Here is a 72,089-nt window from a genome sequence, read left to right as displayed (position 1 = left end):
AGAAACTTCCATTGTTATCAACGCAAATCTTCCAATCTGCTAACTTCTACTGTATCTCTTTACATCCTCGGAAATGTTTTGTTGCCTTGAGGTCAGAAACTTTGTCAGTTTTCAGTGTGTTTTGCATTGAACTTTTTGGCTCGTTGGGTATCAATTCAGTGAGGGTTTAGGAATCATTGTCAGTATTTACTGAAACTAATAGGAGAACCACAGGAGCAATCACAGGCCAGACTGCCAACTGCTATTGGTTATTTTTGCCAATAAAATGATGATGAGCACAAATGGTTTATACTAAATCACTACACTCCCAGTCCATGTTGTTTTTTATTAAATGGTATCGCTAAGTCAGAGCCATTGTTGAATGCATTGGATCCTGATTTTATAAATACAGGCTAGCTTCTCAGTTTAACCATTCGGTATTTTCTTTTTCCTCAATAAATTCTACGTTCATTTCACTGTTTGTACGCATTCCGCTTAGAGCAAATGACCGCTAAATTTTCCTGTCTATACTTGTTTATGTCCCCTTGCGCAGAATAACTTGTGGTCCCTGGCACAAGTTTAAAATGAGTCACGTTGAGGAATGACAACGTTTGGAGATCGCACGGTTATTGTTTTAGAAAAGAAACATTGCAGCAATTAAAATGAAGTGGTGATAGTAAATAATGAGTCATGGCTTTAAAAAATATATAATGTCGTTTATTCACTAAACAATGAGTTATGGTCGATAACAAACAACTTTCTAATAGCCAAGGCCAATATTTTCTATTTCGGGGCCTCGATTAAATTAGAGCTGAAGTTTATCAGCTGCCAATAAATCATGTATAGGTTTGTATCAATTAAAAAGACGCTGTTCAAGTGACACTCCACTCCCAAATAGAAATAATCACTGTTTAGTAGATATACCCACAATGAAAATATGGGCATATGTCTAAAAAAAAGCTACAAATCTTTTATCTGCTGTCTTTGCAAGCCCTCTCCTTTTAACACCACCCAGACTTTCTGTGTCTGTCCAGTGACTGACTTTGCTCACTGTGTAAATGCTCTAACACTGTGCCGTGTTCCCTTAATTCTACACTAAAAACATCCACCTTTTCTCGGTCTCAGCTTTTGCCAGCTATTAAGAAGGGAAGGAAAGGAGTAGACAGGTGAGTGCTGGGGGACACCAGGTACCGTCCTCAGAAAGTATAAAGTGAGCGCTTCATTAGATGAGGTCACGCCAAGCTCAGGGTACTGAATCAACGCTGTCTGAATAGTCTGCCCTTCATTCGTCTGCCTGTGTGATTTGCGAGCTGACTGACATGCATTCACACCAGACTGACCTTCCAATTCTTCAGACAGACCTGTCCCCTTTCTAGGCAGGTCTGTCTCTTTGGACTGTGCCTATGACATGATTCATGCCACTGGCCCACCTCCTATTAACGCGCCCCATGATGTCCTATTTTACCATACACCGATGTAAGGAGGAATGTATTTACTTGAGAGATGACATCTTAGATTGGAGCTTAATTTATCTGCATACCTTAGGGAACGTTTAGAAAAAAAGTATCAAAGGGTAAAAGAAATAAAAGAAAAGTTACTGCAGATTTTAGCCACCATACTAGAAGCCCTCCTTATTGTTAGTCTGACAAGTCTCTTACATTCCTACACTGAGATATAAAGCATTGCCACTATTCCCTCAGCATTAGTAGAAAATTATTATTAATCTTATTAGTATTATTGCAAATACAGGTACACCCTGTTCCAAATTATTATGCAAATCCTATTTAAGTGTCACAAAGATTAAATAATTTTTTTTCAGTTTAACTCATGGATGGCATTGTGTCTCAGGGCTCTTTTGATCACTGAAAACAATCTCGGACACCTGTGATAATTAGATTGCCAGGTGAGCCCAATTTAAGGAAAAACAACTAAAGGAGGGTGTTCCACATTATTAAGCAGAGCACCATTTTCATGCACTATGGGGAAGAAAAATAATCTCTCTGCTGCCGAAAAGAGTGAAATAGTTCAATGCCTTGGACGAGGTATGAAAACATTAGACATTTCATGAAAACGTAAGCGTGATCATCGTACTATTAAGAGATTTGTGGCTGATTCAGAGCACAGACGGGTTCGTGCATATAAAGGCACATTGAGGAAGATTTCTGCCAGATCCATGCATCAGATCAAGAGAGCAGCTGCTAAAATACCATTACATAGCAGCAAACAGATATTTGAAGCTGCTGGTGCCTCTGGAGTCCCACGGACATCAAGGTGTAGAGTCCTCCAGAGTCTTGCAACTGTGCATAAACCTTCTATTCGGCCACCACTAACCAATGCTCAAGCAAAAACGGCTGCATTGGGCAGAAAAATACATGAAGACTAATTTTCAAACAGTCCTGTTCACTGATGAGTGCCGTGCAACCCTGGATGGTCCAGATGGATGGAGTAGTGGATGGTTGGTGGACGGCCACCCTGTTCCAACAAGGCTGCGACGTCAGCAAGGCGGTGGTGGAGTCATGTTTTGGGCCGAAATCATGGGAAGAGAGCTGGTCGGCCCCTTTAGGGTCCCCGAAGATGTAAAGATGACCTCTGCAAAGTATGTGGAGTCTCTGACTGACCACTTTCTTCCCTGGTACAGAAGGAAGAAGTATGCTTTCCGTAATGAAATCATCTTCATGCATGACAATGCACCATCTCATGCTGCAAAGGATACCTCTGCATCAATGGCTGCTATAGGGATAAAGGGAGAGAAAGTCATGGTGTGGCCTCCATCCTCCCCTGACCTCAATCCTATTGAGAACCTTTGGAACATCCTCAAGCAAAAGATCTATGAGGGTGGGAGGCAGTTTACATCCAAACAGCAGCTCTGGGAGGCTCTTCTGACATCTTGCAAACAAATTCAAGCAGAAACTGTCCAAAAACTCACAAGTTCAATGGATGCCAGACTTGTGAAGCTGCTGTCAAATAAGGGGTCCTATGTTAAAATGTAACGTGACCTGTTAAAATGTTTAAAAAGTTAAAATGTTGTTATAAGTTTTATTGAAATAGCTTTTGATTTCAGTAAATATGCTGCAAACACAACAAATGGCAATTTTCAGTTCTTTACAACCTATAAAGTGTTTTGAAACTTACTGTGCGTAATAATTTGGGACAGTGTATTTTAAGTTTTTTTTTTTTTGTTTTTTTTTATTCTTTATTTTTGCACACGATAGGTAAGGCATTAACAGTACAACTTGTAGGCTTGCGCAGAAGCCGGTATACAAATAATCTGTCGGGTTTTAAGTTTTTTATGTTTAGAAAAATACTGTTATCATTAGGAGATCTGTTCAATAAAATTTGAATTGTACTCTTAATAGTTGATAACATGAGAATTATGCTGACTGTTATTTACATAAATTATTTAATTATGTATTTAATATCATTTGCATAATAATTTTGAACAGGGTGTATTATAATTAAATTCCAATATCTGCTCCAAACTCAATTCCCAGGAGTGGTTTATTTCCCTGTGGCAGCTAAAGGTGATCCGATGTTGTATTATGCTGCTATGGCACTCAGAAGGAAGTAACTTTGTATCTCTGCTATCTGCTCGCCCCTTCACTAATATAAGGTAAAATCCGTCACCAACGGCTTCAAATAGAACAAATAAATAATAATATGCAGAAGGTTATTACGGTATGAGGCACCAGCTGATTAGTTCTGTCTTTCAGTGTTTCGTTGATTTTAGTTTTTTTAGTAAATTTATGAATCTCACAGCCATGGTATGTATGCTAGCGATGAGCAATCGAATTTTATTCTTTATTTCATTTTATTCTCCTTTTTTTTTTCTTGCCATTTTCCCAAATTGTAGTGCTATTCCTTTTCCTTCTCTTGCTGCCTATAAAATGGCAAACCTTCTAAACGAGAAATACAGCCAAATATCTGCAGACTGCAAGCTCTTGTGCACAAATCCCTTGTTGCTTCTTTAACGATCACAGTAGGCCAGCTTGCCTATCCAAGACCCAGTGACGTAGCGTGGCTTGCCAGCTCCCAAAGCAAGGCAAGCATGGCGCCCCCTGCCACGTGGACTGTTAGCACTCCCCGAGTCCCTTAATGGGCACCTAGATAGTCTCGCTGCTTCTGAATGACTTTAGACAGATTTAGATGGATTAAAGACAGATTTTAAACATTACGTTACTATCAGTGTCACACACATCACGGAATGAGGAGTGATGCAATCTAGTCACACGTTTTTGACATACCGGTATGATACCATTCAATAAGCATTTACATGATGTCTATTAATAGCATGATGTCACATATAAAGATACCGGCGGAATCACACTATTAATAGTCATTATTAAAATAACCGATTTGGATTATAGGAAGACAGTACGGCTGTAATAAACAAGAAAAATCATATAAAATGTTACATGGCGATGTTTATTTGCCCCATCATGTTGAAAAACAGCGCAGAATGTTCAAACATTGGGAGATTTTCTGTGTGAGGGGAAGGGGGAGCATTTTTTTAATTATTATTACTACTTTACTTATTTATTTATTTTGAAATTTTGCGCCACTAAGAATTTTGTTCCCGGTGCAACTGCCCCTGTGGCCCCCCTCACACTACGCCACTGCCCAGAACACGAACCCTTTACCATAAAGAGCAGCTCCATGTTTCTTTCACATCAAACCATGCCTTCCTTTGTCTGAGGAGGTTCTAGGGGTATTAATTAGGGGTTTTAAAAATCTCTGTTGGTTGGATCCAGGGTTTGCTAAATGATGATCTTATATATTTTAAGCTTACAGTTTTATCTTTGTTTTCATATTTTTTAATTAGTGAGCCATATAAGATTGCATCATTTTGAAGTTACATAATATCGTACTATTTGAGATACAGGGAATTTTTTGAGGATTAACTTCCCACTCCCAGGATGCCTCCTGTATTTTGGACCATTTAACACACTGTCTCTTTATGGAAGTTGATATAACAATAATTGCAGGAATGGGCTGAGGAAATCGTAGAAAATATCTGAGATCTGGAGAAGCCATGTATAGGCAAAACACGTCATCACAAATGCAGGATGTAATTGCCCCGCCTCCCGCTATGAGCGTGGTTCAAAACGCCAGTGCTAACGGCAGCTAGCCTGAGAGATGTTAATAGCTCACGTTGGGAAGTAACTGCCAAAAGGAATTCTTGGTTTTTAATACTTTCTGCTTTTATTTTATCGTTATGGCAATAAATTCACTTACAAGTATTGCTGCTCATCCATCATTTACCATCTGGAGATTTACACCATAACGCCATATCGAGCTCGCTGTTGGAGTGCTTATAGTCTGAGCCGTCGCTACCTGTTCTTTGTTTATAAGAGATTTAATCTATCCATGTATCACTTGTATATATATTTAGCAATAATACACTATATGTTTTAATCCCCCTTTTATCCTTCCATATCATTGGAATGGACATTATACCGCGAGTGTCTAATGTGCACAGTGCACTTTAGAATAATATAGTTTTATTGTATATTTATACACATTATTATATATTTATACACATTGCACAATTATTAAGAAGCACGTTATTGATGGTATATTTTTTACACAGTGCACTTTGATACAAAGAGTTTTATTTCATAAATATGTTTTTGTCACAAACACTAAACATTGTAATTTAAAGACCTTTGTTTATTTTATCTTGTTTTAAGTGTATTGTCCTGTGCTATTGCACTTTATAAGGTGCTGCTTACTGTAGTTTTTTTTTATAACTCATGTTTTTATGGTGTCTTATAATTTTTAGCACCTTATTCACTCGTATTTTTGTTATTAGTCATAGAAAATATAAGCAAAGTGAAACGTTTGGATTATTAATAATAAAAAATGAAGTTTTAATCAGGACAGGTAAGTCAACTGGTATCCCCATCGTCAGTAGGTTGACATGGTATACATGCTGTCTCTATATCAAACATGTTCACCTTGTTTTCTGAATGATCTATCCAGATCTATCTAGCATGATGAGATTGACTCTGCTCTGTTCGGTTCTCCAGACACCTCGTTTTAAGTAGATGAATGAGGCGATAAGAGCATGGATGCCCACTTTGAGCGCACTCTGGCTGAACTCGGTAGTGAGTTCAGTTTTGGCGAGGTGAGTCGCCTCCATTTAATTTCTTGGACTCTGTGTTCTGTGACTGAATTTGGGAGTCTTTGAAAGTAACATTCAGTGCCTTCAAACTCTACACAATGCCTGGTGTTAGATGATGGATATAGATGGTATTTCAGTCCACGGTTGATGACTAAGAACTGGACAAGAAGGGAGCAGGAAGGGCTTGCAGAGACCAAAACTGACCTTAGCTAATGATACTTTGTTACACCCACTGAACCATGACTACTTAGTGGTGAAATATTTAGAAATTTTTCTAGAAAAGGATGCTATTTTCTTAATATAACTGGAGGATGATCTTCCTGGAGCCTGGACAGTGAATTGTTTTCTGCATTTCGTGGTGGCCCACCTCCCATTACTTATCGCCCTGAGATTTCTAGAGAAAGTGTCCTTTGATTATCAGATCAGTTGATCATCCCATTACTCTATATTCCTGGGCAGGGAATGTTATCACTCGTATGACAATAATGTAAACCCAAACTATCCCAAACATCACTACTGACCAGTATTCTGTTTATATTTTAGAATCCAATCCGTAATGAACTGATACTATGGTACTCTGTAACAGAGCAATTTTAACCATTGCTGCACTGTATCGATAACCGAAGAAGATGGATATCACAAGAAAATTAGGATTCTGTGTTGTTGTAATCTCTCCCTTGGCAGAGAAAATGTTAACACTTTGAGTGCTAGTACAGCATACGATGCATCATGCACTCGACATAGCACTTAAATAGTTAAATGGCATTCTGTAAATTAGCGTGGGGGGGGGGATCAAATTCTGTTCGTTTTCACAAATGATCCCTTGGGCTCTAAGTGGGGGGGAGGGAATGCAAAAATGCTCTTAAACAACCCTGGTTTACACGTGTTTATCTTGCGCAACTGGTGATAGGGAAACAATTTCTCAGCCTTAAAATGGACGTGTGTTGTGTTATCACAGAATCCGAGGATCTGGCGTTGCCAAATTTCTGCAGGCTCAGAGGGTGTGTATTAACACTTTAACTGCTGAGATGGTAGCTAATCCAGAGCTCTACATATATGGATTTCATCAACGCTGTAAAAAAGCAAGTCCGTCTTAATTTTACCAATTTAGAAAAAAGCAAGACACTCCCTCACCCCCTACTCCCCCCCTTTCATGCTGTACTGTATGTTTTACCCCAACAGGTGGTCTGCAGTAGTCTGCGGTAATTGTGTTTATAGTTCATGTCTTGTCTAATGAAATCTCAAAGCCTTTCAGGAGCACGGAAAGTGACTGCAACATTCTCGGCTTCAGTTTGCAGGCTGTAATATATGACACCGCTGAGTATCATCTGACACTCCATGTTGTTATTAATTCATTAACTAAAACAAGCATTTTATGTTCCTGAGATTTTTTTTGTGTAGCTCATTAACCCTTAATGACCTAGAATGTGCCATGAATGTAATGATATAAAAGCATTTACTTATCTCACAGTCTCTAAGGGGTTAAGGTGCTGTAGAAATAGTGCACCGCGCACAGGGTAATTTACTGCAGTGAGAATTCAGGGTGAATTGTTATTATTATTATTATTAGCGGTATTTATAAAGGGACTTTACAATATAAGGAAAGGGGGAAATTTAACCATAAATGGGACAATTACAAAATGTTACGGGAACAATAGGTAGAAAGTAAATTCCGAGGGGCGGAGCCTGGAGCTGAACCTGAACGGACGCACTTACAGAGAGCTCCGAACAATCGACGAAAACCTGCTTCAATCCGAGGTACCAGGGTGCCATCCGACAACCCAGACACCCACCCGAGTACCCCTAGAGCCCAAGGCACGAGCGAATGCCATTCCAGTTCCCGCAAACGGGTAAAAAGACCCGGCGAAAATCTGGGGCCTACCTGACACTCCAAACCACAAGGTACGCGACGGAGGTCGCAGCAATAGACGCTCGACACGGCACTTACCTTGTCAGTGATCCCGTGGAACCGGGCGGCTACACAATGGGTCGCAGTTCCCAAAAGCCTCCACCAACCGCCGGCAGAGACACCCAAGATATCGGCGACATGCTGCAGAGGCCGATGGCGCCCAAGATGGCGGCCCCGCTGGAACGCACACCAGCACCCCCAGACGAGGGGGAACAGAATGGGGCTGGATTAGAGGTACCCACCGCACCCCAAGTCACAGAACTACTAACCGGCCGGGACACACAAACCCCGGCAACTAAGCAAGATATTGCTGACCTCCTGAGGGAAATGAGGAGAATGCATGCAGCAGATCTCAACCTGATAAAGACAGAAATGCAAGCGATGACCGCACGCACACAGACCACAGAGGAGGACATCCTAGATCTCAAAAGAGAGGTGAGAGAGATACAAGACACTTGCTACCATATGCAGGCCGCGCAGACCGCCCTAATCACAAGACTAGACCAAACAGAAGACCGCAACAGACGCGCTAATCTGAAGCTAAGGGGGATCCCAGACACCATAGACTCCTTAGAACTACCTCAATACATAAGACGTCTCATAGCGACGCTTCTGCCACCCGCTCAGGCAAAAAAACTTGTTTTAGACGGCTGTTTCCGAATCAGAAAAGCCAGACAAGCGCCAACAGATGCCCCTCAAGATGTCATTATCCGATGTCACTCCGTGACCGACAAAATTAAGATTCTCACGGCAGTCAGAGGAAAGACTCCACTAACATTCGAAAATTCTCAAATTTCCTTTTACCAAGACCTGACTCGCAACACGTTACTGTGGCGCAGATCCCTGGCCCCGGTCACAAATCAACTGAGAGAAGCAAAGATCGAATATAAATGGTCATTCCCAAGATCCCTGACAGTGACCAAGGGGGGTACCACGCACAGCCTCTACTCGCTACAGGATGCGGAACCATTCCTGAGGGCACTGGGGATGCCAGCTCTAACCCAAACAAGAGAGAATGTAAGGGAGAAAGCCACGACGTCACACACATGGAATCCAGAGACAGTAATCTCTTTCACTCCCAGGAACGCTGAGAGAAACGAAGCCCCAACCTGAATTGCCCCACTGCGCCAGGTCTTCGACCTCCTATGTGACCTCCACAGGCGCTGAGGAACAGCTGATCTGAACTGCATTAATGGTGGCCAGCAACTTTAACGCATTATCCAGACACTGTCCCCTCTCTAGAGCTCTGCGGGCTGGCTCACCTCTTGTTATACCCTGTTTTACCCTGTGCTTGTTTTTTATGATTTTTATAGTTTCTGTGCTTTGATATTACTACACACACACTCGACAAGTATAGCTTTCGCAATACCACATCAGCGACTGACCGCCATCAGCCGTGACGTGCTCGGACAAAGAACATCACAGGCTCCGGGGAGAATATACCCTCTCCCACCCCCCGTGACTTCCTTGGTTAGAAGTCAAAACCCCAACCAATCGGTAGACCACTAAGAATAAATGGGCTCCAGGAGCACTTCCACTCGCCCCACGCACACACGCTGACATAAACAGACAACATAGAATTCACCCGCAGACATGATCAACACTAAGGACAGCCATGCGCACACTCGCACAACCCTAACACGAAACACATCACGGTGTACAATCACGCTGACAACTACCTGCAGACTGACAACCTTCAGGTACCCACACCCCGAACTAACATGATTCCGGAACTCGAGGGGGAATGACAGACCCTATGTAAACACTCTATGACGGCCTTAGCTCCACACTAGTCGACTTGTAAATATAAAAAAGTGCAGATCTAGCTGACATCACACTCGGAACTGATAGACAAAAGTATGCATTGACTATGCTGTGAAGTCTTGTAAAAACCATCACCCGCAAGGCTGTTGGCCAGGCGGGCTGTTTTGTACTTTGCACTCAAAAATAAAGAATTTAAAAAAAAAAAAAAAAAAAAAGAAAGTAAATTCCAAATTTAAGGTCAATTAAACTGAACTGGAAACATGACTTTTTTAAGTTTGGCGATTTTTACGTTGATGTAAAATTCACTTTGAATTCTCACTTTAGTCAATAGCTATAATTGTGTTTGCGAAATGGGTCTGGAAAAATAGACCAGACGTCTTGTAAATGGTATGAAGCAGAAACGGATAAACCGGCTGCTCCCATCACTCCCAGACATACTCACCTCACCACACAGTATACCGCCAGTGTTTGCAGCTGGGGCAAGCTCAGCGCTTATCAGTCTAAACCAGATGGCTGTTCAGAGTAATTGACAAGGAACGTCCACCTCTCTGGGACTGCAACTCCCATCATCGTTAGCCAGCCATAGAAAACACAAATGGCATGTAGAGTTTGTCCAAGGGAGATAGGAGTTGCAGTCCAGCCGCAGCTGAGCTCTATAAATGAGGCAATATAAGACTTATTTGAAGTGAAATAATATCTAACACAGCACAGCGCTTATAGATCCCATTAACACATCTAGACTACCAGACACTAAATGAACCTATTAACCTCTTCAACACACGGCTGGCATCACAAAGGTTAAAATCCCAGACCTGGCTGCGGGGGATAATTATTTATGGCCCCCTTCCCAGACAGAACAACTGAATATTATTTTTATTTTATTTTAGCTTTCTCTCATTCATCTTGTATTATTTTATTTTATTAATAAATTGCAGCCTCCCCCTCTGTGTATAAACCATGTTACCACTTACATACTGTTTGAATAAATTGATAATATACTATTCTTCTGTCCCAATAGTATCAGAGCATTAACCCTCTCACTGCTGCAATGGGAGCTGCTGCCCATCTGTCAATCTCTCACTGCTCTCCCCCTTTCCATGACGGAAGGCAAAGCAGGAAGTTAGTCTTTATGTTATTACACATTTGTTTCCTAAATCTTTGTGTTTATTGACATAATACGATTAGCCTGTGTTAACCTCTTCAGGGAGAGCATAATATGTGGCTTGTGTTTAGATTGTAAGCTCACTGGGCACAACCCTCTTCACCTACTGTTCCCGTATGCCAAACAGGTTTTGTTAGCATTGTTTGTCTTGTTTACCTATTGTACAGCGCTGCGGAATATGTTGGAGCTATATAAATATTTGCTATGAATATGTGAGCTGTATGAGTTGTGGAATTCTAAATACTGATACAATGTTTACTCACGACGATCAATAAGTCAATCATGAGGCTGGGATATCTGGCGGGGCGTGGAATGGGTTAATCACTTAGTGACTTCTTTCCTACACTTTTTCTCCTCCTTCTCCTGTATAACAAGGAGGAGAAAAGGGAGGGGTAAAGAGCAGCTAAAAGATCAAAAATAACCATGTCAGGGGGTGGGGGGAGCCCTGTATATATACTGCTCCTTGAGCTGCTAGCTGTGGTGCTTTTCTGGGAAGTGAAGGGAGCAGGCGAGGGAATTGGAGATACATAGCAGGGCTGGAGCACTCACCTCTGCCCCACTATCTGTCACTGGCTGCACTCTAAAAAGAAAGGGGGTCCCAAGAGTCCATCACAAGCCCAGCTTCTCCTCTCTGCTCACTTCCCTGGGGATGGAGGGACTTCTGATTGAGTTTCCTTGGAGCAGATTTTAAGAGCTTTCTTTAGGCGCAGTTATTCTGCATTTTACCTGCATTGCAGATTGGAATTGAGCAGGAGATTTGGTTTTTGTTGTTTTCGTGTTGTGTTTAGGGAACTGCTTGTGAATGATTAAGCTACATGATAGTTTTTTTGTTGGAGTGAAGTTTGAATCGCTGATTTTAAAAATACTCTGCGCAGCTCAAACCCACTGTAATGAAAACTGCTTTGCATTTTAGAGGAAATAATTTATTAAATTATTGCATATAAGAACTGATATTTTTGCACCCACCAAAACCTATTTGTGGCTTTTTTTTTGTACATCTTGGTAAAAATCTGTAAAAAATTAATATTCGGTGCATTTTTTATAGATTGATTCCAATATTATATTATTTTAGATATCATAGCAACCACCCTCTTAGCTTACCTGCACATTGAATAATATTACCTGCATTTATTTTTGCTTGGTATTAGTTGAATTTGCCATGGACATCATTCAGGTCTTTGCTCTAATGCTGATGCTTTTTTACTCTGGTACCCTGGGAATGCCCGCAGGGGAGTTTACTGTACCAGAGATGACTCATTCTGACCATGGTAAAATCACGCTGAGGTTCCGAGCTCTTGGTAGGTTCTTAGAATTCCATCTAAGTCCTGATGACACCTTCCTAGGACCACGGGTGCACATTACACACATAGGACGTACCGGTGGCATTGAGGAAGGCATGGATGGGCTACGGGGCTGTTTTTATTCAAGCCAAGAACCTTTTGCTGCATTTAGCTTGTGCAGAGGGGTACAGGGCGCTTTCCTATACGGGCAAGATAGCTATATCATCCAACCCACTGAGAAATCTGGTCACCACCTCGTATTTAAAGCTCAAAATGGGGAAACCCAAAAACTGGGTAGCAAGACTGAAGCTGTGCTCACCCACGAGTTGGGAAACCAGAACAGAGAAACAAAGCAAAAATCAACAGGTGCACAAAGTCTGATGGCTAAGATCACCAGAGGGAGAAAAGGGAATCTAACTGATAACGACAGACAGGAGGAGAGTGGTGGACATATGAATTCACCGAAAGAGAGAAAAGGTAACAACATTTCCCAGAGTTCGGAGAACAGGACAAAAGCGCAGACCGTCCATGATAAATCCAGCAATGGCACAAATTATCCATACCGTCAGCGCAGGTTCGTGGCTGTGGACCGCTTTGTGGAGATCTTGCTGGTGGCAGACACAACCATGGCGAAATTCTATGGCGAGGATTTAAAGGTAAGAATAATATCTATGTTTTCATTTCCAAAACTTCAGGGAGCCAAAATGTTTGAAACTGATAACGATTTGGACACAAACGAAGTGCCCAAAATTAATTGATGCCCCCAGAAGGTCAATCTTGATGGAAACTGTAGCCCAAACATTTTGTCTCCCTGTGTGAGAGGTTTTAGTAATCATTTCAAGAATAATGTGTTTGGTACATGGACACAACAAAAGTCCAGGCACCTAAATTTGGGAAGTAACTGTTACTGTAACAGATTTGGTAAGTAACTATTACTGTAACAGAGCTATGATTGGAGAGATCCGGAGATCTTCCTGCCTATCATGTGATACCAAAAATATTCCATAAACACCCTACAAAATATATCGTTCATGTCAAGGTGAAAATTAAATCTTAATTATATTGATATTAGTTCTAGCATTTGGGTCTTTAAATGTCCAGACCGACTAAGACAAAGCTATAATATGCATTCAACCATATCAAAAAGTTAACAAAATCTGCAAAGTTATAAAATGTTTTGGATCGAAAATTAAATAAGTAAATATTTAATGGACATTTTCACGTGGTACCTTTTTGACCAGGTGTGCAAGGTAGGGCATACTGACAGGGTAAACGGATAAGAATCCTATAGAAAGACCCTATTCCTGATATATTCTAGTTTTGCTAAAAGATTATTGAATGTCTGTTCAGAGGAAAGTTCTGGCTAAAATGTTGGGGGAAATTACACCAAACAGCAATCTATAAATATAACGTGAATCAGCAACAAATTATTAACTGCGGTGAGCAGCAAGAGGCGAGGTTCTGTGATAAAGGAACCAATATAATATTAATCGGTGGCTATAGATCAAGGAAATATCTTTAGTCACACAGTAGAGATCAGACTGGAAGCCCAGGCAGTCTGGCAGGTGTTCGGATACAGTATTTATATAGGAGCAGACAGGGGTCACCCTCTGCCCTGCAGGGTCAGTAACATGGAAAGGAAGGAGGTAATTGCCCCCCATGTAGAATTTACCACCCTGGAAGATATCAGAAATGCTGTGTTTTGCATTTAGCGTTAGTAATTTTTTAATAAAACAGTTGCGTTATTAGATTTTTTTTTTTATAGTGGTGCAAATATAAACATAAATTCGAACTGTTTTAGCGTGTTGGCCGCATTACGTTATGATATAAATTGTGTTTTCATTTAAGGTGGCGTTGTGTGCAGTGATATTTAGCATGTGCATTTTATTCACTATTTATAAAGGTGGTGCAGCTATGTACGGTATATCCAGTAGATGTTTGACATTCATTTATGCATAAATAAAATGAGTCTGAATTTTTATTGTTGGTGTTAGCCGTGGTCTTGCAGAATCTCAGGAACCATACATATCCAATGGCAACTGGCAAGAAATGCCCCAAACCTGGTAATGAGGAATTATTGCCTCTGGCTTCTGCCCAGCTCCCTTCTTGCCCTATCTCAGAGGAGCTCTGCTCAGTGAAACCTAGCGCACATTCGCTGGCAGTAACGAGGTGTGATAATTGGTTATCTCACCGTCTAGACCATATTGTTACTATATATAGTGATCCCGTCATATTTCACACAAAATAAACTGAGCTGATATTAATCCATATGATATCCAACGTCTTTCCAGGAAACCCTTACCGAGCCACACTTTCCACTAATTATACCCTCTCACATTATACTGATTAGCTCTTCTGGCAGTCTGGCTATGAGCAGTACATCTCCAGTTACCTGGGAGTACTCTGAAGAAACAATTGTTTGGAATTAAAAGTCTGTTTCAAAGTTAAAGCCAAGAAAGCTGAGCTCAGAAATACTCCCAGCCAGCTAAGCTTCCAGTTTGGATAAATTGCTCTTAAATTAGAAATTTCCTGTGGGTACTCTGACACTTAGTATTTATCTCTGTTCCCTGTGAGTACTCTGAGACTTAGTATTTATCTCTGTTTCTCTGTGAGTACTCTGACACTTAGTATTTATCTCTGTCCGCTGTGAGTACTCTGATACTTAGTATTTATCTATGTTTCTCTGTGAGTACTCTGATACTTAGTATTTATCTCTGTTCCCTGTGAGGACTCTGATACTTAGTATTTATCTCTGTTCCCTGTGAGTACTCTGATACTTAGTATTTATCTCTGTTCCCTGTGAGGACTTTGACACTTAATATTTATCTCTGTTCCCTGTGAGTACTCTGACACTTAGTATTTATCTCTGTTTCTCTGTGAGTACTCTGACACTTAGTATTTATCTCTGTTCCCTGTGAGTACTCTGACATTTAGTATTTATCTCTGTTTCTCTGTGAGCACTCTGACACTTAGTATGTATATCTGTTCCTCTGTGAGCACTCTGACACTTAGTATTATCTCTGTTCCCAGTGAGTACTCTGAAACTTAGTATTTATCTCTGTTCCCCTGTGAGTACTCTGATACTTAGTATTTATCTCTGTTCCCTGTGAGGACTTTGACACTTAGTATTTATCTCTGTTCCCTGTGAGTACTCTGACACTTAGTATTATCTCTGTTCCCTGTGAGTACTCTGACACTTAGTATTTATCTCTGTTCCCTGTGAGTACTCTGACACTTAGTATGTATATCTGTTCCCAGTGAGTAATCTGACACTTAGTATTTATCTCTGTCCCCTATGAGTACTCTGACACTTAGTATTTATCTCTGTTTCTCTTTGAGTACTCTGATTCTTAGTATTTATCTCTGTTTCTCTTTGAGTACTCTGACACTTAGTATTTATCTCTGTCCCCTATGAGTACTCTGACACTTAGTATTTATCTCTGTTTCTCTGAGTACTCTGATAATTAGTATTTATCTCTGTTCCCTGTGAGGACTCTGATACTTAGTATTTATCTCTATTCCCTGTGAGTACTCTGATACTTAGTATTTATCTCTGTTCCCTGTGAGTACTCTGATACTTAGTATTTATCTCTGTTCCCTGTGAGGACTTTGACACTTAGTATTTATCTCTGTTCCCTGTGAGTACTCTGACACTTAGTATTTATCTCTGTTCCCTGTGAGTACTCTGACACTTAGTATTTATCTCTGTTCCCTGTGAGGACTCTGATACTTAGTATTTATCTCTGTTCCCTGTGAGGACTTTGACACTTAGTATTTATCTCTGTTCCCTGTGAGTACTCTGACACTTAGTATTTATCTCTGTTTCCTGTGAGTACTCTGACACTTAGTATTTATCTCTGTTCCCTGTGAGTACTCTGACACTTAGTATTTATCTCTGTTCCCTGTGAGGACTTTGACACTTAGTATTTATCTCTGTTTCTCTGTGAGTACTCTGACACTTAGTATTTATCTCTGTTTCTCTGTGAGTACTCTGACACTTAGTATTATCTCTGTTCCCTGTGAGTACTCTGACACTTAGTATTTATCTCTGTTCCCTGTGAGTACTCTGACACTTAGTATTTATCTCTGTTCCCTGTGAGTACTCTGACACTTAGTATGTATATCTGTTCCCAGTGAGTAATCTGACACTTAGTATTTATCTCTGTCCCCTATGAGTACTCTGACACTTAGTATTTATCTCTGTTTCTCTTTGAGTACTCTGACACTTAGTATTTATCTCTGTCCCCTATGAGTACTCTGACACTTAGTATTTATCTCTGTTTCTCTGAGTACTCTGATAATTAGTATTTATCTCTGTTCCCTGTGAGGACTCTGATACTTAGTATTTATCTCTATTCCCTGTGAGTACTCTGATACTTAGTATTTATCTCTGTTCCCTGTGAGTACTCTGATACTTAGTATTTATCTCTGTTCCCTGTGAGGACTTTGACACTTAGTATTTATCTCTGTTCCCTGTGAGTACTCTGACACTGTCAGGGTACCTGGAGTCTCTACCGTTGAGAGAGGTAGAGACTTAGAAGGTTATCCGTCCGGACGCCATGTCTCCTCGGTCTCCCGCGGTTCACTCGGTCTTGCTAACGCCGGCCGCGAGGGAGTCACTTCCTTTTATAACAGAAGGACCGGAGGTAGACGTCATGACGCTAACCCGAAACATCCTGCCACTCAAATCTCGGGAGACGAATCAGGACTCGCCGGAGGCGTGTCTCCTCTTCCTAGCCAGGATACTTAACGGGGGTTCTCTCATTCACTCATTGCCCTGTCGTGGTTCTAGTCCTCCTAGTCACACAGTGCTTTGTGATTCTCTTGTCTTTTTGGTTCTGACCCGGCTTTGTTATTTACTCTCCTGCCTTTCTGTATTCCTTGACCCGGCTTGTCTCTCGCTTACCTGTCTTCTGTTATCCTCGACCTCGGCTTGTCTCTGACCATTCTATTGTAGTTCTACGTTAGTCCGGCCATTCTAAGGACCGGTATACGTATCAGCTACTCTTTGTACTCTGCGTGTTGGATCCCTGACCCGATCCTGACATTACGACAGGGCCATGGATCCTGCAGGTACAAATTGTCAGCTTGGTTCTCCTGATCCTAGGTTTGACGCCATGGATCATAGGATGGATCAGATGGCTCTGGCACTACAGGCGCTGCTGTCTCGCCCTATTAATCCACCTGAGGAGAGGCGTAACACTTCTGCTTCTTCTGTGGGTTCAGGGTTAGAGGTAGCTACTGTAGGTGCTTCTTCCCGAGTTACCCCACCTGTACGTTATGCTGGTTCCCCTGAGAGGTGTCGTGGCTTTTTGAACCAGATCAGTATTCACTTCGAGCTACAGCCCCGTTCATACCCTACTGATAGGGCAAAGGTGGGATTTATTATTACCTTACTCATTGAGAGAGCTCTGAGATGGGCGAATCCGTTGTGGGAGAATGATAATCCATTAGTCTATAACTATAATTCCTTTGTAGCTGCTTTTAAAAGAACTTTTGACCCTCCTGGCAGGAAGGCCAATGCAGCCAGATTACTGTTGCGCCTTAGACAAGACAACCAAACCCTTGTGGATTATGCACTAGAGTTCAGGTCTTTGGCGGCAGAGGTAAAATGGAATGAACAGGCCTATATAGACGTATTCTTAAATGGATTATCTGATGTAATACTTGATGAGGTAGCTACTAGAGAACTTCCCGAGAATCTGGAGGACTTAATTTCCTTTGTCTCCCGTATTGACGAACGCCTAAGGGAGAGACAGAATACTCGAGATAGAACCGCTAAATCTTTCTCTAGACTAGTACCATCATTTCAAGTTGCTGAAACCAAAGATCCACAGGTTTCAGAACCTATGCAGTTAGGCCTTACTCGTCTCTCAGAGGAGGAGAGACAGTACAGGAGAAGAGAGGGACTGTGTATGTATTGTGGGTTCAGAGGTCATGTACGTTTGAGCTGTCCCAGCCGTCCGGGAAACGCTCGCACCTAAGTTTCTCTAGAGGACAGACCTTGGGTGTTTCGATTTTGTCCTCTACTCATAACTACAAAGAACATAGACTCCTTTTACCGGTCTCGTTAACTTGGGAGAAGGGAACTTTAGAAACTATGGCATTGATAGACTCCGGCGCTGCTGAGAGTTTTATCGACCAAAAGTTTCTCACTAAACACACTATCCCATCCCAGTTAAGGAAGACACCCTTGGCTGTTGAAGCCATTGATGGTAGACCTTTAGTTGAGCCTGTGATTTCCCGGGAGACCACACCTCTTTACTTAACTATTGGTATTCTACACAAGGAGGAAATATCCCTACTACTCATTTCATCCCCTTCTGTTCCCATAGTCCTGGGATATTCCTGGCTTAAGAAACATAACCCCGTTATAGATTGGAGATCAGGGGAAATAGTTTCTTGGGGCCAGAATTGTCAAGAGAGTTGTTTAAAGAAAGTGTCACCTCTTTGTAGTGTCAACCCAATTAATAACGCTACTGACTCTACCAAAGTACAGATACCGTCCTTGTATCAAGATTTAAAGGCAGTATTTGACAAAAGAAAGGCTGATACCTTACCACCACATAGGCCTTTTGATTGCAAAATTAATTTACTTTCTGGTACCATGCCCCCCAGGGGTCATGTATATCCTTTGTCCACGAATGAGAACTTAGTTCTAGAGGAGTATATTCGTGAAAACCTAGACAAGGGGTTCATTAGAAGATCCTCCTCCCCTGCTGGGGCTGGATTTTTTTTTGTTAAAAAGAAGGATGGCTCTTTAAGACCTTGCATTGACTACCGAGGCCTTAACAAGATAACCATCAGAAATGTGTATCCGATTCCCTTGATCACCGAGCTTTTTGACCGATTAAAAAGTTCTAAAATTTTCACTAAGTTAGACCTTAGAGGTGCTTATAATTTAGTGAGAATCCACGACGGTGACGAGTGGAAAACTGCATTCAATACTCGATATGGGCACTATGAGTATACGGTAATGCCTTTTGGTCTCTGCAATGCTCCGGCAGTATTTCAGGACCTTATTAATGAGGTTCTTAGGGAGTTTCAAGATGACTGTGTAATTGTATACCTTGATGATATTCTTATACATTCCAGGGATATTGAGACTCACCACAGGCAAGTCAGGAGGGTTTTACACAAACTTCTTCAGCATGGCTTATACTGCAAACTAGAGAAATGCAGCTTTGACCAATCCCAAACTACATTTCTTGGTTATGTGATTTCTGGGGAAGGGTTTGAAATGGATCCGGAGAAGCTCCAATCCATACTAGACTGGCCTTTACCTCAGGGTCTCAAGGCTATCCAGAGATTCATTGGTTTCTCTAATTACTACAGACGTTTCATTAAGGGATACTCCTCTATCATTGCTCCCATCACTAACATGACCAAACAAGGGGCTGAGACTAAGAATTGGTCTACTGAAGCTCTTCGGGCTTTTGAGACACTCAAAGAGCTGTTTGCTTCCGCACCAATTTTAGTTCACCCTGATACTACTCTACCTTTCCTACTCGAAGTAGACGCTTCTGAGACAGGTATAGGTGCTGTTCTGTCCCAAAGGTTGGGTGTAGATAAACCACTACATCCTTGTGGATACTTTTCCAAAAAATTGTCCGGTACTGAAAGCAGATATGACATTGGTGACAGGGAACTACTAGCGGTTATAATGGCCTTGAAGGAGTGGAGACATTTATTGGAGGGTACCTTGCATCCTGTTACTATTTTGACGGATCATAAGAACTTATCCTATATTGGGGAGGCTAAACGACTATCATCTAGACAGGTTCGTTGGTCCATATTTCTCACTCACTTCAACTACGTACTCACATATAGGCCAGGTTCTAAGAATTCTAAAGCCGACGCCTTATCTCGCCAATATGAACCTGCTGCCGTATCTGAGCCGGTTTTGTCCTCTATAGTACCCAAGTGTAACATTATCGCTAACACTACTCTCAAAGTTCATTCCCCGCTACTTGATCAGATAAGGAACTTGCAGCATCTGGCACCTAGACTGACTCCGGTTTCCAGACTTTTCGTTCCCCCTGAACTTCAATTGGAGCTCTTACAGTGTCTTCACGAGAGTAAGGTGGCTGGTCATCCGGGTGTCCGCAAGACGTATTCTTTGATCTCCAAGGATTTCTGGTGGCCGTCGTTACGGAAGGATATTAAGGATTTTATCGGGGTTTGTGTGGTCTGTACTAAAACCAAACTACCGCATTCGCTTCCTTGTGGCCTTCTACAACCGCTGGAGATTCCTGACAAACCTTGGTCCTGTGTGGCTATGGACTTTATTGTGGATCTGCCGGTTTCTAAAAAACACACTGTTATTCTCACCGTAGTCGATAGGTTTACCAAGATGGCACATTTCGTACCTTTGCCTAAACTCCCGACTTCTCCTGAATTGGCAGAGGTCTTTGCTAAAGAGATTTTTCGTTTACATGGGATTCCTTCTGAGATCACTTCTGATAGAGGCTCCCAATTTGTTTCACGTTTTTGGAGGTCGTTCTGTTCTCAATTAGGCATCAAATTGAATTTTTCGTCCGCCTATCACCCTCAGTCTAACGGAGCTGCTGAACGAACTAACCAGAAGATTGAGCAATACTTACGTTGTTTTGTTTCCGAACACCAGGACGATTGGGTCGGTTTGATTCCTTGGGCAGAGTTTGCGCACAACAATCTTGTTTGTGACTCCACGCATTCAAGTCCCTTCTTCATGAACTATGGCTTTCATCCATCTATTCTTCCCCCGGTTTCTCCTTCCCAAGGAGTACCGTCGGTTGATGTCCATGTGGCCAACTTGAGGAAGTTGTGGGATCAGACTCGACAGATTCTTCTACACAATTCTGTACTGGTAAAGAAACATGCTGACAAACGTAGAAGGGCGGCTCCGAATTTTGTTCCAGGCGATAGAGTGTGGTTGAGCACTAGGAATATTCGTCTTAAAGTTCCTTCCATGAAGTTCGCTCCTCGTTATATTGGTCCTTACAGGATCTTGACTCGAATTAACCCAGTGGCATATCGTCTAGCTCTTCCAGCTACTTTACGCATCCCGAACTCCTTTCACGTGTCATTGTTGAAACCTCTAATCTGTAACAGATTCTCCTCCACAATCGCCCCTCCGCGCCCTGTTCAGGTGGAGGGTCAGGAGGAGTATGAGGTTAACTCCATTATTGATTCTCGTGTCTCCCGGGGACGAGTACAATATTTAGTTGACTGGAGGGGATATGGTCCTGAGGAGAGGAGTTGGGTACCACAAGAGGATGTTCATGCTCCTCGTCTTCGCAGGGCATTTCACTCCCGCTTTCCATCTCGCCCCGGCTCCTTCCGCCCGGTGGGCGTATCTGAGGGGGGGGGTACTGTCAGGGTACCTGGAGTCTCTACCGTTGAGAGAGGTAGAGACTTAGAAGGTTATCCGTCCGGACGCCATGTCTCCTCGGTCTCCCGCGGTTCACTCGGTCTTGCTAACGCCGGCCGCGAGGGAGTCACTTCCTTTTATAACAGAAGGACCGGAGGTAGACGTCATGACGCTAACCCGAAACATCCTGCCACTCAAATCTCGGGAGACGAATCAGGACTCGCCGGAGGCGTGTCTCCTCTTCCTAGCCAGGATACTTAACGGGGGTTCTCTCATTCACTCATTGCCCTGTCGTGGTTCTAGTCCTCCTAGTCACACAGTGCTTTGTGATTCTCTTGTCTTTTTGGTTCTGACCCGGCTTTGTTATTTACTCTCCTGCCTTTCTGTATTCCTTGACCCGGCTTGTCTCTCGCTTACCTGTCTTCTGTTATCCTCGACCTCGGCTTGTCTCTGACCATTCTATTGTAGTTCTACGTTAGTCCGGCCATTCTAAGGACCGGTATACGTATCAGCTACTCTTTGTACTCTGCGTGTTGGATCCCTGACCCGATCCTGACAGACACTTAGTATTTATCTCTGTTCCCTGTGAGGACTCTGACACTTAGTATTTATCTCTGTTCCCTGTGAGTACTCTGACACTTAGTATTTATCTCTGTTTCCTGTGAGTACTCTGACACTTAGTATTTATCTCTGTTCCCTGTGAGTACTCTGACACTTAGTATTTATCTCTGTTCCCTGTGAGGACTTTGACACTTAGTATTTATCTCTGTTCCCTGTGAGTACTATGATACTTAGTATTTATCTCTGTTCCCTGTGAGTACTCTGGCACTTAGTATTTATCTCTGTTCCCTGTGAGTACTCTGACACTTAGTATTTATCTCTGTTCCCAGTGAGTACTCTGGCACTTAGTATTTATCTCTGTTCCCTGTGAGTACTCTGACACTTAGTATTTATCTCTGTTCCCAGTGAGTACTCTGACACTTAGTATTTATCTCTGTTCCCTGTGAGTACTCTGACACTTAGTATTTATCTCTGTGTCTCTGGGAGTACTCTGACACTTAGTATTTATCTCTGTTCCCTGTGAGTACTCTGACACTTCGTATTTATCTCTGTTCCCTGTGAGGACTTTGACACTTAGTATTTATCTCTGTTCCCTGTGAGTACTCTGGCACTTAGTATTTATCTCTGTTCCCTGTGAGTACTCTGACACTTAGTATTTATCTCTGTTCCCAGTGAGTACTCTGACACTTAGTATTTATCTCTGTTCCCTGTGAGTACTCTGACACTTAATATTTATCTCTGTTTCTCTGTGAATACTCTGACACTTACTATTATCTCTGTTCCCTGTGAGTACTCTGACACTTAGTATTTTGCAGGCTCCTAATTAGATCAGATTGGCTCCTGAACTGGTGCTTTTGGTCCCTGATGTAAGCTCTAAAGAAAAACATCGGGAGACAGCCAAGTCCTGAGACCAGACGTGTTTAATTCAGAGCTCCCAGTTTAATTCATACACAGTGCGCATACATTACACAGCACACACAAATATAATATCACTAAAGTGCGGTGATGTGTGCTGGCAGTTTACGAATAAACAGGAATCTGAGTCATATCTTCGTAGGATTACAGCATCAGAAACGCACTTTGGACAGTACACTTGTGTACGGTGGAGAAATTCAGTTCTGTCAAATCAATTCATTTGAAAAAAAATGTTTATGTGTGTCGGGAATTGTCGGTGTGGCGATTCGGTTAGGATACATTTTGTCAATGCAATCATTTCGGAAAAAAAAACATTTAGATTGACCAAATGGTGAAGCAAAAAGATAGATAAAAATAAATCTATATTGGTATATTAGATTAAATGACACATTTACATGCATTGTCAGTTCAATTTGTTTTGTGATTCGTCCATATAGCGGTTCACGATTAGGATAGTTTGGACAAATCACTATATGTGTGAAGATGGCTGAATGTCTATTGGGCAGCGCCAATCAGCTGGCACTACGAATGGGTCTACTTGTGCTGTTAGCATGAATGTTTGTGCACTTTGCCAACTCCATAGTCAGTCTATTCAGGTCTACGATAGTTCACCACCATTAACAAAAAAGGGACACTCCAGACCCCTAAAGTACTTTAACTTGCTAAAGTGCTTTATGTGTAAAGAGTAGGTCCTCTGTTTCATTTTACAGAAAGTGTAGATTTCATTAGAAAAGGACACTTATATAAATTAACCCTGTTACACCCTCCTGACTGTCAAACAGACAACTGCTCCTGTTAATTCCTGATAAGTTTAGCTCAGTGGAGATAAACTCAAGAGGCAGCAATTGCCCAGCACCTGCCTTGCAAAAAACTTCTCATTGAGCTGCATTGGGAAGTCTGTGATTGGACAGCCACAGAAAGTATGGGCAGGGTTAGAAGGGGAGGGCTTGTAAAGGCAAAGACTAGTTGTTTTTAGGTGTGTATATGTATCTTTTCATTGGGGATATCTATTAACCCCTTAAGGACCAGACTTCTGGAATAAAAGGGAATCATGACGTGTCACACACGTCATGTGTCCTTAAGGGGTTAAACAATGATTTATTTATATATTTGGACAGTGGAGTGTCCCTTTAACCACTGTTAACAAAATTCATTCTGTGTCCCAGTTTAACTCTCTCGTTGGTCTTTGTACCAATCTGATAATATCAGGGTAAATTCTCAGGGTCATGGGGTGAATAGACCGTATTGTGCCCATCTCTTATTGGCTTTCTCCCTGTGTTTAACAAACAGTTTAGTATTCCATTTGCTGCAGAGTGTAAGTCTTAGTAAGTGGTAATGTGTATAGAAGGGTACAGAAGAGTATATAGAAGTTGGGATCCATAAAACATATTTTCCACGTGCCGTGGAGTGGGTTATATTGCTTTCCTGTTTATGAAGCAGTAACTGTTAATTCAGGAAAGTTATATGGATTGCAATGAAAGGTTGATATTTTTGGAAATCTTTGAGTATTTAGAATGGTCCCAGATCTGTGGCAGCAAACGTGAATTATTATACAACTTGTCCTCATCTCCTCGTAACTGAAAATAAATCTTACCTATATGAATGTGCTAAAATATGTTTTGTTTCTCCTTTAAATTAGTGTGGAGGCAACACTCACAAAGCCCAGCCGACATGTTCTAACGATGTTGGTAATTGTAGATGGGAGAAGATAAGACATTGATGGTTGTCCATCCCACAGATCACAATCCTTACATAAATAGATGTGTTTAATGCTTCATTTGTGTTATTTGAACAGGACCCAAAATTGTCTAAATTCATCGTAATAAATAAATAAATCCATTCCAAAATGAGAAGCAGAGGCAGGCAGTTAGGGGTTTAAAGTTTATGATCGCGTATCTGCTGTCTGCCTGAAAATCTCCAACATATTGCAAAGTAATGACCGGCTGGAATTCTTGGCACCAATTTGCACAATCCAGAAATTCTGAATAAATCGCAGGGTATCCTTGAAATCTATCTGCGTTCGATCAGCTGCCGAGCTCGGGCTTACAGGCCAAGCAGCTCCCGCAGAAAGCGTACAGCGTGCAATTCAGCCTGCAGTGCACGAGGTTTGGTTGTTGCATTTGATGTGGTCTGTCCAGATAGTTTGTGGTCTGTGATGCTTCTCAGATGACAAGAGGAGCGGAAACTGGATTTCCTCCTTAACTGGTTCACTAAAACTCTCAATCCCAAGGCTAGATCCTCATGTTTGGATTAGGACCTGTGAGAGTTAACGCTAACCTCTGCACGGCAGGCTGCTGACAAAACGCTCTAACTAAAATAAACGCCTCCGGGGTCTCAAAACAATATGGGAATTAGAGTTCACAAATAACTACTGTCCCAGTTTAGAATTCTAGGTACAGCCTGATATGCAAATGAACCCAGTTCAATAATTCATTCATTTGCATACCACTAAACAATATCTAGCCGACAGACTCCCTGTGATCTGATTAATCTGAAATAAGGCGACAGTTGGTTCAGTTTTAAACCTGACTTCACATTTTATTGTGTGTAGCCTGTTAGTAAAGAACGAAAGCCGTTATTGTACGGTTACTGTAGTTTGATTTTATTTTCTTAGAAAGAGCTGTGCGCTAAAGTGCAATTTGCTAAGAATTCAAAGTGAGGATAACATTTCTAATTCCTGACCCTTTAGTGAATAATTATGTTAGGTTGCATACTAAGTTTAAAGTGACGGTCTAAGTATGAATGTCATATTATGGCTGCCTTTGTCCCTGTTGACTTGTAAATAAAACCAATGTGGTTACATTTAGCAGAGTCATTTCCTGGACTGGAAATGATTCTGTTTTTGAATCATTTTGACATCCAGTGTCGGCATGCAAAGATTGTGGTCGCCGGATGCTGTACGTATCAAGTACGAGATGACTGCGGATCACAATGATGGCTGGATCACAATGATTGCCGTGCCTGCAACATGTGTCCTCAATGTTTAACTATTAGTAGCATCTGATTGGACAAAAGTAATGAGTCTTGATGACATCGCGGGAGGAGGATTGGGCTTCAGTGAGGAGTCTATCGCTGCGCTGGAATAGATTTAAGTTTTATGGCTCTTTACATTTTTTTTAAATTAAAAAATGTAGGGCCCATCAATATAAAATAATTAAGAAACCCGTCACAATGTAAAATAATATGGTGTATTATTAGAGTGTTCCTTTAAAAACTGTCAGGATCAATAATAAGAGTTCGACATTGCTCTCTGGGTTCAGACAATTATTTGAAGTGTAGTCCATAAATTTCAAAACCTTTCAAGGCAAAAAATAGCAATTCTGGGGCAAAGGGGTAAATGCTGTAAGATATACCACTGGTTTCCAAGGTGACTGCTACTTTTTTAGCACGTGGATCCAAACTACCACCTGTTTTTACTTTGATAAATATAGCCTTAAGTGTTTTTTGTTTTTAATGCATGAATAATTATTTAAAGTGAAACGATCGCCTTGTTACAACCTAAAAATAAACTCAACATGTTCAGAAACGTGCCCTAACATGTCTTTGGGATGAAAATGCTGCTGTTGGACATAACTTTTCTTTTACTTCAGTAAACTCCAGAAAACGTTTTTTCCACTTCTGGCAACTTTCCCAGATTTTAACGAGCAGTCCCTGCTTTATATTCCATGTCGCACGAATCTGCTTTTCGTCCCAAGTTTTAATATTGGAATTGTGACCTCACACAGTGAATGTTAACAGGTTTACGAATCTCTCATTCCGTGCTGGAGTCTGTCTCACACGCTGCGAGGAAGGGTCTCGAGTCACAGTTGTCTGTTATTTTGTTTATTTGGGTATTTCGTTAACTTCTGCTCAAGAAAATAAGTCATAATTCGAACAGAAAACAAACTATTTTTAAAGGAGTTTCTTACAGTGCTCCTGTCTTGCTGAAGGTCTACAATAGTCTCTTAGAGATGCCTCCTATTAACGATTACATAATATAAATGACTATTAACTCAATAACATGCCTCTGAGAGACACTGGGTATTTGATAAAAGGGAAATATGAGATAAGTCCCACATAGGGCGAGAGAGACGTACGAGGGAAGCAGGATTGGAGTGAGGAAGAAGCAAAAGGGGGGAGGCGTGGGTAATTAACATGTATTTAGGGTTTATACGAAGAAAGACATTTGTAAGAACCATAAGGAAAGGTTCAAGAAATAGAGGGGATGGTGACAGGCATCGGAGTCAGTGGGCATGGTAGGAGTCTTATGGTTTGAGGGTTTGGGGATAGACACAGGGGCTGGGGATAGAAGAAGACACACAGAGGCTGGAAGTCATTAGTAGAGACACAGGGGTCACGGGGCATTGGAAAACACAACTGGTCGGAGGCATGGGAGGTACACAAGGGTTAAGAGCATGGAGGGTACACAGGGGTCGGGGCATGGGAAGTGCACAGGTGTCGAGGGCCCCATGCCCTCGAGGGCATGGGGGTAGACAAGGTAAGGGCTATGGGAAGTACACAGGGGTCCAGGGCATGAGGATACATAGGGATCTGGGGAATGGGAAGTACACAGGAGTAGGGGCATTGGAAGTACATGGGGTTAGGGACATGGGAAATATACAGGGGTAGGGGGGCATAGGAAATACACAGGGTTATTGGGATGGGAAGTACACAGGAGTAGGGGCATTAAAAGTACACAGGGTACCCAAGGGTAGGGGGGCATGTTAAGTGCACAGTAGTCGGGGACATGGGAAGCACACAGGGATAGGGGGGCATGGGAAGTATACAGGGGTCAGGGCATGGGCAGTACATGGGAGTTGGGGGGCATGGGAAGAACACAGGGCATAGGCAGAGACAAGATCAAGGGTGAGACATGGAGAGGAGGGGTATGGGCATATTAAATGGACAGGGAGAGGCACAAGATGGTGGATGCACTGGAGGAATATTGACTGGGGATAGCAGAGGAAGTGAAATTGCTATGTTTCCAATATAACTAGTGGTGAGATACTCTGTGTGGGGTTCGCTGGGCAGAGAGAGGTCATCATTCATACATCGAGGAGGTACAATGTTTTATTTAAAGAAACAATTCGCGGAGAGAACTTAATAAAAAACAATGCTGTGACATAGACCAGCCATGACTCTTCCGGATATGGGATGTAAAATTTCATCTACATTTCGTGCATCTACTTTGCTAACAGATGGATTGACAGGGTTTACATCCATCTTTTTATATCTCCCAATAATCCCAAATTTCAGAGGGAGAAATTTACTGGTGTCCAACTTCTGTTGAGTTTAACACTGCACTGTGCATGTGTGGCCCTTAGTGGGGACAGTCAGGTCTATCGCCAACCCCTGTTAACCCCGTCCTGACTTCACACCTCGTTTTGTTGGGTGGGGTTTGAATTGGCTGACACAGATAAAGTGCTTCAGTCTCAGCTTGTGGTTAGTTTCAGTCAGAGGAGTCACACAGAACAGTGGGGACTTGTACACTAAGCACCTACCTAGCGTATACAGCATGTTCCTTCCTAGTGGCACTCACTTACACATATCTGGAACGGCTGGGGAAGCATAAATGCCTAAATTAAATCTAACCGAGTTAGAGCTCGTGATATTAGTAACTAGGAGAAAAGAGACAGACACCAAGCGCCTTAAACCATTTCTTAGGCAACACACATAGTTTACACTTGTACTTGAAGCGGCCGTTTAACATTTAAAGTTAACCTGCCATCTACAAATCACATGATAAAGTAACCTTCAGATAGGGATATATTTAGTCTTTACACTGTGCTGGCTAAATAAGAATAAAATATTTTTATTAAAAGATGTACCAATCTGCAGCATGCAAATTTGAGGAGGGTGATGGGGTCGGAGGTTCACTAGGATTTGTGGATGCCACCACGTAACTTGTGAATGCCACACTGCAGGGACCCAGGACCTTCAGGTGTGTGCCCTTTACTGCTAAGTACAAAGATGAGAGTAATTAAATAACTTCTTATCCATGCATTATCAAGCAATTTAGTAGATTTTATACACTTTAAAGTGACCGTGTTTGCTGTAGTGGGTACATGTGATTCCCTGTGTGGCTTCCCATCATGCACTAGTTTGTGTGGATGCCCCGCACTGCATTGTGGGAGCAGGTTGATTTGCATGCTGCCCTCACCGCAATGCTGGAAGCATGCCCCAGGTATCATATCAATGAATCTATATGTTGTTATTGTAGACGTTGCAATCCTCCCTCTGAATTAACGGACCTCTGAACATTCTCAGCACAGCTGCACATGTTTACTGTGGGACAAGAGATGCAGAAAGGATCCAGATGTTTGGTGTGTTTTTGAACCATCCAGTGCAGAGGCTGAATAAATGCAATGTAACCAGTGACACAGGTAGCTCACCTGATCGCGATCTTTAAAGACGTAGAGGTTTCCTCAGTAAACTGTGAGATGTGATTATTTGATAAACAGGTTGCCTAATGTACACCTAAATGGCTGGTAAATAATGTTAATATATTTGCCTAAACTTGCATTAGTCAATTTTCCCTTTCTTCACCATTAACGCCCTGTTTCGAGGTCCCACACATTCTAGGGAAGGTAGCGTTCAATGCTAATGCTGCACATTATAAAATCTCTGCGCACAGTTTGCCATAAAGAGGTTTCTTGTTTCCCACTTAGAGATCGATTTTGAACTTTTAATTCATTTAGAAAACCCCGAATGCGTGCAGAGGGGGTGTTAACACTTTGAATAGTAGGGAGTCTGTGCCACACATAAAGGAGCAATGTGGCATTCACGCCTTTGACCCTATAGAGTTAATATTAAAAGCACCATGCAGTTTATTTAAAAAGATATGTCATTGCAGATCACTCCCCAAAATTGGCTCCCAAAAGTGTTCTTTAATCCCATGACAAAGACTCCAGTGAACTGACGCAGCATCCATTCTGCCCTCCCACCCCCTACCTGTGCGGCTATAGTTTCAGAGTCAGTCGGTTCCCAGACAAAGCGTCCAGCCCGCCCCAGAACATTTCATTATTTTTGGAAAGGGGACGTCCCTTTTTCCTATTACAGCCTTGTGGGAAATACAATAGCCCAGACATTGGGTGGCCCTCATATTTCCTCTGTGGGTTATTCTATCTTGGCAATTAACTGTGTCACTGCTGAACGTGCTGATAGTTAAAGCCACAATATATATTTAGTTAACGTGCTGAGTTCCAGGAGTTGAGAAACCAGACTTTCTATATCAAAGAATACACTTTAAAATAGAAATAAAAAAATGAATGAGCGTATTAAAGCAAATGATATATCCGGAGCAGTGAAGCACAGCTATTTGTTGCATTTATTAAATCTTAGCTTTGATAATCGCATTTAAATGCTCAATCTTGAGAAGACTGTTTGAATTACACTGCATTTTGAAACCTGACTGGCATGATTTGTATATCTAATCAGAATTTGGCTAACAGATTTCAGTTTAATCATTAAACGGGGAATTTTGGAGAATTGATAAGGGATTGAGCATTGACGTTAAGATTTGAATACAGTCCTTGATATCAGAGACCATTTAAACTTTGACCAATAATGTTGCAGTTAGCGGTTTATTCATTAAACACAGGATTGTAGTGAAGTGAAAACTGAATTGAAAAACTGGATACAAAAATAACTGTTTTAGAAAAACTCCCCAAATGAGCAACAGACAGCTTAACTAGTTCAGGCTAAATATTGCAATTCACTTTTCTGTCTATCTTACAGCATTATTTATGAAAATGTAAATTGTTGGGAATTTGGCAGAGAATAGAGGGACAGGCTATGTACCACAATCATTTCATCTCAAGGGGTAACTCCAAGCACCATGACCACTTCAGCAATTTGAAGTGGTTATAGTACCTGGTGTTTGTGTGTGCATGGCTTCACTATGAAATCTGCGCATACGGAGATTAACCCCTTGGCTGATAGGGGTGTAACTCCGCCTCCGGTAGCATCATCAGGCATCATTAACCAGCCCAGAACAAGTCCAAAATGGCGCCAGAAGCCAGAACGTACATCACGCTGGTGCCAGACCGCCAATGATGACACGCCAGTGCCAGACCGCCAATGACACGCCGGTGCCAGACCGCCAATGATGACACGCCGGTGCCAGACCGCCAATGATGACACGCCTGTGCCATACCGCCAATGATGACACGCCGGTGCCAGACCGCCAATGATGACACGCCGGTGCCAGACCGCCAATGATGACACGCCGGTGCCAGACCGCCAATGATGACACGCCGGTGCCAGACCGCCAATGATGACACGCCGGTGCCAGACCGCCAATGATGACACGCCGGTGCCAGACCGCCAATGATGACACGCCGGTGCCAGACCGCCAATGATGACACGCCGGTGCCAGACCGCCAATGATGACACGCCGGTGCCAGACCGCCAATGATGACACGCCGGTGCCAGACCGCCAATGATGACACGCCGGTGCCAGACCGCCAATGATGACACGCCGGTGCCGGACCGCCAATGATGACACGCCGGTGCCGGACCGCCAATGATGACACGCCGGTGCCAGACCGCCAATGATGACACGCCGGTGCCAGACCGCCAATGATGACACGCCGGTGCCAGACCGCCAATGATGACACGCCGGTGCCAGACCGCCAATGATGACACGCCGGTGCCAGACCGCCAATGATGTCACCCATCCTGCCCTCAGCCTGCACTCCCTGATCTTCCTTTTTTTAAAGTTAGGTGGGCAGACCGGTTAGGAAGATTTTCTAAAAACATAGTTTTTTGGTTTGAGTAACCTTTTAATGAAATTATTTTGGGGTATGGATGGAACCCCGAAGCCGTTTTAGAGAGTTTTCATACATACCAGCGATTATTAGACAGACAGCCAGTTATTCAATCGGTTTTCCATCCATGGGGTTCCAGAAACCTTTGCTTTTCACCCCGTTTATGAAGTATCATTTATTCTCGTGAAACTGAATTTGTGAAAGCTGTTACCTTTCACCTGCTACAGTGGGTGCAGTGGGCAAAAAAACTATTTCACAGCTGGCCTTCTCTCCCATATTCTACCGGGAGTTTTCAGGATTTTTCTTTTTAAATGATATAGTTGTTTCTATTTTGCATTAATAACTTCAACTATATGTTTAACCATCTTTTCTGTTGAAATGATTTTTCAGGACCTCCATCTACTTTTTGTTTTTAAAAGACCAAACTGAACATTTCTTGTAACTTTATAAGGTACTCTATAAGTCAGCAAGGTGTTTTATTTTGCAAACTAATTACCACAGGCTGAATACATTATTTTACCCCATGGAGCTCTGTGATACATTCATACACACTGTACATTACTGTGAGTTTTATTGCTGTGGAGCTCTGTGATACATTCATACACACTGTACATTACTGTGAGTTGTATTGCTGTGGAGCTCTGTGATACATTCATACACACTGTACATTACTGTGAGTTTTATTGCTGTGGAGCTCAGTGATACAGTAATACACACTGTACATTGCTGTGGAGCTCTGATACATTCATACACACTGTACATTACTGTGAGTTTTATTGCTGTGGAGCTCAGTGATACAGTAATACACACTGTACATTACTGTGAGTTTTATTGCTGTGAAGTTCTGTGATACCCTCATATACACTGCACATTACTGTGAATTTAATTGCTGTGGAGCTCTGTGATACCCTCATATACACTGCACATTACTGTGAGTTTTATTGCTGTGGAGCTCTGTGATACATTAATACACACTGCACATTACTGTGAGTTTTATTGCTGTGGAGCTCTGTGATACATTCATACACACTGTACATTACTGTGAATTTAATTGCTGTGGAGCTCTGTGATACCCTCATATACACTGCACATTACTGTGAGTTTTATTGCTGTGGAGCTCTGTGATACATTAATACACACTGCACATTACTGTGAGTTTTATTGCTGTGGAGCTCTGTGATACATTCATACACACTGTACATTACTGTGAGTTTTATTGCTGTGGAGCTCTGTGATACATTCATACACACTGTACATTACTGTGAGTTTTATTGCTGTGGAGTTCTGTGATACCCTCATATACACTGCACATTACTGTGAATTTAATTGCTGTGGAGCTCTGTGATACCCTCATATACACTGCACATTACTGTGAGTTTTATTGCTGTGGAGCTCTGTGATACATTAATACACACTGTACATTACTGTGAGTTTTATTGCTGTGGAGCTCTGTGATACATTAATACACACTGTACATTACTGTGAGTTTTATTGCTGTGGAGCTCTGTGATACATTGATACACACTGCACTGTGAGTTTAATTGCTGTGGAGCTCTGTGATACCCTCATATACACTGCACATTACTGTGAGTTTTATTGCTGTGGAGCTCTGTGATACATTAATACACACTGCACATTACTGTGAATTTAATTGCTGTGGAGCTCTGTGATACCCTCATATGCACTGCACATTACTGTGAGTTTTATTGCTGTGGAGCTCTGTGATACATTAATACACACTGCACATTACTGTGAATTTAATTGCTGTGGAGCTCTGTGATACATTCATACACACTGTACATTACTGTGAATTTAATTGCTGTGGAGCTCTGTGATACCCTCATATACACTGCACATTACTGTGAGTTTTATTGCTGTGGAGCTCTGTGATACATTAATACACACTGCACATTACTGTGAGTTTTATTGCTGTGGAGCTCTGTGATACATTCATACACACTGTACATTACTGTGAGTTTTATTGCTGTGGAGCTCTGTGATACATTCATACACACTGTACATTACTGTGAGTTTTATTGCTGTGGAGTTCTGTGATACCCTCATATACACTGCACATTACTGTGAATTTAATTGCTGTGGAGCTCTGTGATACCCTCATATACACTGCACATTACTGTGAGTTTTATTGCTGTGGAGCTCTGTGATACATTAATACACACTGTACATTACTGTGAGTTTTATTGCTGTGGAGCTCTGTGATACATTAATACACACTGTACATTACTGTGAGTTTTATTGCTGTGGAGCTCTGTGATACATTGATACACACTGCACTGTGAGTTTAATTGCTGTGGAGCTCTGTGATACCCTCATATACACTGCACATTACTGTGAGTTTTATTGCTGTGGAGCTCTGTGATACATTAATACACACTGCACATTACTGTGAATTTAATTGCTGTGGAGCTCTGTGATACCCTCATATGCACTGCACATTACTGTGAGTTTTATTGCTGTGGAGCTCTGTGATACATTAATACACACTGCACATTACTGTGAATTTAATTGCTGTGGAGCTCTGTGATACCCTCATATACACTGCACATTACTGTGAGTTTTATTGCTGTGAAGTTCTGTGATACCCTCATATACACTGCACATTACTGTGAATTTAATTGCTGTGGAGCTCTGTGATACCCTCATATACACTGCACATTACTGTGAGTTTTATTGCTGTGGAGCTCTGTGATACATTAATACACACTGCACATTACTGTGAGTTTTATTGCTGTGGAGCTCTGTGATACATTCATACACACTGTACATTACTGTGAATTTAATTGCTGTGGAGCTCTGTGATACCCTCATATACACTGCACATTACTGTGAGTTTTATTGCTGTGGAGCTCTGTGATACATTAATACACACTGCACATTACTGTGAGTTTTATTGCTGTGGAGCTCTGTGATACATTCATACACACTGTACATTACTGTGAGTTTTATTGCTGCGGAGCTCTGTGATACATTCATACACACTGTACATTACTGTGAATTTTATTGCTGTGGAGTTCTGTGATACCCTCATATACACTGCACATTACTGTGAATTTAATTGCTGTGGAGCTCTGTGATACCCTCATATACACTGCACATTACTGTGAGTTTTATTGCTGTGGAGCTCTGTGATACATTAATACACACTGTACATTACTGTGAGTTTTATTGCTGTGGAGCTCTGTGATACATTAATACACACTGTACATTACTGTGAGTTTTATTGCTGTGGAGCTCTGTGATACATTGATACACACTGCACTGTGAGTTTAATTGCTGTGGAGCTCTGTGATACCCTCATATACACTGCACATTACTGTGAGTTTTATTGCTGTGGAGCTCTGTGATACATTAATACACACTGCACATTACTGTGAATTTAATTGCTGTGGAGCTCTGTGATACCCTCATATGCACTGCACATTACTGTGAGTTTTATTGCTGTGGAGCTCTGTGATACATTAATACACACTGCACATTACTGTGAATTTAATTGCTGTGGAGCTCTGTGATACCCTCATATACACTGCACATTACTGTGAGTTTTATTGCTGTGGAGCTCTGTGATACATTAATACACACTGCACATTACTGTGAATTTAATTGCTGTGGAGCTCTGTGATACCCTCATATACACTGCACATTACTGTGAGTTTTATTGCTGTGGAGCTCTGTGATACATTCATACACACAAAACGTTCTGGCCTCCTAGGAAGGAACATTGAGTTTTAGATCCCAAGATGTTGCTGCATTATCCTCCATTACATTAAGCATGAGGTTTTCCTACACAGAACGTATTCCTACTTTAAATCCAAGTTAGAATGTGATTATCCTGATTTTGTCAGTCAGCCTAACTGTTGGACAACAGAAAGGTCAACCAAAATTATTTATTTTATAAATGTTGAAGTAACTGCTGCCATGTGAAATAGCCTTCCAGCGGGAGCAGTAACAGCGATATAGAAAGGGTAGTAGATACCTAGAATAGCCTTCCAGTGGGAGCAGTAACAGTGATATAGAAAGGGTAGTAGATACCTTGAATAGCCTTCCAGTGGGAGCAGTAACAGTGATATAGAAAGGGTAGTAGATACCTGGAATAGCCTTCCAGTGGGACCAGTAACAGTGATATAGAAAGGGTAGTAGATACCTTGAATAGCCTTCCAGTGGGAGCAGTAACAGTGATATAGAAAGGGTAGTAGATACCTAGAATAGCCTTCCAGTGGGAGCAGTAACAGTGATATAGAAAGGGTAGTAGATACCTTGAATAGCCTTCCAGTGGGAGCAGTAACAGTGATATAGAAAGGGTAGTAGATACATGGAATATCCTTCCAGTGGGAGCTGTAAAGGCTAACAGTGATATAGAAAGGGTAGTAGATATCTGGAATAGCCTTCTAGTGGGAGCAGTAACAGTGATATAGAAAGGGTAGTAGATACCAGGAATAGCCTTCCAGTTGGAGCAGTAACACTTATATAGAAAGGGTAGTAGAAACCTGGAATAGCCTTCCAGTGGGAGCAGTAACAGTGATATAGAAAGGGTAGTAGATACCAGGAATAGCCTTCCAGTTGGAGCAGTAACACTTATATAGAAAGGGTAGTAGAAACCTGGAATAGCCTACCAGTTGGAGCAGTAACATTTATATAGAAAGGGTAGTAGAAACCTGGAATAGCCTTCCAGTGGGAGCAGTAACAGTGATATAGAAAGGGTAGTAGATACCTGGAATAGCCTTCCAGTTGGAGCAGTAACACTTATATAGAAAGGGTAGTAGAAACCTGGAATAGCCTACCAGTTGGAGCAGTAACATTTATATAGAAAGGGTAGTAGAAACCTGGAATAGCCTTCCAGTGGGAGCAGTAACAGTGATATAGAAAGGGTAGTAGATACCAGGAATAGCCTTCCAGTTGGAGCAGTAACACTTATATAGAAAGGGTAGTAGAAACCTGGAATAGCCTACCAGTTGGAGCAGTAACATTTATATAGAAAGGGTAGTAGAAACCTGGAATAGCCTTCCAGTGGGAGCAGTAACAGTGATATAGAAAGGGTAGTATAATAGAGAGAACATGGATAGGGGAGGCAACCCGTAGTGTGTCTCTATCAATCTATGAGCAGAATTCTCCTGTCTTTCTAACTGATGAGTCTCTTCTAATGGTCCAAACAGTCAGAATTCCCAGACTGTCTCTATAGCAACTACAGGGGGCTACAGACTAATATATAACACAGGTCCGCTCAGTATCCTGAGAATCCCAGTGGGAACTGCCGGCCCCTCTGTGACTACACCGCATGGCCCTCGCTCACCGACTTTCTACTAATTATAAATCTATAAATCTAATTTGGTCACTGACCTTCACTTACCTCCAGAGTAATTCTGTGCTTGTCCCCCTACATGTCATTAAAATCCCTTAAAGTACTGTTCAATACCATCTCTGCTGGAAGATGACTCCATGTCACTGACACTTTTTCTGCTGTGGCATAAGGGACAGAGATGAATGAATTGATAAATAAGCCGTTTTACACATATTTGGATTGATCTGCATTGTCTATGCTTTTAACGCACCCCTTCCTAAAAAGGTGTGACGTTACCGAACAGTAACGTCCTCTACATAACAAATATATTTTCAGAATATGAATTTCTTACACCCGTAGTTGGAATAGAATCTCTGTATTGAGAACTTGCAGAGAATGTGCTACGTTGTTTATCAGCCTGGTTCAATGATTACCTCTTACAGCAGTGAAAGTATTAATCAGTCAATGGAATAGGTATCATAGTATTTATGTCAACTAGCATCTTCTGGTGCTGTCCCTGATTTAACATCAAATCATTGGTATAAATTGGCACTTTTACTGGGGAACAGTGCCAATCCAGTGCCAATCCAGGATACCAGTGTATCCTGGTTTTGTGCTGCCCTAGGCAGGACAAAACTCAGGCGCCCCCCTCCCGCCCACGCCACCCCATCCAACCCTTCCCCCCGCCCGCACCACCCCCACCCTTCCCCCGCCCCGCACCACCCCCACCCTTCCCCCGCCCCGCCTTCTAAATACACACACACACATTCACTTACAGATACGCATACACTAGCTAACAAAAACACACACTCGCTAACAGAAACACACACTCACACTCACTAACAGACACACACTCACTAGCAGATACACACACACTCACACTAACAGACACACACGCACTAACAGACACGCACTAACAGACATACACACTAACACATACACACACACACACTAACAGACATACACAGACACACTAACAGACATACACAGACACACTGACATTCACACACACACACACACACACACTAACAGACATACACACACACACACTAACAGACATACACACACAGACACACTAACAGACATACACACACAGACACACTAACAGACATACACAGACACACTAACAGACATTCACACACACACACACACACACTGACATACACAGACACACTAACAGACATTCAATATGACGTCATATTCCGGCTCCCAGCCTCACTCTGCGGCGCGCGAGGGAGCTGAGCAGACAGCTCAGAGGATGTGCTCCCTCGCCGGCCGCCCGCCAGCACTGCCCAGCAGACCGCCCGCACGGCATGTCAGTTAGCCGCAAGGCATTTGCCCTGGGCATTTGGGGGCGGCTTTTTTTGCCGCCCCCTGGAAAATGCCGCCCAAGGCAAATGCCTTGTTTGCCTCGCGGCTAATACGCCCCTGCTGGGGAACCCCCTCTATCTGCATTGATCGCACATAATTCACACTTCCACAATGTCAGTTTCATCCAAACTAGAAGACATGATTGACAGCTCTGGGCTATCCTGTCCCTCCCCCTGCACTCTCACCCAATCACTGCCATCCAGACCGGACAAAGATGTCATTGATTATGCATTGACAATAAGGTGAGGAGTTCCCAGAAAGCAGACAAATGTCCCCATTTAAATCAAGATGTTTGTAAATGGTTTCCTCTATTAATAGAGGGGACTGTGCCAGGAGACTGTAATGAAGTTACTTCTCACACAGTAACCTGCAATATCCAGCTTTTAAGGACACTCCAAGCACCATAACCAATTCAGCACACTGTAGTACTCTTTGCCCCCCGCCCCATGTTTGTAGTAAGCCTGGACTCCCCATACACCATCACTGGATGCCGGGTGTTTTCAGTGGTGCTGGTCTGCACTGCAGCCATCTTGAGCTCTTGTCTGTTTTGGAGCAATTTAGCCTTCAGTCTTACCTTTTGAGTGTGAAATGCCCGACCCTTTAGATTCTGGTCAGACGAATGGCTCAACCAGTCCAGGATGTCACACTTTTTTGGCCCTTTGCTCTTAAGTTACTTTAGCAACATTTTTGGAGTCACTTTCCAAATAGAGGAGACGCACCTTTCAGATCCAGGCACTGGTTTAAATCTGAGACCCTTTGAAAATCCATCCTGCTGTGATATAAATCACTCAAATAAAGGGGGTTATATCTAACATTGCTCATTGGATAAAGCACGTATTCTACATGGAGTAAGATCTGTTCCCGTTCAGTGACCCCTGATAAACCCAAAGTAACAGGAACGATGCAGCCAAGTATGTCGACGTCTAATCTTGTGGTACTTTAAAAGTGTTGCGTGAAATAACCACAGGTTCCTTGAGAACATCTCATTTTTGCTATTTCTACAGGGCAACACAGTGAATTCTGTGGATATTACCCATTACAAACCCTCCCTTCCTTAGGAAATCCCTCATTCTGTGTCTGTCTATGTTTAAATCTGAGTTTAGCCTTAAATCACCACTGACTGTGCAATGCACATCTGGCAGAGGGAACCAGACCCTTCCATAAAATAGTGAGGAAATATATATTCAGCCTTTTACATCATCTGCATGACAATTCATTTTAAAAAATGCGTTATAAAAGGGAATCTAAAGTCTTGAAAGTAACAATCATTATTTTGGGACTATAGCTTCCTTTCGGTCAACCCACACCCCCCTTCCCCCCCTTTATGTCTACCTTTTTTATGTTTATACATTTAAATTTTGTGACGGACCGCCTGGCAATCGTTTCTCCTAGTACTCACCATCAGCACCGTAGTCCCCACGTCCAGCGTTACAGCTTGGCTGGGAACTTTCCATCCTCCACCCACTCTGGACCCAAGACCCAGATCAGTTCAGGGGTTCAGGAATTTTCTGGAAGTCATTTATTTGACCGACCGCACGCATGGTCCCATGCCCAAAATTGTTCCAGAGAATCTGGACTTGCGGTCGGTCTAGTTCAGTAATTTAAAAACATATAAACTGCCAAACAGAGTCAATGTTCTTACCCTGGAGCTTGTTCCCCTCATCCAGCGGTATTCGGAGTTTCTGTGTCCGATTTTAGTCCATGAGATTCATGCCCAAACACCGCTGCCTGTGTCCATGCGAACAAGATGGCCGCCACCTCGTGGTAGTCCATAGGAATTGTGGCCACCCAGACAAACAATTAAAACACTGCGATGAGAAAAGTTCCAAGTTTTTAATAGGTGTTAACACTCTCCTGGGTGGTCCCTGATTCGTGCGGTTGTTCGGTAGTCGAACGGACAATGTTAAAATAGAAGGGGAATGCAAACTACCGAACAGAATATCCAAGAAGGCACGAACAAGGTCTTTTATGAGCCTTTGTGCATGGCCCATAGTCCTGAGGCAGCAGGCTAGCAAACAGGCCCCTCCAAGAACACATAGAGAAGTTACTTTCACCACAAGTTTAAAAAGTTTACTCACCACGTTTCCAGTGCCTGGACTCATAGTCAACATCACTGAGGATATCTTTCTCATTTGCTTCTTGTAGAGAAACTGTGGATTGGAAGTACACATGCTCAGCATTTGATTCCCAGGCCAAGTTTTACTCGGTCTGGAGGAAGAAGCACTTGTAGTGGCTGTCAGGATAATGGCCACTAGATGTGCATTTAAAACAATACAAAATATAAATACAGGTTGCACCAAATAAAAAGTCCACTCAGATATCAAATGCTTGGAATATTATTTGCTGGTAACCATCACCATCCAGACTTCAGGTAATTGGAGATATATGTAATAAATCAGAAAAAAAACCAAAGATGGTGCGCCTTATCTAGTGTTAGGTGCAGGACACACAAGAAGAAAATATATGGTATAGCACTCACATTTGATAGAGCTTTAAAACCAACTCTGAGTAAACCAGCATACAGCGGTATAATCCCCACTGATGTATATGTCGCTCCACAAGTCCATTTCTCAGTACATAGATGAATATGTAAAAAATATAAAGGCAAACAATAGTGCTCACTGTAAAATGTACAGTTATTAGTTAAATAATAAGAATAATCTACTCACATTTAGCAGAGCAGTAGATGCCGCTCAGGTATTAGCACTTGGGTGGTACAACCCAGGGATATAATGTTGAGTAGATCCTCCAAGGAATAATCCTTTCATGGTATTAGTGACAGGTAAGTACTTTGACAAATTTAGCGTGCTAGAAACAATAGTAAATTTAAAATAAAAAAAACGAACTTAAAAGCATAAAAAAGTGTAATAAATAGTCAGAAACATAAAGTAAGTGAATGGCAAATATACTTTCATGCTTAAAACAAGTTATTAAAACAACACAACACGTTTAGCCAACTGGGGGGCTTTTTTAAGAGGTGGGTTTAACCCTACAATATGAACATTGCATTTTCTACTAAACTACAATGTTTTACCTTGCAGGGTTAAAATGCCAGGACCACTTTGAGATGAAGTGATCTGGATGACTATAGTGTTTCTTTAAACCCATCTTCATCTGCTGTACATGTTTACATGGGTTGGTGTGATGGCCATTGAGTGGAAATTTTTGGTCCTATTTCAGCTCCATCTCTTGACTCTGATGTCCATAGCCGCTCGGATTTATAAGCACCCAAGCCTCCGGAACTCAGTCAGTCTGGTGGTGGTCAAAGTTCTTGTGGTCGAAGAGGAGGATCTTGGCCCTGACATCTCAGATAATGGCGGTCTTACACTACGAAACTTTTGTAATTGGCAGCAGAGTTTTAACCCACCAAATGATCGTCATTCTGAACACTATGACACTGCTATCCTGCTTACCCGACAGGTACATGAGGCACTGTCAAACCTCCCAGTGTTTGTCTTTCTTGTGCAGAAGTCATGTAGAGCTATTCTTCGTAGCTCGGTATTACTATTAGACTTGTGCAAAGTTTGTGTAAGCAGGTGTCTGAATATAATTTCCTGGTGACTGTCGAAAAAATCGATTTAAAATCGTTTTACCTGTGATTTTACCTGTACAGGTAAGAATGAGAATTGGTTCATTCTGGTATCAATTAGCAAGCATTTGATTTGGACGAATAAGTTTAAAATCTATGATGTAAACAAGCAAAATAAATAAATCTTGAAAAGTATTACAAGAGATGTTTACAGGTGATACTCGAAAAATTAAAATATCGTGCAAAAGTTCATTTATTTCAGTAATGCAACATAAAAGGGGATGAGAAAGACGCATTACAGGCTAAGCAAGATAGTTCAAGCCGTGAATTGTCATAAGTGCGATGATTATGGCTCACAGCTCATGAAAACCCCAAATCAACAATCTCAGTAAATTAGAATATTACATGCAATCATTAAAACAAGGAGTGTACATAGAACAATATCGGACCTCTCAAAAGTCTAAGCATGCATACGGACTCAGTACTTGGTTTGGGCCCCTTTTGCAGCAATTACTGCCTCAATGTGGCGTGGCATGGAAGCTATCATTTCTATTATTATTTTATATTTATATAGCGCCAACAGATTCCGTAGCACTTTACAATATTATTAATATTATTAGAGGGGGGATTTGACTATAAATAGGACAATTACAAGAAAACTTGTAAGAAACGAAGGGTTGAAGAGGGCCCTGCTCAAACAAGCTTACAGTCTATAGCTATCAGCCTGTGGCACTGCTGGGGTGTTATGGAAGACCAGGATGCTTCAATAGCGGCCTTCAGCTCTTCTGCATTGTTTGGTCTCATGTCTCTTATCTTTCTCTTGGCAATGCCCCATAGATTCTCTATGAGGTTCAGGTCAGGCGAGTTTGCTGGCCAATCAAACACAGTAATCCCACGGCTATTGAACCAGGCTTTGGTGCTTTTGGCAGTGTGGGCAGGTGCCAAATCCTGCTAGAAAATGAAGTCAGCATCCCCATAAAGCTTGTCTGCGGAAGGAAGCATGAAATGCTCCAAAATCTCCTGGTAGACGGCTGCATTGACCCTGGACTTAATGAAGCACAGTGGACCAACACCAGCAGATGGCATGGCTCCCCAAATCAACACAGACTGTGGAAACTTCACACTGGACTGGAGCATCTTGCAGTGTGTGCCTCTCCATTCTTCCTCCAGACTCTGGGTCCTTGGTTTGTTTTTCTTTAGCCCAGGTAAGACGCTTCTGACGTTGTTTGTTGTTCAAGAGCGTCTTGACAAGAGGAATATGACATCTGAAGCCCATGTCCAGGATCCATCTGTGTGTGGTGGCTCTTGATGCACTGACTCCAGCCTCAGTCCACTCCTTGTGAAAGTCCCCAACACATTTGAATGGCCTTTTCCTGACAATCCTCTCCAGGCTGCGGTCATCCCTGCTGCTTGTGCACCTTTTTTTTCTACACTTTTCCCTTCCACAACTTTCTATTAATGTGCGTTGATACAGCACTTTGGGAACATCAAACTTGCTTTGCAATTACCTTTTGAGGCTTTCCCTCCTTATGGAGGGTGTCAATTATGGTTTTCTACACAACTGCAAGCAGGGACGTTTTAGCCGCGAGGCAAAAAACGCCGCCCCCAAATGCCCAGGGCAAATGCCTTGTTAGTCTTGCGGCTAACTGACATGCCGGCCGGGCGTGCAGGCTGCTGTGCGCTGGCGGGTAGGCGGCTGGCGAGGGAGCTCTTCCTCTGAGCTCTCTGCTCCGCTCCCTCGCTCGCCGCCCGCAAAGTGAGGCTGGGAGCCGGGGCAGCACAAAACTAGGATACACCACTGACTGCAAGTCAGCAGTCTTCCCCATGAATGTGATTCCTACTGAACCAGACTGAGAGATCATTTAAAGGCCCAGAAGCTGATTAGAGTGGGACACTGTGAGCCTAGAATACCTTTTCACAATATTCTAATTTACTGAGATTGTGGATTTGGGGTTTTCATGAGCTGTAAGCCATAATCATTGCACTTATGACAAATCACAGCTTGAACTATCTTGCTTTGCATGTAATGCGTCTATCCCATATATTAGTTTCCCCTTTTACGTTGTGTTACTGAAATAAACAAACTTTTGCACGATATTCAAATTTTTCGAGTATCACCTGTATACACTGACAACATAATAATTAACAAATAAATCTCAGCTAAAGACTACAATACCATTATAAAATATTTAGAAAGTATTGCTTTGTGCATTAGGTAAATGAGAGAGAGAGAGGGAGAAACAATACAACATGCCGGGCAATCTATGGTTTTCAGAAGAAAATGACAAAGTATCAGTCTTAATTATGGGAAGAGCGGGAGAGAAAGATAGTTCAGGGGAACCGAGTGTGGCCAACATTTTTCTCCAGAGCAGCTATTGTAGCCTTAGTAATGCCAATAAAATTTAGTTCTCTACAATTTAAGCGAAGTTTCGAGAATTATTATTTTATTATTTATATAGCGCCATCAGATTCCGTAGCGCTGTACAATGGGTGGACTAACAGACATGTAATTGTAACCAGACAAATGGACGTACAGGAACCGAGAGGTGGAGGGCCCTGCTCAATGAGCTTACATCTTTTTTATTTCCTTTTGTGTTAGGATATCTGTGGGCACGAGAGCTGTGACACTCTGGGCGTAGCTGACATTGGGACGGTGTGCGACCCCAATAAAAGCTGCTCCGTGATTGAAGATGATGGACTCCAGGCTGCTTATACCCTCGCGCATGAGCTTGGTACGTTACAAGATACTCTCTTATATACCTGTGCCTCCCAGACAAAACAACGTGACAATAATGGCAAAGCATCATGGGAGGTGCAGTACAAAACATCTGCAGTGCCGAAGGTTGCCTATGCCTGTTATAGTATATAGTGCCAAGGAACTAAAAATAAAAAATGTCAAACAAATATTACTATAAATTTTGATTATTATAAATGCATAAAATTAACCTGATTATATGTTGCAGAGACAGTTTAGAGACACTTTGTAAACACTACTACAGTTACTAACGGACGTGAAACGATACATTGAAACAAACGTTCATTAATGATAAAAACAACTTGCAAATCTCAATCAGGGACCAGTTTGGGCATGCTAGTAAATTTATTTACGTAATAAGTATAGATGAAAAGCTATTGTTAAGAAATCATAAATGACTGATTTGATTTTTATAAGATTTAACATGCTTCAGGGAATTTTCTGTGAATTTAAGGAATTTGTACATTCGGTGAAGTTACGGATTCATTACCGGGGGCTGGCGGAGGTCTGATCTTTTTACTGCTTCACAAACATTACATTGTGTACTTTACATCAGACACAATATGAAATTAAAACCACTGGGAGTAAAGTCAGAAACTTAACAACTTAAAACAAATTATCAAACAGGAGGCATGTTTTCGTCAGTTGAATCAATTGAAATAATATGGGGTTTATTCGCTAGACATCAAACTGAAAGCAACTACATTGTTCATTTTAGATTAAATAGCCCAGCTGTGATTTGAAGATGTTTTTGGTTATTAATTTACTATTATTAGATGTGTACTGAATAAACTCTATATTGTTTTTGTTCTTTCTGTAAAAAATCTTTTTAAATTATCATTAAAGGAACACTCAAAGGACAAACCACTACAGCGTCCTGGGAGTGCCCTAGTACCTCCCTCATTACAAGGAGTTAAACCTCTTTTAATGTCCAAGAATGTCCGCTAGTTCTCCTGAGCTGAGACCTGGACTGACATCATGAGCGGATCTCTCTCACCCAATGAGATAAGTCCTGCACTGCCGGTACTCAGCTCAGACAGAGAGCTTCTACCTAGCCTGCAGGTTGCAGAGGAGGTAGGGGCGGCACCTGGCCCCCCCAGGTAAGAAGTCAAACCGTTCTAAAATTGGTGAACTGTAGTGGTTATGGTTCTTGGAGTGTTCCTTTAATAAAAGTTAGATAGATTGTTTTTAAAATACCTTAAAAAAGATAAATACATTTGAATAAGCAAACCATTGTGTCCTGTATAAAACAACTGTCTCAAGGCGTGTTTGCTTTTTATCCTTTTATAAACTGAGCGTTGGCGTGTTACGTACTTTGCTGTAAACTCATTGCGTTAGGAGTGCATTAGTCCAAGTGGTCTGCATTTAAACTCAGCAAGACTCCAACCACAACACGCAGATTTAATTTCCGAGTCCATAGTCAGCTGCTGGCTACAAGTAAACCTAAATTATTTACCCATGACCCAACCAAAGATCTCAGTTCTTATTAAAGGCATTTGGAGTTGTACCACATTAGCCAAAATGACTAAGCAAATAAAGTTTGAAATTTGATGATTATCTCGATTATCCTAAAAAAAACAAAACATTTTTGTCTAATTTAGCTCATGTCCTCAGCATTCCACATGACAACTCCAAGAATTGCGAGAGGTTTTTGGGAGGACTGGTTAAAAACTATCTGATGGCTCCCAAGTTTCTTCAGTTCAACAAATCTATGCCGTGGTCTCCGTGCACCGCCACGCACCTCACCGAATTCTTTGACAGTGGCCATGGTAAGAATTGTAGGCATTACTTTCACTCAGAGCTAGGCAAATTCACTCCATGTTTTAATAGAACAACAAGCATTGTGAAAGTGTATCCAGGCTATATCTGAGGAGACAATACCAGGTTGCATTCTGGGAATTATTCATAAAATCAGGAATTTGCGGAGAATTGAAATCAGTCCACTTTGTTCAAACTCTATTTAGAAGGAGACCCCTATTAGTTATATATGTTATCATTTCAGGAAATGATCTGTCCATTAAGAACCCTGGTTATTAATAGACAATAATTGCTTCTATGTCAATGTTGCTTCTCCAGACATGTTGCAACAAAATCACTGCAAGGAGAAAAATACCATAGCTGCGGTGTTAAAAAACCAACAATGGAATATATATGAATACATCCCACCTAACAAGAATGGGAATGATCAGTAGATTCACCCCTTCAGGGGCTATAGCGCAGCTCACTAAAAATCCCCTCCCCTCCCCCCCCCCCCCCCGTACCCCCTCCACACATACAGTTAGATATGTGTAAATTGGTAATTTCACAATCAGATTTCCGACTCCAAACTCCTAATCACACCCTTTGCCAGTAACTGTTAGATGAAGCCTTGCCTTCTACTGGGAGACGTCCTCCGATGAGGGCGAGTGCAGATGTGTTGACGCAGATGTTGTCTATGACAGCATAGGCGGTTGGTGATCTAAACGGTTTATTCCTGTGTTGTTCACCGCTCTGAGCTCAGACTGACATAACGTCTGGATTTCTAGCAAACCAGAGGAACAGCAGAGACATGATTGCTGCACATTACACAAAGGACACGGACTACTGGTGGATGTCTCGTCAAATCTTCATCCAACTCAATGGCAGGGTTATTTACAGGGGTGAGAATTGTGGAACAATTTTCAAAGTCTGATATGCTTAAAGGTCGGCTGCTCTGGCCTTAAAGGAACACTATAGTGTCAGGAATGCAAACATGTATTCCGGTCACAATAGGTGTGGAATCACCATTTAGGGTCCTGACCCCTCTTGCCCTCTCTCCTCACCCCCCCCCCCCCCCCCCCTGTGATATTCCTTAGTGGAAAGCTTTGGGAGGCTATTGAGCATGTGCAGAAAAACACAGCCCTGGCCAATCAACATCTGCTCATAGAGAACTCATCATTCAATTAATACATCTCGTTCAGCGTCTTCAGCACTGACCCAGGAAGTGCCTCTAATGGCCGTCTGAGTGACTGTCACTAAAGGTGTTAATAGACAGTAATGTTCTCTGAAAATGCAATATTTACATAACAATGCCTGCAGGTACATATTATACACACAAGAAACGTATGTTCTGGAACGACAGAGACATGATTTCTGCACATTATTTAAAATTGAGAATTCAAAGTGAATTTTTAATTTCAAAGGACACTATGGTCACTAGAACACTGAGCTGTAGTTGTTCAGGTGACTATAGTGTCCCTTTAAATTTAAAATACACTTTAAATTCTCAATATACAGCGAGCACCACTGAATGTGGCTCCGTGGCATTTTATATCAGGATGAGCAATTCTAACACATTAATTAACCCACGAATGCTACCATAGGCCAGAAACCAGAACCCGCTGAATTGAGCAGAGATTGCAAGTAAAACACAGATAATTGCAAATGATCAAAAAGCGGTTTGCAGAAAGGGTCAGCGAGTGCTTGTGTACGTATATATATATACACATATGTGTGCCCAGCATTTTTTAAGATGAAGGCATTTGCCAAGTCTTTGGTTATTAAGGGGTTAAATGCCATGGGTGGGTTATTATCTAACCCTTTTATTTTTTCCATGCGGGGACTAGTGTGTTAAATGAGTTTACCATTTACGTTCCAGGGGTGGCAATGCGTTGCGCTGCAGAGTAACGAGTTACCCGCCCCGTTGGCATTAGGGTGATTAACTCAGAGTGCCAGCACAGGGAGCCTGCAGTGCTTTGCCAGACCTCATGGTGTTCAAAGCATTGACACATCCACATAACACCATTTTTCTTCCTTATCACAGAGAATCAAACGGCCCTGGAGCCTTTTTTAAATTAGAAGGAAAAACTGTTACGCAAGAAATTTTTTTTTTTTTTTTTTTTTAAACTGAGTTTGATGTCTTGTTCAACTTTCTCAATAAAGAGTGCTCACATTATTAAAATGCATTTACTTGTCCTGCACGGCTGCACCTGAAAACCGGTTCTTTTACAAGCTGCTGAATATCTGTTTTGTGGCTTTGCTGTGGGGTCATTCCACCATTTATTGTATATAATGTTTGGCAACTTGTTATACATTATACCACGTTACTAGAAATGTTACCGATATTTAAACATTCAGCTGATTTTATTTTTTTGTACGTTACATACATTTGTGTCAATACATCATAGGATCACTTTAATTTTTTTTGAGTTGTTACTGTACCTTTAAAAACAGTGATCCTTAACAAATGTTGCAAACTGGTTCTACAGATAGTATAATGCACATGGAGATTACCCTCTCCTATATAATATAAACTTCGTTGTTGGCCTTTATTCTAAAACTACACCTACCCCCTTGCCCATCAAGTAAATCTTTCTTCCCCATTTTTCCTTCCTCCTTCGTAACTGTTGCCTGTACTTATTCTCTGTCTGTTTTTAATCTTCTTTCTGTTGAAAGAGTAATAAAACCATTTTTCCTTAATGTGGCCCCTGCTGAAGATGCATTTTTTTTTCACTAGGCTTGAATTGAATTGTTGTTCAATCTGATGTTGCTTTCATATTTTATTTTTCTTTCTTAAAGCAGTAAAATGTATTTAAAAAAAAAAAAAATATATATATATATATATATATATATATATATATATATATAATTAACCCCTTAGTGACCAGACCGTTTTTCAGTTTTTTTACCGTTAAGAACCAGGGCTGTTATTTTTACATTTCTTCTGTGTTTGTGTTTAGCTGTAATTTCCCTCTTACTCATTTACTGTACCCACTCATATTATATACAGTATTTCTCGCCATTAAATGGTCTTTCTAAAGATACCATTATTTCCATCATATCATATAATTTACTTTAAAAAAATTATAAAATATGATGAAAATTTTTTCAAAAACACACTTTTTCTAACTTTGACCCTCAAAATCTGTTACGCATCTGCAACCGCCAAAAAACACCCGTGCTAAATAGTTTCTAAATTTTGTCCTGAGTTTAGAAATACCCAATGTTAACATGTGCTTAGCTTTTGCAAGTTATGGGGCTATAAGTACAAGTAGGACATTGCTGTTTCAAAATATATATTTTTAAAATGTATCAATAGTGACATTGTAACAGTGTTATCTGTCATAAATCTCTGAATCACACCTCACATATACATATTCTTTAAAGTAGACAACCCAGGGTATACAATATCGAGTATGTCCAGTCTTTTTTAGTAGCCACTTAGTCACAAACACTGGCCAAAGCTAGCATTTATATGGGTTTGTGTGTTAAAAATGCAAAAAACTATTATGAACGTTCACTTTAGCCAGTGTTTGTGACTAAGTGGCCACTAAAAAGACTGGACATACCCCATTTGCAATACCTTGGGATGTTGTCTTTTGCAAATGGTATGCCATCATGGGGGTAATTATCATTCCTGGGCTACCATACACTCCCAAAGGCAACATAACCAATCTGTCAAATTTTAATGTGAAAAAAACGGAAAAATCAAGCCTTATATTTGAACCTGTAACTTTCAAAAACACCATAAAACCTGTACATGGGGGGTAATGTTATACTCAGGAGACTTCGCGGAACACAAATATTGGTGTTTCAAAACACTAAAACGTATCACAACAATGTGTGAAAAATGCAAAAAAACTTCACTTTTACTGACAATATCATTGCTGTGATATGTTTTACTGTTTTGAAAAACTAATATTTGTGTTCAGCGAAGTCTTAATTTGCTAGCAAAATTAAATTCTCTGGACCTTTGGCCTGGGTTGTCAGGCAGGTCCCTCAAACTGCAATTAAAAAAAAATTACTTAATTATGTAAAAATATGGGGGGCGGGGCCGGGCCGCCAGGCCGAGCGGTCGCAGGGAAGAACAGCTCCTGCACGATATGCCCCAAAAACGATATAATCCACGATTTATAAAGCAACCAGCGACCAACAACCCTGACCCGCAACGTCTGCGGGCTACCGGAGCCGGGGAGAGGCTCGCTCTTGTAGTTCCAGTCCCCCGGAGGTGGGACCCCTGCAATACCCAGCGGGACCCGACCTGGCGGTGAGCGAGGCGGGCGGCCGCCGCTTCACTATCCCGCCCGAAGGAGCCGAGCATGCCAGTGGATCATCGGCTGGCCCGGTCCTGTCCCCCCCCCCACCGGACCGGGGGGGTGATCCCGGTCCATGTCCCACGACCACACTCGGGGGCTTAATCGACCACCAAGCAGGCCTGAGACCCAAGGTCAAGATGGCGGCGGCCACATGTGTGGAGACGGAACAGCAGACCCCGGGGCAGAAAGCAGACAGGTCCTGGCATGGAGCACAAGGCTGCAGACACATGGTGACCCACAACATACAGCAACCCTTAAGTCCGGTAACATACCGAAACCGAGACCCTGCACGATGCTCTACTCCCGTGGACGGAGCTACCCGTGGGACCGCACGCCCTTCTTCTGAGCTGGGCGCTCACCGAGAGGAACTCCTCTACAGCCTGCCATATTCCCGGGGAAAAGACCGCGACCCGGCGGACCCCGGGGCCCACGATCCTGCTGCTGGGATCAATGGCGACAGGGCACGAGCGCCTGCTAAGGCCTCAGGCCGAAGGCCGGTGACCCATGGCAGTGGTACTGCCACAATGCCGAGAAAGCTTCAGACCAAGCAACTGAGACACAACAGCATACCCGGAGGGAGCTGCAGGAGTACATTACGAGTATCACCGGACGCACTAGCCGCCACCAACCGGACTTACCACTCGATTACCCGTGTCATGGGCCGCATACCCCAGATACCGCCGACAGGTACATGTCTGTGGACTGCTTCGAACTGCCTGACAGCCTGGCCACATTCAACTCAGGTTTCAGCAGGTGGAACCTATACACACCAGAGCACGGCAAGCAAACTCCTCTGGGCAGCATACAGCAACAGGCGGGACATTTTTCACCTAAGTATTTGAAGTACATACTGCTTACTGCCTAAATTGCTTAATATATGTCTCCTCAAGGCGTCCAGTCATTCACGACCCTCCTTTAGCCCGTACTGAACAGCTGTATTTTCATGTTGTTTATTATCTATTGTTTATTATCATTGATTACGCCCATAGGCCACATACATCCCACTGTTAAATATCATCGTATGTTAACATGACTATAGGCTACTCGAGCTGCCACCTTGAGGGCGAACCAACCTGTTAATTTACCGCTGATAATCATTAACGCATTTGACCTCAGCCTGGCTGACATAGGTTGCAATTGAACGACATACCACGACCTAGCTACTCGAGACAATAAATTACACATAATTCTATATACACTGTATTGTCCAGCCTGACATCTGTTGATATTACCAAACAGTATAGCTGCCCTAATATCGCTGATATAGCCTGCGCCGCTGCTAGCTTGGCCTGCGTGGTTCAGCCTTAACTTAACCTACCTACCTACAGATACCCCACATGATAATTTCTAATGGTAAGCCCTCTACTTTAAGCAATCTACTCTAGCGTGTTTAAAACTCGTTTCCACTAAGCGACTCATAAAATATAAAATCAAGGCATGACACTCTGGGAAATTGTACCTAACTACGTTATCAATGTTATGTATGTACTACCTATGCATTTCCCTCTCTCTTTATTTTGTATCCCTCATATATGCCTTAATAAAAGAAAGATTTACAAAAAAAAAAAAAAATTATGTAAAAATATTACATAAATATGCACGTAGAATTTAAATATATATATACATATTTATATATTTGAAGTCTACATGTATATTTATGAAGTTATGTAATTATGTATATGGATATATATATTTCTTATTATTTTTATTTATATATACATAGATATATAATTTCATTCTAAGTGTATTTTGCTTTAAATATATATTAACATCAAAATACAGTTAGAAAAAAATTACATATATAATTTTTTTAATTTTATTATTTTTACATTTTTTATTTCTTGTTATTTACCTATTTATATTTTATAATATATACATACACAAAATATATAGTTATTATATGTATACACGTGTAATGTAATTAATTGTATTTTTATATTAATATAAAAGCGATATGTTCTCCTCACTAATATTTGTGTTCAGCGAAGTCTCCCGAGTAAAACAGTACCCCCCATGTACAGGTTTTAGGGTTTTACAGGTTATAGGGTGTCATGGAAAGTTACTGGGTTAATACAGTGCTAGCAAATTACATTTTCTGGGCTTTCGGCCTCGGTTGTCAGGCAGGTCCCTTTAAATTGCAATCAATAAAATTACTTAATTATGTAAAGAATTTACATAAATACCCACGTAGAATTTAAACATATATATTTATATATTTGAAGTCTATGTGTATATTTTTCAAATTATTTATGTAATTATGGATATATATTTCATATTATTTTTATTTATTTATATATACATAGATATATATATATATAATTTCATTCTAAGTGTATTTTGATATAAATATATATATATTAATATCAAAATACAGTTAGAATAAAATTACATATATGTATATATAATTTTTTATTTTAAAGAAAAAACATTTACTTATTTATATTTTATAATAATATATATAGTTATTATATGTAGTGTGTGTGTGTATATATACGTGTGTAATTTACTTCTAAGTGTATTTTTATATTATGTATATATTAATAAAAGAAATACACTTAGAATGACGTTATATATGATATATATATATAACAGAGAAAGGATAGGGGGCACTCCCGAGACCTGAATTTTGCATGAAAGGTGCTGCCGCTGTGACCAAAATTCAGGTCTCGGGAGTGCCCCCTATCCTTTCTCTGTTTATACTATATTTGGAGTCCAGACCAGATTTCTTAGGGGTTAAGCACCCCGCCCAGGCCCCCCCAGCTTCAGAGTCTCCTTTAGAGGTGGCCACAGGTGTGTATATTAAGGAGGAGTTTGTCATTAGTCAAGTCACTTTCATTATTTTTTCCAGTGAGCCCAGTCATCTGCATTAGTGAGTATACTCATTTTCAGCACTAACACATTCATTATTTAGCTTTAACACTGCTTTTAATTGCTTTCATCACTTTTGTTTGTATACTCACTATGCTCTTACTAGTATTTAACACTATTTTATTTAGAACACTATTACTATTTATTTGTCTCCCACATTGTAGTGTAGGACCCAGCGATAATGGGGTACTTTGAAAGTAGTACCCAAATCCCCATATTTATACTTAGTTAGGCATTTTAGTAGCCTTCTTTGTTTTTTGTATTTTTTTGTAGTCTGAGTGCGCTGCACTATTTTCTCATGTGTGTATATATATATATATATATATATCCAGCAATAAAGTGGAGCACTCAGAAGGACTTCTTAATAGTGAATTTATTGATAAAAGTCGTTTACATCAACATGTAAGTCCTGTGATTCGACGTTTCGACCCCTCAGGGTCTTTTTCAAGAACAGTTTACAAGTGAACTAAGCATGTATTATATACAAATAAAAAGCGTGCACTCACCAATCTCGTGTGTGTAGCCGCCCATTCAAACCCGGAAGTGTTTGAAGTGACCTAGAGTCAATGGTCTCTGACCTAAATGCAGCTGACTGCCCAGTGAAATTGACCTTATCAGCAAACACACAAGAGATCCAATTCTTGGACGTATCAATTTACAAAGACAACGGCAGATTGGGGTACACCCTATATCGAAAGGAAACGGCTAGGAACACGCTACTCCAGTTTAACAGCTATCATCCTCAGAGATTGAAAGAATCTCTCCCGATATCCCAATATATGCGGGTATTGAGATATAACAGCGACCCAGAGAAATGTGAGCAGCAACTACTTGAAATGACGGACATATTCCAACAAAGAGGATATAATCTGGATATATTAGCCAAGGCGAAAGAGAAAGCCATAAAACGGATGACATCTCCCGCAAATAGGGTCTCTCAAGCTACAAAAATGTACCTACCCTTAACATTACATACAGGAACTACACAGATCCAAAGATCCGTGAACAAATATTGGGGTGTTCTACGTTCAGATAAGAATCTGCCACCAATTTTCCAGCAGCAACCCACGATCAGTCTCAAGAGAAACAAAAACCTGAGAGACCTACTGGTGAAAAGCGATCCTACTTCATGCTATCAAAAACATAGAGGACCTATCAAAAAAGGTTGCTATAGATGCAGCGGCTGTGTGACATGTAGTCACATGAACACCAGTACCTCATTTGCCCACCCACATAGTGGAATTCGGATCCCTATTACACAATACATCACATGTACCACCGATCATGTGATATATCTTATAACTTGCCCCTGTGGTCTCTCATACGTGGGGAAAACGGACCTCACGCTCAGAGACAGGATTAGAGGCCATAGATCGACCATCAACACGGCATTCAGGGATCAAAAATCGGACAAGCCGGTGGCCAAACATTTTCTCCAAGCCAACCATAGATTGCCCACTCTCCGATTCATTGCCATAGACCATGTTCCACCGAATCCGAGAGGTGGGGACAGATCTAAAGCATTACTCCAACGGGAAACGTATTGGATACATCGACTGGACACAGTTATGCCCAAGGGACTCAATGAATTTATTACATTTTCCATGTTCTGCTAAAACATACCTTGGACGCTATGCAAAACCAAAGCCATGGCATTAAGAATTTGTATGGCTCTCAGACCATTCCGCTACCTAATTAATTATTAATTATTAATCAATAATGAATTATTTAATTGTCTATCTAATAACTTAGATGGAATAGTTAATATCGATTATACAGTATTTTCATTTACTAATTGCTTACGGTTATAATATATTATTATTACTATATATATAGATCTAGTTTAGATACTCATGCATTTATCTCCTTCTTTGTTTTTAATTGCAATATCTGAGATTGATGTTGCCTTATGCTCTTAATCTTTTTTGGCACTATACACTTTGGACGTTTTCTGCACTTTATTTGGCACTGTGTGGGCACTTTCGGCACTTCGGTCACATGTCTCAGATTGCTATATATGGATCATACGAGATCCTTTCACTCAAACTTATCTCTCTCCAGAGATCTTTTCCTTAGCGATTATATAATTCCCACTTAAAAAAAACAGTTGCCAAGGCTGGTTGCGACTACACACTATACAGAATAGATTGTTTACAAAGATCACCTAGCAACGACGTCTCAATTACGTCACACGCATCGACGCACGCATAGGAAACCACGTGGGTTTGTTTTCGTGACACTTCCGGGTTTGAATGGGCGGCTACACACACGAGATTGGTGAGTGCACGCTTTTTATTTGTATATAATACATGCTTAGTTCACTTGTAAACTGTTCTTGAAAAAGACCCTGAGGGGTCGAAACGTCGAATCACAGGACTTACATGTTGATGTAAACGACTTATCAATAAATTCACTATTAAGAAGTCCTTCTGAGTGCTCCACTTTATTGCTGGATATATAGGGGACGCCGGAAGCACCGAAGGCAAGATATATCTATACATCATTCAGGGGTGAGTGCCTAAAGTATTATTTTGTTTATATATATATATCTTATATAATTATATTTTTATTTACTAACATATTTTTTTATTTTATTTTATACATGCAGGGAGACTGCCTGTCAGTTCAGGCAGTCCCCCTGCAGGCAGCACTATGGACGCCTATTACGAGCACATGGCCCACGGGGGCCTAATTTGCAGAGGGGGGACTGTCTGTCAGGCAGTCCCCCCCAGACCGCGAGCAACACCGATCGCAGCTGTTTTTTGTCGGACGTACTTAGTACGTCTGTGGTACTTAAGGAGTTAACCTGAGACAGGTAATGATACATATCTGCATCTATATCACTTATAGATATATATGCTCTGTGTGCATTTCCTTAGCCTTTTCTAACTCATAAATCACATTTATAAAACAAATCCCATTTATCATCTGCTGGCATTGTTCAAGATTCGCAGAATACAGGTGTGTGCTGATATCGGAGCCAACTTCTACTGTTTGACACACGTCTCCCAAGGCTACATGGCTTCAATCTCAAAAACTATTTCAATCAGCAACATAAAGCGCTGGATTCTGTTCAATGAAATAAATGTCTATTTTATTCTAGAATTACAAACATTTGATAGAAAAAGCACAGCCTGAAAACAAGTTAAACCATAAGTTGCATCCTCAAATATATATATTGTAGTGCTTTGTGTTGGATGTTTAATGGGTTCGTCACATGTGTATCAGGTACTTGTGAGATATTCTCCTTAGTTAGAGGGATATTTACACTAACCTTAATATTTTTCTTAAAAAGTCTAAAGTTAAAATTTATTCTATCCTTCATATTATTATTACCATTTATATAATGCCAACATATAGTGTAGTGCGTTACAATTATAGGAAGGGAATATTTTGTGGCAAAAAATGCCCTACTCAAACGAGCTTACGACCAAAGACGATTTAAGGTAGGTGGATATAATATGCCAGGTGTCTTGCCCAGAGACACTTACCATTAAGATGGTCTGACCAGGATTCAAACCTTGGATTCCCATTTCTAATTTGTTTTACCGCTGCTCTGATCTGCCGGTATTGTCATATCATTTATCTTTGTCATTCGGCATCTTCAAAAAAAAAAAAAAGTGTCATTAAACATTCTATATAGTAAATCCCAGTAATGTTAAAAAAAACTAAAGGATATGATTTCCAGTAAAACTCAGCTGCTAATAATGGATTGATGTGCTCTGTTTGTTTATATTCCTTAGTTAATTAGATTTCTCTATTTCTGTAGGCTTGTCTTTGCCTAAAGTGATGGGAGTTTCTGTCCCAAAGAGAAAGGGAAGTGTTTTGTTTAGTTTCAGTAACTGCAGACATAGGATAACTCTATATTGGACGTCATATTAGGTGCTTAGAGTCTCACAGCGACTCTCCAGCGATCACGAAAATACAATTCCCATCATTCCAACACATGGATGGCCATTGTTAGAGACTCTGTAGTTATTCAATTAGACTGCTCTCCAATGAAAGCAGAGATATTGCATTGACAATTACAACATCTCCCGTATTATACGCTCTTGTTATCTCTCATTAGGGGACTGTCTCCTGGATGCTCCCTCAATAACTCTAGAACTTCCCGAGGAGCTGCCGGGTTTATCTTCCGTGTACGATTTAGACAGCCAGTGCCAGCAGGTTTTTGGGAAGGAATTCTCACACTGTCCCAGCAACCGCCAGGAGGATCTCTGTGGCCAGCTATGGTGTAAAATCCAAGGGGAGCATGTGTGTCACACCAAGAATGGCACCCTGCACTGGGCTGACGGGACGACCTGCGGAGACCGGCGTATGTGCATGGATGGCGTTTGCCTGGGAGAGGAGGCTGTATCAGGGCCCAAGGTAATAATAGGATGGTGTAATTAGTACGTAGACATTTTAGCAATAAAGAAAGAGTGTCTGTGTTTCTTTTAGGCCAACTGTCCCTTTTATAATAACTGCCTTCTGAGGTTCTCCGGAAACTAATAAACTAATAAAACATGAACAATTTACAGTTTCAAAGTTCGAGGAAATCATGGGCAGCAGATTCATTTACATGAATTGTCTTGCCTTTGTCTTCTCAGAAAGCAGTCTTGAGGTCAAAGCACAGGTCTAAAATCTGTGAATTACAGTTACGTGCTGAATTAAGGAACACTCACACCTTAGATGCTTCAGATGGCTGCAATGTGTTAGCAAGCTCTCCAGTGTAATTGATTTTTTTGTAGAAATATATATATATATAATAATATTATGTTTTTTTTTATTTTATTTCTTTAATGACTGCTGTCCAGGTGGCAGTGGATGGAAACTGGGGCAGCTGGGGAGCTTGGGGTGAATGTTCAAGAACCTGTGGAGGAGGGGTACGGTTCTCCCATCGAGAGTGCAATGACCCTGAGCCGCAGAATGGTGGGAAATACTGCACAGGCCAGCGTGTGATTTACGAGTCCTGTAACACCCAGGATTGCCCCGATCAGGGTGAGTAGTGCATGGAATCGACTCTTGTTAGCAAGTGTGCATTACAAACTCTTGGGGGACTGCTCCTCATAATAAGCCAAACCGCACCGCGGAGCATATACCCATTCAGTTCTCTACCGGCAAAGTGATCTATTATCACTAAGTCTAGTCGTAGAATGGAATAAGCAACTCTTATAACACGTTTTATTTTTCTTAAACAGTGAAACATCTTAAAAGCTACCCCAGATTTTATGGGGGGATTCAACATTCCATACACCCTGAGAATCCTCCAGTTACAGTGAAACAGTCCCAGATTGTATTTGATTTGCAGATTATTTCATCTCCTCTTTCCAGAACAGAGTTTCCGAGACCAGCAATGCGCAAAATATAACCATTACAACTACACGGACAGGGAAGGAAAGCTCCTGGAATGGCTTCCTAAATACTCAGGAGTGTCCCCACGAGATCGCTGCAAGTTGGTGTGCCAAGCACGAGGGAGCAGTGAATTCAAAGTCTTCCAACTCAAGGTGAGAGACGGAGGCGATGAAACTTTGCGAACGCAAAGAGGTTTAGTAAATCGTACGTTTTTTAGACAAAAATAGCCACATTCTTCAAGCTGGTGTTCGACTTGGGATATTTTTACCTAATATTTCAGTCCTTTTGTCAGTTTGCCATAATTCCCGATTTCTTTACCAGAATCAAACGATACCTTGTTTTACGTGTTGTAGCAATGCTTTGCATTAAGGCATTATTCCATCAAATAATTTATTTTTATAGTTAACCTTAGCTTTAAACATAGTTAAACTTAGGAACACTCTGGGCACCATAACAACTTCATCAAATCGAACTTGATAGGGTTCCAGGAGATGCCTAATCCCGATTTACCTTAAAAAGTTGAACCGTTAACAAATGATTTAACCCTAAAGTCTCCTGTCTAGCACCATTCAGCTATGCCCCCTTCCCATCCATTTGAATTTTTAAGATTTATGCAGAGATTGTTTTGTCTTTACAGTCATATTTTGTGTATCCTGTACTTTTACATTTCTGTCAGTTTTTTTCAAAGTCTGCAGTGATGAACCATTTCGAAATCATCCTTTACTTTTTATTTTCTATACCAAAAGCTTTTGTTTTGTTACAAAACAGAATTTATAAAGGTTTTTAAAGCAATATTTGTATCTATGTGTGCCGTGTTGCAAGCACTGTGTACACGGTATATACTGAATAAATGCCCTCTCTCTGTGCCGTCCCGCAGGTGGTGGATGGCACGCTCTGTGGGCCGGAGAGTTTGTCTGTGTGCGTACAAGGTCAGTGCCTGAAGGCTGGATGCGACCATACTTTGGGGTCTTCTAAAAAACTAGACAAGTGCGCTGTGTGCGGCGGAGACGGGTCCAGCTGCAGAAAAGTATCCGGTTCCCTTAATAAGTCAAAGTAAGGATCACTCCGCTGGTCATTGCATGCTTGGGGATGTGTGGAGGGATATTTACTGACCCTTTGGGTAACTACATTGGACTTTGGTGCAGCAGTCTGCGGAATCCATCGGTTCTTCAATCCTCATTGATTACAAAGAAACTGACGGGGTTATTTACTAAGGTGAGAATTTAAAGTGAGTTTCAGATTACAGACCAGAGGTGTTGTCAATAAAGCAGAGTTGACCTGGAGAATGTTTCCAGCTTGGCTATCTTGACATGATATTTGAAATTCACTTTCAATCCTCACGTTAGTGCATAACCCTGATAGATTTTATTGAGCGATAAAAACAAATTGCTCCGACTGGATTTTTCAATGTGAAATCTCAGAATATTTTGCTAACTTGACCTATCCTTTACTGCTTCCACTGGAAGGCGATTCCAGGTATCTACTACCCTTTCTATATCACTGTTAGTGCTCCCACTGGAAGGCGATTCCAGGTATCTACTACCCTTTCTATATCACTGTTACTGATCCCACTGGAAGGCTATTCCAGGTATCTACTACCCTTTCTATATCACTGTTACTGCTCCCACTGGAAGGATATTCCAGGTATCTCCTACCCTTTCTATATCACTGTTAATGCTTCGACTGGAAGGCTATTCCAGGTACCTACTACCCTTTCTATATCACTGTTACTGCTCCCACTGGAAGGCTATTCCAGGTATCTACTACTCTTTCTAAATCACTGTTACTGCTTCCACTGGAAGGCTATTCCAGGTATTTACTATAATTTGAATGACTTTTGTGTTTCCTTCAAATTATTCATGTCCTTTTGAAGAAATGGTCTCAGGAAGAAAAGAGATTGATGACGGGGTTTACGCTGGGCTCCCTTCTTACAGAAATAAGTTTAGAATTAAATGCGTTAACTTATGCTTGGTGGGAACAAGCAGCTCTCTGCATGACTTGACATGCGTTTTCATGTTTTAATACATACAACCCCACAAGGAAGGGAGTAACTGGTGCTCAGGGGTCAGAACCCGATGGGTCAGAATTCGGATGTCAAAATTCTAAAGCAATCACCTTGTAAAGCGCGTGTTGTCTATTCCTGGGCGAAAAGGAATTTCAAAGAGTACGACGTAATTCAAAATGAAGTCAAGTGAGAAATCTGTCTATTAATGTTTGTTATTACCACGAAGAAAGGAACTGTGAGTAACACTGAATAGGAAAAATCCTTTCAATCTGTCCCATAGTACGTTAGTATGTTGAAACCTGATATTAGCAGAGTGGAACTTATTGACCAGAAGAAGTGATTTATAAATGATGTCATTGCAGATAAGATAAGGACATTATTATATCCTTGTATGGCGTAGGCCTAGCAATGCAACCAGAAGATTATTCATTATATTAAAGGTGGGGTTTTAATGCTAAACTATTGGTTATTTAAGCTACCTTTAATATCTCTCTGCATGTAAAAGATCATCCATTCACATTATCAACATATTTACAAAAAAAAACTGGCCCGGGATTATCAAAGATTACTTCTCATTATTAGAACATTAAATCTGCCAAATCATATTGAGCGCTTAAAGGGACACTATAGTCACCAGAACAACTACAGCTTATTGAATTTGTTCTGGTGAGTAGAATCATTACCTTCAGGCTTTTTGCTGTAAACACTGTCTTTTCAGAGAAAATGCAGTGTTTACATTACAGCCTAGTGATAACTTCACTGGCCACTCCTCAGATGGCTGTTAGAGATCCTTCCTGGGTCATGGCTGCCTAAAATGCATCCAAACATTCAGTGTCTCCTCCCTCTGCATGCAGACACTGAACTTTCCTCATAGAGATTCATTGATTCAATTAATCTGTATGAGGAGATGCTGATTGGCCAGGGCTGTGTTTGAACCATGCTGGCTCAGTCAATCCTATGGGGAGGCATTGTGATTGGATCAGGCTACCACTTCTGCTTATGTCAGCAGACTGCTTGCTGGTCTGAGGCAGACAGGGCAGAGCCAGCAGCTTCAGGCTTGAATAAAAGCAAGATTTTACTATTTTTAGGGAGGCATGAGGGGCCCAGAGGGGCTAGATGGTGGTTTTAACACTATAGGGTCAGGAATACATGATTGTGTTCCTGACCCCATAGTGTTCTTTTAAGGAAGGAAAGCCTTTATAAAGACATAGCTATGCTTGCACTTCTCAATAGGAGAACTGTCAGTGAGTGACTATGGCGGTATTTATTCAATATCTCTATACCTGGGGTAGGCAACCTTCTACACTCCAGATGTTTTACACTACATTTCTCATAATGCTCTTACAGCTATAACACAGGCAAAGCATCAAGGGAGATGTAGTTCACAACATCTGTGGTGTTTATCCCTGCTCTATACATTTCCAGGCAAATCTGTTGTGAATCAGGAATATTTTTGTTTTATTAATTCACATGAGTAATCAACACAGTAAAAGAGGAGACTATATTTAAAAGAAGAAAAACTACCACAACAAGAGGACATAGTCTTAAATTAGAGGGGCAAAGGTTTAAAAATAATATCACAAAGTATTACTTTACTGAGAGGGTAGTGGATGCATGGAATAGCCTTCCAGCTGAAGTGGTAGAGGTTAACACAGTAAAGGAGTTTAAGCATGCGTGGGATAGGCATAAGGCTATCCTAACTATAAGATAAGGCCAGGGACTAATGAAAGTATTTAGAAAATTGGGCAGACTAGATGGGCCGAATGGTTCTTATCTGCCGTCACATTCTATGTTTCTATATTTCAGTTGATTTTCACTTTCATTAACCTTTTCTTTTTCTACGAATACTTTCTGTATTTGAAACTTTTCCACTCAGACATCAAAACATAGTTTTAGAGTAACTAAGTCTCTGATTTAATATTTTTAGATAAGCTTACCTGAAAATATTAAATCGGGTTATAAATCGGCCAAAATAAATTCATATGACCGCGCATATCACATCTTAAAATGGAACTGTCACTTCTTTGCAAGTAACAGTTTTTTGTTCTCTCACTTGAGTAAATGCTATTGAAGTGAAGAATGCATTATGTTGACCAATGTAGCCTCTGGTCTGCTACCTATGCTTAAAGGGATACTATAGTCACCAAAACAACTTTAGCTTAATTAAGTAGTTTTAGTGTGTATCATGTCTCTGACGTTTCACTGCTTAATTCTCTGGCATTTAGGAGTTATATCACTTTTGTTTCTGTTTATTCAGCCCTGGTCACACCTCCCCTGGCTGTGACTGACACAGCCTGCAAGGTAAGAAATGGTTTCATTTTCAATCAGATGTAACTCAGTTTAAAAGTTTATATCTTCTGCTCTGTAAATTGAACTTTTAAGTACATACAGGAGGTTCATGCAGGGTCTAGATGGCTATTATCTGTGCAGGAGATAAGAAATTCTAAATTAAACAGAATTTGCAATAAAGGAAGTGTAAACATTAGATGACTCTTTACAGGAAGTGTTTAGGAAGGCTGTGTACGTTACATGCAGGGAGGTGTGACTAGGGCTGTATAAACAAAGTGATTTTATTCCTAAATGGCAGAGAATTGAACAGTGAGACTCCAGCGGTATAAACTATACACCAAAACTGCTTCATTAAGCTAAAGTTATTTTGGTGACTATAGTGTCCCTTTAAGTATCTACTGAGAAAGTCGGAGTAATGCATGTGAGTGGTAATTCCATCAATAATGTCAAACGTACTGCAGTGTTTAATTTAATTTACATGATACCAGCTTGTGTAAAAACTTCACAAGCAACAGACTAGTTAGATTGTAACAGCTCTTATTATACTGAACATGAAAAATCCCTATCTGAAGCCTAATTAATATCCATATACAAACTATAAAACTCGGTGTAAGACATTATCTCTTCCTTTCTTTGAGCTGACTTTGAGAATATTTGTTTGAATTTTATTAAAGACACGGAGGCTCATATTATGCATAACTCTTTATTTCCTCAGCAGCAAAGATAGAGGAATATAAATATTGTCAAAATGAAGGAAAAAACTGTATAGGCATAACGGGTAGCCGATCACATGGTAGAGGAAGTAGCTATATAAGTCCTGTGTCTCCCACAATCCCCCGCTTTCTTTGCTGCTTCCTCAGACAGATAAGTGTTACTTGTTTGCTCTTGATTCTGATTTTCAGTTTGGTGTTTTACATGTATTTGTATTCATCTTGTATTTATTTATTCTGTTTGCCTTATTGTGCACTCTATTCTGTCTTGACCTGTACCGTCAGTGCCTCGGACTCCTTGGGGGTTCTACCCTTCTAGGCGGAGGTTTTTCCACCCTTCCCCTCCCTCCCCTGTTCTCCCGCGTTTCCCGCGCGGGACCCGGCTCTGCCTCGCTGCCGCGACCGTCTCCTGCCCTCGGCCGCGGCTGAGTGCTCTCCTCTCCCTTCTCACCGGCTGCCCGCGCGGCTCGGGTGCATGCGCCCCTTCCCCCGCCGGGCACCCGGTCGCGAGCGCCTCCCTCACGTGCGGCGGCCATTTTGGGCAGACTCCGTTCTGCTTGCAGTGCTGCCGTGCGGTCGGTCGCCTCGTTTTGTCCTCTGGGTCCCCTGGCACTCTGACGGTCTGGTCCTTCTTTGTTTCTCCCTGCTATTTCTGTGGGTTACTCAACCCTTTTTCTCCCCTAGTATAATTAGTCAGTTTTTTCTTAACTTAAGCTCGCTGTGGTTTTTACCAGTATGCAGGATAGGGAGGATGGCCCTGTAGGCCCCCCTGGGGACTTTCACTCAGATAATCCCGAGGGTGCTATGGCCTCTCAGGAGTTTCAGGCCATGCTGGAGGCCACTATGGCTTCTTCAATCCAGAAGGCTATTGCCTCAGCCATGGGGGCTGTTTCCTCCTCATTCTCACAGTCCCTGCATTCTGTGGTTTTACCTACTATGGTCCCTACTACCCCCCTAGGTGTGGGTTCCCCTTCCCCTGCTCAGACTGTGCCTTGTGCCCGTAAGGCAAGGACTAAGTCTAAACATGTCGGCTCCCACTCTTCTATGCAGGTGCTACCTGCCATGACTGACACGCTGGAGGCGGTCACAGATAACGCGCAAAAGAGCCCCTGGCCGGGCTAAAAAGGCTAGATTGTGGAAACGGGCTAGAGCCCTTGATGATGGGTCGGATACCGACCGGAGTGTGGAGGATGAATCCGACCTTATGGAGTACGACTCCTTTGATGATAATGACTCTGGCGAGGATTTGCCCCCTACGGGCGTCACCCCCTCTGCCAAGGACCGGGGTCAGTTATTAGGCCCCTCTGGGGACACCAAGGCGATCCTTGACCCACAGGGTAACCCCCTGTTCGACCCTGACGATTTGCGCCACCCCCGGTCCGCTGAATGGATCCCCCCGGATCATATTGCCCAGTATGTGGCTAAGCGCATCCGCACGCCCCTTTCTAGGGAAGGCCGCAATAAGCTGCGGGCCGAATGCCCACGACCCTCCCTCCCGGGCTCTGCATGCAAGACCCCCGACATTGATCCGCAGATTGCCCAGTTTTTGAATAAGTCGGGGTGGAAATCTAAGAAGGGCCTTGACCATTCCCTAAAGGGTTGCCAGGACAAGATCCTGGATACGCTGGGACCCCTGTCGAAGCTCTATGAGCTCCTCTACTCTGCTAGAGCGGGAGACTCTGTTGTAGATGTGGATGTGGCCATAGGTTGGGTCCAACGGGCGATATGCCTACTGGGGAACGCCAATACGGCAATGTCCACAGAGAGGCGTAAAGCGATCCTCTTGAAGATAGACCCTAAACTGGCCACTATGACCCGACCGCCTGACCCGACCGATGAGGGTTTGCTGTTCGGCACCTCTTTTGTTAAAGACATGGGGTCTTTTGTCAAGACCTTCACTGCCATTGACAAGGCACAGGCGAATATGAAGCGCGTGTTCGCGCCTAAGGTTTTCGGAGGGGCCGGGCGTAGCAGGAACCGTCCACCCGGCCGTGGTTTCCGAGGCGCATTCCGTGCAACCAGAGGTTCCTTTTTTCCCTCCCGGGGATTTCAGGACTTGGGCTTGGGGCTCCAGGTATTCCCGCGGTGGTAACCCCGGCAGACGTCCTTATGGTAAGTACCCTTTCTTCCCCTGCCATTCAAGTAGCGGGGAGGTTGGCCCTATTTTACCGAGAGTGGGAAAATATCACCTCGGATGCTTGGGTTCTGCAGTGCGTAATGGGGTATCGCCTAGAGTTTGTTTCCATGCCTGTCCAGTTTTATTCCCCCAGGGAACTGTCTCTTCCACCAGATCAGGACGAGATGATCTCCGCGGAGGTCACAGAAATGTTGTCCAAGGGCGCTATAGAGGAACTGCCGTTCACCGCCAAGGGCTTTACGAGCAATCTATTCCTGGTGCCCAAGAAAGGGGGCGGAGTTCGCCCTGTGATAAATCTTCGTCCCCTCAACGCCTTCCTGCGTTACCAACACTTCCAGATGGAAGGTATACACTGCCTCAGAGACCTTCTGCGCCAGTCGGACTGGCTGGCCAAACTGGACCTAAAGGACGCTTACTTCACGGTCCCTATCGCTCCGGAGTTCAGAGACTATCTCCATTTCACATGGCATGGGCGTCGCTGGCGCTTCACCTGCCTGCCTTTCGGTCTCTCCTCGGCTCCCTGGTGTTTCACCAAGCTCTTGAAGCCGGTAGTGGCGTTCCTTCGAACCCGCGGGGTTCGTCTCATTATCTACCTGGACGACATTCTGATTTTGTCACAATCAAAGGAGGATCTCCTTCTTCACCTAGAGTGGACTACCAACCTGTTACAGAGGTTAGGTTTTCTGATCAACTGGGACAAGTCGGTCCTGGATCCCGCCCAGTCCATAGAATTTCTGGGCTTCAGAGTGGACTCCGTCCGACAGTTTCTGTTTCTACCGGGCCCCAAGGTGAAAGCCATCCAGAAGGAAATTCGAAGGGCTCTTCGCGTCCCAGATTTGTCCGTCAGGCAACTGGCGAGGATAATTGGCCTTCTCGCGGCCTCTATTCAAGCGATCTTCCCAGGTCCACTGCATTACCGAGCCCTCCAGCGGCTCAAAGGGGCACACCTTCGGTCAGGTCACTCCTACGAATCTCGGATACGCCTGGACACGGAGTCCAGAGACGAATTGGTGTGGTGGCTGGCACACATGGAGGCATGGAACGGGAGAGCCATTTTCGGATCCATCCCGGACGTAGTGATCGAGTCCGATGCCAGCTTACACGGCTGGGGTGCTCGTTGTGGAGACGTTTCCACAGGAGGCAGATGGTCAGACATGGAGAAGTCGTTGCACATCAACTGCTTGGAGCTCCTGGCAGGGGCGTTCGCGATCCGCAGCCTTACCCCAGGGCGAGCGAATAGCTGCGTTCTCCTCAAGATGGACAACGTGTCGGCGGTCCGTTACATAAATCACCTGGGAGGTACGAAGTCTAAAATGTTAGCGATGCTTGCAAAAGATTTCTGGCAGTTCTGCCTATACAACAACGTCTCGGTGACGGCGGAACACATTCCGGGTCTGGACAATTCGGGAGCGGATTGGAATTCCAGACACTTAAGAGACTCTGGCGATTGGCGTTTGCACGCTTCGGTGTTCCAGAGCCTGGACATGTTGTGGGGAAAATTCCAGATGGATCTGTTCGCATCACGGCTGAACACTCAGCTGCCGAAGTTCTACAGTTGGAGGCCGGACCCGGCAGCGGTGGCGACGGATGCCTTTCTCCAAGACTGGCCACAGGGTCACCTGTACGCTTTTCCCCCGTTCAACATGATCGCACGCACGATCTCGAAACTGGTTCGCCACGACTGTCGTGTGGCGTTGGTCACTCCTCTCTGGAGATCTCGGCCATGGTTCCCTCGCTTGATGGAGTTGTCCATAGATTTCCCTCGGTTGATCCCAGTCTTTCAGGACCTCCTTCTGGATCCGGATGGGAACTCGCACGAACTGGTGTTGCAACACCAGCTGCCCCTGATAGCATGGTTCCTTTCAGGGGACCTTGGGTTGTCTCAGACGTTCCGCAGACAACTCTCCTACTCCTCGATAACGCCTGGGCCCCAGGCACACGAACAGCTTATCGAGCTTCATGGAGATCGTGGTCTGGTTGGTGCATGGAACGGGCAGTGGATCCCGTATCTGCCCCTCTACATTTGATCCTGGAGTTCCTCACGTTCCTGTTTGACTCGGGTAAGGCTTACCGCACGATCAACCTATCCCGCTCGGCTATTTCGGCCGGACACAAGGGTTTGGATGGTTCCCCTGTCGGCAGACATCCTTTTTTATGTCGCCTTCTCAAGGGTATTCGACTCGCCCGTCCTCCTCGGCCTCGTTTCTCTGCCTTTTGGGACGTCAACGTGATGTTGCAGTTCCTCTCATCATGGTACCCTAACCAAGAATTGACTTTAAAGCGATTGTCATCCAAACTGGTGATGTTACTCTGTTTGATCTCTTGCAAGAGGGTCTCTGATGTCAGGGCCCTGGATTGGGACGCCGTTGCATTCACCCCGGAAGGCGTTACTTTTGACATATCCAGGAGGACGAAATCTGCGTCCAAGTCCTTTACATACCCTAGGTTTTCTGGTTGTCCGGCACTTTGCCCAGTGGATTGCGTCAAAGTTTATCTGGATGCTACACGTTCCCTCCGCTCCGCTGATCTACATGATTTGTTCTTATCTTTTAAGTCACCTCACCGGCCAGTTTCAACACCTACTCTAGCACGTTGGGTGCGTTGGTTACTATCTTCTGCAGGTATAGACACCTCTGTTTTTACGCCTCATTCTGTGCGAGGCGCGATGGCTTCAAAAGCCTCCTCAGTCGGATGTCGTCTGGAGGATATTATGCGGGCGGCAGATTGGTCCAGAGAATCGACCTTTAGGGACTTCTATTTCAGACCTATTGAACACATCGCATCTCGAGTGGTTGCACAGCTTTGAACTTGCATAATATGAGCCTCCGTGTCTTTAATAAAATTCCCAGATTTTACTAGTAACATGACGTAAAGTCATGATTTTATTAAAGACACGGAGGCGAGTATTATTCCCTCCCACCCTCCCGGTGTGGATTTGGGATACGAGATGCTTGAGACTCTACGGGTTTTTGCTGTTCAATTAGGTATGTATTTATTTATATGTATTTATTTATATGATTGGATGGTTTTGTACGTCTTATTATGTTTACTAATTATTTATATTTTGTATTTCAGAATCCAGTTTGTTGTTTGTGACTCCTCACAGTGATGTTTGGTAAGTCTACAGTTTTGAGTCTGGAAATTACCATATTTCTCTGTCTTTTTTAGCTTGAAGTTATCGTATTGTTCCTGTCTCCTGTGTTGATCAAGTGGGACATCGTTCTTCTTACCTGGTCTTCGGTTTTCGCAAGAAAGAGGGGGATTGTGGGAGACACAGGACTTATATAGCTACTTCCTCTACCATGTGATCGGCTACCCGTTATGCCTATACAGTTTTTTCCTTCATTTTGACAATATTTATATTCCTCTATCTTTGCTGCTGAGGAAATAAAGAAAGAGTTATGTATAATACTCGCCTCCGTGTCTTTAATAAAATCATGACTTTACGTCATGTTACTAGTAAAATCTGGGAATTACCATTTAATGCCTTTTCTCCAGAGCTTCATATCATAGTTTACAATTTTCCATTAATTTCATTATTGCATTATTGCGTTCACTGTATGATATGTTAATTAATATTATATTAAAATCCTGGAATCTTAAAGTATTCTCGTGTTTCTCTCTATTCAGGTACGGATATACCGACATTGTTACTATACCGGCTGGTGCCACAAATATTGATATAAAGCAACGCAGCCACCGTGGAGTCATATATGACGGCAACTATCTGGCAATCAAGCGAACAGATGCCAGTTATCTGCTAAATGGAGATTTTGCCGTGTCTTCAGTGGAACAGGACCTGCATCTAAAAGGAACTATTCTAAAATATAGTGGAACTTCAACCACTCTAGAGAGACTACAGAGTTTCCACCCCCTTCCAGAAGCTTTGACAATCCAACTTCTCAGAGTGGTTGAAGAGGTTGTCCCACCCAAAGTCAAGTATATGTTCTATGTTCCCAAGATGTTGACTTATCCAAAGACAAAGTCCAAGGACAAGATATCCCACCATTTGATAAAGCCTCTGTTGACTTCGCGGTGGGTTTTTGGAGACTGGTCTCAATGTTCTAAGACTTGTGGCTCCGGTTGGCAAAGGAGGACTGTAGAATGCCTAAATTTAGAAGGGGGGGCCTCGGAACAGTGCTCTCCAGAACTAAAACCGGAAGACATCCGACACTGTGGGGATTTGCCCTGCCCTATATGGAGATTCATGAGTTGGTCACCATGTTCTCAAAGCTGTGGGGAAGGAATTAGAACCCAGAGGGTGTTTTGTGTAGACTACACAGGCAAACAGATAGATGAGGCCAAATGTGACCCAGGAAAACGACCTGCAGAGGTTTCAACTCCATGTGTACTTGTGGAGTGCTGAACCAAGGTGAGGAGGAGGACGTACCATATGGGCAGCTATTCATATTAGCCCAATACTGCTGATGGAGATCAAAATGAACTCCTTTTACACTGGAACCATGAGAGAACTGAAGAACTAGATTGAACAAAAAATGTTTCCTTCATCTCTTCCAACAAGAGACCGCTGTTTGTAATTTCTGTTTAGTTCACGTACAGAACAAACCTTTGCTGACATTTTCACTTTCTCACACTCAGCTTTGAAACATTGTTGCAAGAACAATGGACCTTTAAACCTTCCTGGGTCTAAGGAGACTTTTCTTACATCAGCAGCTATTGGAGCATCTGTGCACTAATTGACCAAAGCGGGTCCTAGCCCTGCTTTAAGGACTAACGGCAGAACATGGACACAATTTGTCTCCAGTTAGAAATCTACCTCACTAGGATTATCCTCAACCTTTTTGTATTACTGCGATGTTAATTTGTTTGTTTCCACTTCTTTTGCAGAAAGCTCTGTGATTTAATGCTTTGCTGTGCCACGCAATGTACTAACCAGTTCATCGTCAATATGTTCTCTTAAAGCCAACAAGTATTATGTCAGTATTTTCGATGAGTACCAGTTTACTGTACATGTGAAAGCTGTTATATAATTTCTTCTTACTTTTGCGTCCATCTGGTCTGATGTATCTATCATAAACATTAAGGATCGGGAAAGCAAGTTATCCGTAGGACATTAGGTGACACGGAAGCCATGTGATGTTGAAAGTCACTATCACTAAGGTTTCAGTGACTTTGGTCTGTAAGAATGTAAGCTTTCTGGCTAACATGGAATTTAAGATTCAATACGATTGGCTGCATCAATTCAACCAGATAGTTTAGCTTTACGTTTCTCAATGGGAAGTACACACACCTTTTCACTTTGATGTATTAACAATCTCTCGAGGAAATAAAATGTTAAAATAAAATAAAAATGTTATGCCTCTTGCCCCCTTTACATAATAAAATGGTCGTCAGCTTTCAAATTCTGGCCATAATTTATATTTGTTTACTAGCCAGTTGGGAGCAATAGTGAAGCAGTTTGTGTCTGGACACTGTTAATAATCTAAATGATCTTCATTTACTCACAGTCCACTGAATCCTAGTTTGTACATAATAATGATTGTCCAGAAGGGGTGTAAATATACCTGCCCCTCTTCCGCCGTCATTAGCTGACTATAACCCACAAAGTTTGTCTGGGGAGCGATGTCTCCATCAGACCGGGAGAGCAGATTTGGGGGATGCACTGGGGAGATAAAGGCAGCAATGAGTTCCTTATTTCTTCATGAATGGCGGTCAGATTTAGCAATGAAATGGAAAGCTGGCCTCTGGCGAAAGATAGATTTCAGTCATTGAATCTTTGCATTTATCGAGTCATTTTAGGGAGCAAAGACCTGGCTCCAGGGGACAAAGATTGTTCATGTCTCTTAGCCACCAACAGAAAGCACACGAAGCGCAGCAGTCATGAGAAATGAAGATGCCGGCCGTTAACGTTTCAGACAGTCCTCAGATTCTGTCTTTTGCTGTCTTTGATCAACTCTGTGAAAAGCGAATGTGCGCAGACATTTAGCTCCT

General features: G+C 42.1%; 1 protein-coding gene across 1 annotated transcript; it reads left to right on the top strand.

Annotated features, from left to right (window-relative positions):
* The first annotated feature begins 12,045 nt into the window (after nucleotides 1-12,045).
* On the top strand, nucleotides 12,046-70,658 carry ADAMTS8 (ADAM metallopeptidase with thrombospondin type 1 motif 8). The gene is made up of 9 exons (XM_063436946.1): nucleotides 12,046-12,871; nucleotides 41,638-41,877; nucleotides 44,586-44,718; nucleotides 46,343-46,510; nucleotides 57,732-58,030; nucleotides 58,459-58,642; nucleotides 58,976-59,148; nucleotides 59,874-60,049; nucleotides 69,768-70,658. Exons 1-9 carry the CDS (start codon nucleotides 12,095-12,097, stop codon nucleotides 70,501-70,503), a joined length of 2,886 nt encoding a protein of 961 aa, XP_063293016.1. The 5' UTR covers nucleotides 12,046-12,094; the 3' UTR covers nucleotides 70,504-70,658.
* Nucleotides 70,659-72,089: the final 1,431 nt, after the last annotated feature.

This window comes from Pelobates fuscus, chromosome 11, assembly GCF_036172605.1.
Source record: "Pelobates fuscus isolate aPelFus1 chromosome 11, aPelFus1.pri, whole genome shotgun sequence".
Lineage (NCBI taxonomy): Eukaryota > Metazoa > Chordata > Amphibia > Anura > Pelobatidae > Pelobates > Pelobates fuscus.
The sequence above is the reverse complement of the archived record's forward strand: the minus strand, read 5'-3'. Positions and strand labels throughout refer to the sequence as shown.

Bases quoted from the DNA above. Each gene is read 5' to 3' on its own strand.
- ADAMTS8 (XM_063436946.1), top strand. From the start codon at position 12,095: ATGGACATCATTCAGGTCTTTGCTCTAATGCTGATGCTTTTTTACTCT. The intron at 58,643-58,975 runs GTGAGTAGTGCA...TCCTCTTTCCAG, and splicing joins CCAGGATTGCCCCGATCAGG to AACAGAGTTTCCGAGACCAG. The intron at 60,050-69,767 runs GTAAGGATCACT...CTCTCTATTCAG, and splicing joins GGTTCCCTTAATAAGTCAAA to GTACGGATATACCGACATTG.